The sequence below is a fragment of the Poromitra crassiceps genome (genome assembly GCF_964638095.1).
Source record: "Poromitra crassiceps genome assembly, chromosome: 2".
In the NCBI taxonomy this organism is placed as follows: Eukaryota; Metazoa; Chordata; class Actinopteri; order Beryciformes; family Melamphaidae; genus Poromitra; species Poromitra crassiceps.
In genome coordinates this window covers 19463612-19535700 of record NC_139624.1, presented here as the reverse complement: position 1 = coordinate 19535700, position 72089 = coordinate 19463612, and the positions used below count along the sequence as shown (strand labels likewise).

The window sequence follows — 72089 nt, the reverse complement described above, 5'->3', positions numbered from 1 at the left end:
TTATTCGCTAACCCTGGACGGCACCATATTGTTGACATACCGTCCTGCGCGCACACAGCTGACAACTAGTAACAGCCTTATTGTCATTTCTGTTCCATTACAAAATAGCGATGGTAATGACAGCAATAAAAAACCCACAGTTGTTGTTTGTATGCTGCCGTTAATTCCTGTAATAATAAAAAAAGGAAAAAACGAGGTGAACAGACTTTGCTGTGAGGAGCTGTCAGAAAGTTTCACCTGTCTCTCTCCCAACTATCCACACATCTCTCCTGTGCTGCTGACGTATCCTCAGTCTCGCTCCCTTCACGTCTGAGGACGGTAGAGATAGAAACAAACCACGGGGACTTTATTGCTGTCATTACTACAGCCGTGCCTAACGCAGGTCACCATCCGAACACAATTGGAACGATACAGGTAACGCTAACATCGGCTAGCTTCCTATAAACGCTGCTCCACATAGGCCGTCACTTGAGAGCTGCAGTGTTATGTCGACAATATGGCGGCGGTGGGCGTGCCAGTACGTCAGTGATGTCAATCGAATAAGGTCTATAGGCATACGTTAAAACGTTTAAATGCTGCATTACAGTAAAGTTATGTAATTTTGTGAACTTACCAGACTGTTTTATTATTTGCCTTCACCCACTTAATCATTATATCCACATTACTGATGATTATTTATCCAAAATCTCATTGTGTCAATATTTTGGGAAAGCACCAACAGACAGGGAAGGAAACCCTGTCTTTTCATTTTATTTTGATCACAGTCTTGTTTTTTATCCCACATTAGTGCTCATTTTTATTTCTTTATCCTGGTTGCTGCTCCACCCTCTGCCAATCTGGGGAGAGCCGAAACTGGCTCCATGCTTCCTCCGAGACATGGGCAGTAGCCAGCCGCTTCTTTTCACCTGACAGGGGAAGCTTCACCGGTAGGACATAGCACGTGGGAGGATCACGCTATTCCAACGAGTTCTCCTCCCTCCAAACGACCAGGGGAGGCACCACTTCAGGATATTGCATGTTTTTGGTGAGGGGTTCCTATCAGAGCATGTGAGCGGAGCGGAGTGGAGCGGGGAGCGGAGCGGGGGGATTTTGGCTTGAGCGGTGAGCGGGGACCAGAGTGGTACCGGAGCGAAAGTTGGAGCGGCACCGATCACCCGCTCAGTCCCGCTCCAGTTTCGATCACAACATGTTCGAACCAGAATGCATCGGTGCGTGACCATGTGCACGCCCACTATTTTCTTGCCACCTGCTGCGAGACGAGCTGAGCTCATGTTATTTGTAGTGAGCAATGCCCATTGCCCAGGCGTTTAAACGCAATTAAAACACCCTGGCCTTTTGATATTTTTTATTCTTTTGAGCAGAGCGGAGCGGTGAGTGCGAGCGGGTGAAATCTGTATGGAGCGGGGAGTGGTCTGGAGCGGAGCGGTCGGGAGCGGCCGTGAGCGCTGGAGCAGGTGGACAGGGCCGCTCCGGGAGCGAGGAGCCGTAATTATCACCGCTCCACTCCGCTCACATGCTCTGGTTCCTATATCATTAAGGAAACCCCCAGGGGGCACGGGGAGAACATGCAAACTCCACGCAGAAAGGCCCTTGACGGGCACGCACTCCTTCAGCGCTCACAGCGTCCCAGGTGGGAATCGAACCCAGGACCTTCTAGCTATGAGGCGAGTCAGGCGACAGCGCTAGCACTGTGCCACCGTGCCCCCTCACACCCTGCCACTTTACCACATTTGGTCAAGTGAGAAACGCAAATATATTTATAAGACAAAAGAAAGATATCCCCAAAACTAAGGACATTAACTCATTCACTGCCAATATCTGACTGGCATTTTTGGCACAGGCCAAGTATTTCCATAATGTTTGGTCATCTTTCAAGACCCACAGTAAATTCTGTACTAGGACTACAGTGATGTCCAATACCTCGAAATGAAGATCTAAGTCTCTACTTTCACCCCCAAAAAGAAAGTTAGCTTTTAGCATGTTCTGTACTCTACTTATAACCCTTTTTATACACCCCATGTTCACCAAAAAAGCCTGTCTGGGAAGAGAAAAGGGAGAAAAAAGCATTTTTGTAAAAGGGCACAATCTCAGGCATAACTCACTCTCAATTCTTTTATTTTGAACTGTATTGACATCAGACATGTAAATATTATTCGTTAGGACACAAATGACAAAAAAAAAAAATATATATATATATATATATATACACACATGAAGTGCTTTTTTTTTACATTCAACAATACAGTTTACTCGGTGTGAGTGTGCAGACAGACAGACAGACAGACAGACAGACAGACAGACACACCGACAGACAGACAGACAGACAGACAGACAGACAGACACACACACACACACACACACACACACACACACACGATCCCCCTTTTAGATTTCTAACCCAACATAGGATAAGCAATAACCACGCCCTGTGGCGCTGGGATTGGCCAGGAGCAACACTGGAGGGCGAGCAGCCCAGCGATTTCATGAACCAACTGAAGAGCTCTTGAGAAGGACAGCGGGCTGCTGTGAGTGCCTTCTGCCCGCTGCTGCCTAGCTGTTCCTGTGTTTATTTTGATTTGTTCTGGTACACCGTCCTCGTCCATGTCTCCCTGTCATATCTATGATCGTTCCCGTTTTCCCCTCGGCTATTCAACACGTCCTCACCGCCCTCGCAAACTGATCGATCATTTCCTCATTCCTCCGATGATCAAACACATCTCTTGATTACTTTCTCCCGTTTTCTCCTGGCTGGCACAGAGGAAGGCGACTCCAGCTCGGCGTTTCAATGGCGTTTCTCCTGTCTGCACAAGGAAGCGTTACCCGTTCTCTGCTTTCCCTCTTGCTCAATTTCAAAACAACAGCTGCGGTATGTGTTTGATCGCGTGCTGTCGGCTACCCTTTGAAGGCAGGGACCTGTGTCTGTGTGACAGGCTGGGCAAGTGTTTGCTGCAGGCGCTGCACCAATAAAAACAAAAACACGTCAAACACGTCCTTGGCGGGGAAGGCCATTGCTGATAACACGTCAAAGACGTCATTGGCGGTGAATGAGTTAAAGGCCGTTTCACACCGGTACGGATTTTCGCGCGAATATTCGGCACGGAGATTGGCAAAAAAATGTTTTAATGAGTTGCAATTGAACCTTGCACACCGAGGCGGAACATTCGTGCGGGGGTTTATTTTTCCGGACGGACTTTGACTTGGGCGGATTTTCGGATGCGGCAAGATACGTTTGACCAATGAAATCCTTTATTTACAACTGACGTCACATTGTAGTATGGAGCTGCACTGCTGTTTGGCATGGTGATGATTCAATTTGTGTTCATAGCCTACTGTAACGTTACAGCCCATCTATAGCCTTCCTAGCGTGAACGCCCCCCCCAGTTTCCTCGTTTGTTTACAAACACTGATCCCTCGTATATCGTGCTTTTTTTTAAACAAAATAAATTACATGAAAATGCTCACCTCAAACACACTGCCAGTCGTTGTTCAGGGTCGATAGGTTTGCGGTAGTTTGTGTGTTTCCTCATTATGTGAGGGGCTATGATCATCCCCAACAGAGCCTCAAATTGCTCAACTCCCATTCTGAAATACTGCCTGAAGCGACTGTGATACAGGCGCAGCTCCTGGACCAGCTGATGAAACTCGCCATGTTCTGTGCACCTCTCTAAAATTGGGTGAACCCAGAACCTTCTTTTCATCTTTCTCGTTTGTTTTCTCAGCAAAATGAGGAGCAGGTCGTCATCACTGCTACTACTACTGCTTGACTCCATTGTGGTCTCTGCTCACTGTTTTTCCGCAGACGGAAAATGAACGTGGGAATGCGAATAATTCGCACCCGGACCTGTGTGTATAGTTTGCAATGCGGAAAATCCGCACGAAATTTAGCATCGCATTTCGCGACGCATTCCGCACCAGTGAGAAACGGCCTTTAGGACGTTGAGTTAGCTAACTGCTAATGTTACTTGCTCACTACGACTACTACTTACTAGCACTGTTTCATATTACAGTATGTTACGGTGGGTTTAGGATCCAGCACAAGCTATTAATGGAATCTGGATTAGAACGTGGATGGGCTAAGTCAGTCCCACATCCGATATGTAGGTTAGTATCGGCACCCGGTACCAATATCCCAATAGATATCCCGTCTCTATTTCCAATTACATATTTGGACAATTCAATTAATAATCCTTCATCATATAGGTAGACGACATGACAACATTTCAACTCATAGTTTATCTTACCTATTTCTGCCAGCTGCTCCAGATCCGTTGTTGACATCATGGCTGGTGGTTGTCGGCCTAGTCGTGCACAGGAATGGAAACATAACACATCAATCATCAATATGACTTTAAACATCTTTGACTTCAGCAACAATATGTTGCCCTTAGAGGTGAAATTAGTGGGAGTGAGCATACAACGCACGGAAATACGACTCCCTGTTTACTCACTAATGCCCCCCACACTTCCGGAATGGTATTGCAACTACATTTCTGCGTTTGGGCCAAGCAAGTTGCAATACCATTCCGGAGGTGTGGGGGGCATTAGTGAGTAAACAGTGAGTAAACAGTGAGTCGTATTTCCGGGTTGCTGCAGATTAATGATTTTTTGGTTTTTCAATGACAGAAAAGTGGATTTTATGGAACAATTTGGAAGCGGCAACTATATTTCTTTAGAAGAAGAGGATGTTGGGCGTCGGATAGCGTCTTCACTTCAAGTTTCTGGCTCAGGTAAGGGTTGCTTTTAAGACCTAGACGCGAGAGCGACGCGGCGGTTTGATTGGAAATGCGTCGTGGGTCCCCAGGCGCTAATGCTCAGTATGAGCGAGAAGCGCCCGGCTAGCAGGGTGAGTAACGTTAACGTGCATGGACCTGAACTCTGATTAATTCATTCAAGTCAAATCTGTTTCTGGACAGAATGAAAAGCTAGCCTTCAAATGCTCGCGTTGTCTACCAGTTAACACATAGTAAACGTTACATGAAAAGTGAAACCGCTGACAACTTACTTAGCAGGCTGCAGCTTACCTGTAGCATTATGAATCAGCAACACCTGAGTTATTCCATGAATAGCTCCAGGCAGCTTTTGCTACGCATGGATCAATAGTGATCATTTAGCAAAGGCTAAAATGACGATGTAATTGAATGAGTGAGCGCTTGAAGCAACATGCAATAATAACAACAGCACGTAGCGTTAACTTACTTATGGTCCGGTTATTATTAATAAATCCACAACAGCAGGTAGAAGTTGCTCAAGTTGCTCAAACTTCCTCAAGCCGCCTGGCTGACTGCTTGCCTGTCACACAAATCGCGCATGCTCAGTGCAGACCATAGGCGTGTGTGTTCACATTCAAACTACAAAACACCCCCAGTGTCATTATATCAATTACAAAACCTTTTATTCCTTTCCAGACCTTTGTACCCATCTGTTATTTTAGAATGTCTGCTATTAGAAACTCGAGAATATCACGTTTTCACAAAGTAAATAGCTACTTCATAGCTACTTCCCTCACATCACATTTGACATCCTGAGGTAAAGCTATTGTATTCAAACGGATAGCAGGACCGACTCAGCTGCAAAACAGTAGCCTATGTGTTTCCATTCAGAATCAATTCAGGGAAATGCATACAAGAGATAACCTGACTCCGCCAGAAGCAAACCCATCCATCTGGCAGCGTCAGGTTCTACAAGAGAGACCAGTCAGCTACAGCAGCAGACATCAACTCTTGGGAAAGCCTGTCATCTGCTGGGGAAGCAAAGTACTACCCACTATGCTTGTTTTAATATCAGAAAGAAGGTAGGCTACCTTTGAAGAGTAATGAGATTTTTTTTAAATCGCGATTTTCAGACAATGCTTCAATAATCATAATAGTGGTCCTCATTTGTGAAGATTATCGTGCTGAACACGTCTGTTTCATAAACCTTTGTTAACCACATACCTTATTTCAGGCATCTTCTTATAATTGGCTAAGTGTGTGGCGGTGTGTTTGGGATGTCTTCAGTGATGTCACTTGAGCAATTGTGATGTCATCAGTGATGTCACTTGAGCATTGTGACATCAGTGATGTCATCAGTTATCCTTCTTCTGTGGTTTTTTATGGCAGTTGGCATCCTTTAGGTTGCATTACTGCCTCCTTCTGGATTTATCCATCCACTGTTTCCCTACATTCTGTCCCTCTACTCCACCCCATCAGTGATCCTTCCAGGCTGAGGCTTTGTAAGTGGACCAGCAATCGTCTGGTTCCCTCCCCTGTCTGTCTCAATATGCATTGATGACATTACCGCTGGTGTCACAATGTCTATGACATCATCAGTGGGTATGACATCATCAGTGATTTATGACATCACTGATGATGTCACTGATTTTGTAACAATCTCTATGCCATCACTGATGACATAATCACCTCTGATGATTTATGACATCACTGATGATGTCACAATGTCTATGACATCATCAGTGTCTGTCAAAAACCACTTACGCACAGCCATTGTGATATCATCAGTGATATCATAAATCCTTCTGTAGTTATGCATAGAGCCATTGTGACATCACCAGTGATGTCATAAATCCTTATCACTGATGATGTCACTGTTTAATCACTGAATGTCACAATGTATATAATTATAATTGGCAACATCGGTGATTGATGCCATCACTGATGAAGTCCTTCCCTGCAGAGGTTAAGTAAGACCGGTGCAACTCACAGCTTCATGGAATAAGGGTGGGAGACACCACGTGTAGCTGCTGTCACCTTTAGGCAATTAACAGTATTTCTGTACTTCACTGCTTTACTGTACACTTAATTCAATTAGTGAAGATGTCTGTTGTGGGCTTTGACGTGGGCTTTATGAACTGCTATGTAGCGGTAGCGAGGGCCGGAGGGATTGAAACTGTTGCTAATGAATACAGTGACCGATGTACACCAGCATTTGTTTCGTTTGGACCACGGAATCGGTCGATTGGTGCATCTGCTAAGAGCCAGGTTGTCACAAACTTCAAGAACACAGTCCAAGGGTTCAAGACATTTCATGGCAGGACATTCTCAGATCCTTTTGTCCAACGCCACAAATCCAGCTTGCTTTACGATCTTGTGCAAATGCCCACAGGGACAACAGGCATCAAGGTTCTGTACATGGAAGAGCAGAAGGTGTTCAGCATTGAGCAGGTCACTGCCATGCTGCTGACCAAGCTGAAGGAGACAGCAGAGGGTGCACTGAAGAAGCATGTGGTCGACTGTGTGGTGTCTGTTCCCTGCTACTGCACTGAAGCTGAGAGGAGATCAGTAGGAGATGCAGCACAGATTGCTGGACTCAACTGCCTGAGGCTCATGAATGAAACGACTGCAGTGGCGTTGGCATATGGGATCTACAAACAAGACCTCCCCCCTCCTGAGGAGAAGGCCAGGAATGTGGTGTTTGTCGACCTGGGACATTGTGGATACCAGACCTCAGTGTGTGCCTTCAATAAGGGCAAGCTCAAGATCCTGGCTACAGCATGCGACCCAGAGTTGGGAGGGAAGGACTTTGACGAGGTACTGGTCAAGCATTTCTGTCAAGAATTTGAGAAGAAGTACAAGCTTGATGTCAAGTCCAAGCCCAGGGCTCTGGTCCAGCTCTACCAGGAGTGTGAGAAACTCAAAAAACTGATGAGTGCCAACTCCTCCGACCTGCCGCTCAACATCGAGTGCTTCATGAACGACATTGACGTCTCTGGGAAACTGAACAGGGGTCACTTTGAAGAGATGTGCTCTGATGTTTTGGCCAGAGTAGAGGCTCCACTGCAGAGTCTGATGGAAAGTACCAAACTAAAGAAGGAGGACATCTATGCGGTAGAGATAGTGGGTGGTGCCTCCAGGATCCCGGCTGTCAAAGAGAGAATCAAAAAGTTCTTTGGAAAGGAACTAAGCACCACCCTGAATGCAGATGAGGCCGTGGCCAGAGGATGCGCTCTGCAGTGCGCAATACTGTCCCCTGCCTCCAGAGTGCGCCGTGAATTCTCCATCACAGAAGCGCTGGACCTTCCAATTGAAAACAGTCCACAATGGCAGTTAGCCGATGACATGTTTCATCTTTTTGTAGAAAATGAGGCTAAGATGATCATGCAGGACAAGCTGGAGAAGGAGAGGGATGACGCCAAGAATAATGTTGAAGAGTATGTGTATGACATGAGGGACAAACTACGTGGACTGCTGGAGACATTTGTCAGTGAATCTGACCGAGATGCCATGTCATTAAAACTGGAGAATACCGAAAAATGGTTGTATGAAGATGGAGAGGACCGACCCAAACAGGTGTACATTGACAAACTGGCAGAATTGAAGAAACTTGGCCAGCCCATCCAGGAGAGGTTTAAGGAAGCCGAGGAGAGACCCAAAGCATTTAAGGAGTTGGGAAAACAAATCCAGCAGTACATGAAAGCTGTTGAAGCATACAAAATGATGGAGGAACAGTACGAGCATTTGGATGAGGCAGATGTTACCAAAGTGGACAACCTGGCCGGCGAAGCTCTGATGTGGATGAACAGTGTCATGGACCTACAGAGCAAACAGACCCTGGCTGTGGAGCCCTCCGTCAAAGTCAAAGACATTCAGGCAAAAACAAGAGAGCTCTTCTCTGCTTGTTACCCCATTGTGACCAAGCCCAAGATGGAGCTTCCCAAGGATGACAAGCCTGCAGAGCAGAACAGACCCGTCCATGGACAGGAGAAAACCCAGGATGACATTGCAGAGAAGGGATGGTCTGAGAACCCCGCCTCAGAAACTACGGACGAGCCTGAGCGGATGGACTTTGACTAAAGCAGGCAACCCGCAGACAACATTTTCCTGTTGTGCGACCATCTTTCATTCCATGGATTTACACACATAACCACGCACCAGGAGGGTCTGAGAGCAGAGGTATAAACAATATCATCACTGATGACATCACAATTGCTCGAGTGACATCACTGGTGACTAACTTTTTTTTTTTTTGCAGTTTTGCTGGACTTCAGCGCTGCCTTTGAAGTAAGTGACCATGTATTGTTAGTGAAAAAACTTGCTGCATATGGTTTCAATAAAAAAGCTGTCAGCTCGATAGAAAGTTACTTGACCAACAAATGTTATTAGCAGGGTTTCTGGCCAGGTGGTAAATCCATTAGCAAGCAGCTAACGTTTTCGGCCAAAACAACATTACAGCAGCTACAAGCAACAAGGTCCCTCCATGAACCGAAAACACAGCCCCGACTCTAGTTACCCCCCCTATGTCGGTCACATTGCTGCTCTCTGGCCAGACGGGCTTCACTAGATACATTTTTATTTTTATTTTTGTGTGGACTTTCTGCTGTTGTTTTGTTTTTGCTGGCAGCTAGCGATGAACGTAACGTCACTGCCTGTTCATCTTCTTCGTTGGTATATTTCCGGCCGGAGCCATGAGGACATGAGGCAGGCTCGTAAACGCTCACAACTTCACATCTGCCAAATTTGCGGGGAAAGTATGACCTGCGACCAGCATAAAAATCCTGCAATATCTTGGGTGAACGCAGAGACGCGCGGCTGGGTTAATTTTTCAAGTTACGGAACGGCGCATTCACTCATTGGTAATAGAAAACATATTGTGAACGTTTATTTTCCGGACAAACTTATGGATAGGACCTTTAACAAGAACACTTGAATTAATAGTTTTAAGCTTTGGAAACACAATTTGGCACATTTTTTGTGCCTTATATGCACCTCATCAGACGTTGCAGACACAAAAGGTACCTGTTTGGGAGAATGACCCTATTACCACCACTGGTCTAAATAATATGGACGAAGGCATCCATTGTTTTTTGGACTCACGTTTGGAAGCAAAGTGGTGGTTGTCGCCATCTTGGGGTCCTTGTGCAGCTCACAAGCTGCTCGGCAAGCTGCACGATCACTGGACACGCGACCTGTCAATCACCCCATTTTCTATTGTCTATTTTACTCAACGGGCAAAATATATAAAAATTCACCCTACAGTTATGGAAAGGATTTCAGGTTGGTGGATGAATTTGAAGATAATTTGCCATGTTATGTACAGTATATTGCTGACTAGAATGTAAGATTTTGAAAGGGCAAAGAATATTTTTACAGTCAGCTGGACGATGAGTGGAAGGTGAAGTCAGAAGTGCAGGAGCAGCTGGAGGCCTTCACATACATGTACATGATGTACGTGAGACGTCAGTGAACCTGGCCAAGAGCAAGATGCAAAAAAAAGGGGGAGAAGACGAGACCCTCAGCAGCAAGTCAAGAAGACGAGAGCCTCAGCAGCAAGTCAAGGGGCAAATTCTGAACAGCGTTTGAAGTGGGGGGAAACATGGCAGCTCGCTTCAAACGTTCTCTTCCTATAATGGCCCAGAGAAACGTGTTTCTGAAAGCATTTTATGCCTAATAAGCCATGCAGTGTCTCCCTCTACCTTTGTTTTGGATTTACAACAGATAGTTCAGAAGACCGTATACCCGAGTACGCGACGCGGCCAATTGCGGTGCACACACCTCATAGACTGGAACTCAACTTTATGCAAATGAGGAGTGGGCACTGCACTGCTCTGCCTCTTGAAACGCCTCGCCTGCCCCACAATGCATTGCATGTTGGCTACAATGAATGGGAAGCGTGGAAAAATCCAGACAAGTGGACAAGTAGCCTATACCATAAGTGCAGGCTTGTGCTGAACCACAGTGGCCAGCAGATGTCAACGTTGCAGCAGATGGTCTGCTCTCCTTCCTCTCTCATGGAAAGGTCCAGGCAGCAAGCCCATCTCCCTCCGGGGGCTGGATCCAACCCTGAGGGCAGGGCTATTCAATTACAAATTCAATTGGGCCAGATTTTAAAACCAGGAAAGGTAGATGTGTCAGACAATTTCAGCAACCTATTTAAAAAGAAATCTTAGCTATCGGTAATGACAAATGTTAAACGAATGCAAAATAATGTAGTAAAAAAAAACTTAAGAAAAAAAACATGCTCAAAAACATGCTCAAAAAACATGCTCATCACAATATGCAGAAACAGAATAATAAAAGATCTATCAATGCACATGAATCATAACAAGTGAATAACAGTAACCAATAACATGCTCTATCTCGCTTTACCAGTATGTCCCTCCCGTTTTCACGGCATAATGTAATTAACTCTCGACACACTGCAGTGATACTCAACCCGAGGCTCGAGGGCCACATGCGTGGCTTTATGGGTAGTTGTGGCTCTTTTAAGTCCTACTTAAAATAAATAAAAATCGAATAAAATATTGTGGCTCTTGCAAAGCTTTTGTTTTTGTCAGTGTGGCTCCTGAGTAGGGCCAGGTTGAGTACCACTGCACTAGAGTGACTACTAGACCGTCATAGAATGCTTTTGCAGACTCTAATCTTTGTAGAGATCATCCAACACGTCCTCATACCAAAATGACAGAATAAGTAGATTTCCAACAATCCCAAAATGACACATATGAGCGAAACAGTGCGTGCAGGTGATACCAGCATGCACGCTTAATTTAAAGCACGTCATGCCGGTTAATTTGAAAAACTGCTTCCCAAACTTTTTCACATCATTAAACTGACACAAATTAGACCACGGACCCTCATTTCATAGTAAGATTTTGTCCCATGGTTCAGATTTTTGCTGTTAGACGTTTTATTATAGAAAGTGCATGAAATCCATGACCAAAATATTCATACATTATGTCAGTCTGTTACTTGGAATTGTATTGATGGAATTATAGTGAAAATAAATCATCCCCCTTTTTGCTGGGGACCTCCTGGAACACCCTCAACGACTCTTGGGGGTCCCTGAACCCCACTTTGAGAACCTCTGTTTTAGGCAACTAACACAACTAGGTTAAGATTAGTCTTACGGACACCATCTGGCATCCATTTTGGCCTTATTTCCCCATCCCTTTGTATGGGGGATTTCTATCATTCACGTGTACATCTAATCCAGAGAGTTTTCTTGTTAATTCCTTCTCTCAATTATGTTTTTTTATCACGTCAATCAAAGGTTAGGATAACGCCGGGCCTGGTGGAACAGTCTTTTATAATAGAAACATAAGAAAAATATACTACAGACAGACACACCCATTCATACCTATGGGCTTTTGAGTCACCAATCCACCTGACTTGACCTTGGAATGTGGGAGGAATCCGAAACACCAGATTCCACACAGATTAGACCGGGAATCAAACCCCCTCCAGGCCTCCAACCTTCTAGCTGTGAGTTCCAGCCACTGCTACCATCCTGCCTGTATGGTGCAGGTACGTACGCCAGGGAGAAAAAAACAGTGGACTAGTTGGCATGAGCAGAGTGAGCATGGACATGAGCAGAGGGAGCATGGACATGAGCAGAGTGAGCATGGACATGAGCAGAGTGAGCATGGACATGAGCAGAGTGAGCATGGACATGAGCAGAGGGAGCATGGACATGAGCAGAGGGAGCATGGACATGAGCAGAGTGAGCATGGACATGAGCAGAGTGAGCATGGACATGAGCAGAGTGAGCATGGACATGAGCAGAGTGAGCATGGACATGAGCAGAGTGAGCATGGACATGAGCAGAGGGAGCATGGACATGAGCAGAGTGAGCATGGGCATGCGCAGAGGGAGCATGGGCATGAGCAGAGTGAGCATGGACATGAGCAGAGGGAGCATGGACATGAGCAGAGGGAGCATGGACATGAGCAGAGTGAGCATGGACATGAGCAGAGGGAGCATGGACATGAGCAGAGGGAGCATGGACATGAGCAGAGTGAGCATGGACATGAGCAGAGTGAGCATCGACACGCAGAGCTGCTGTGTATCAGTCCACAATGTCATGAGGACCTTGAGATTAAAACGGAAAATCAATTATGGGCCGTTATGCGGAGGGGAGATGGTGCCACTCAGCATTAAATTGGCTGCAGGTGCTGAGGGGCCAGCTGTTTGACTTTCCAGCTGCTTGACTTTCCAGCTGATTGTCCCTGGCAGAGGTCACTCTCCAAACATCTCAATCCAAACAACATGGCGACAGATTGCAAGAGATCAGTGGGCTCTGACTCTCCCGCTCTCTGATCGCCGCTAAACTTGATGAATGAATGAAACCGGACGGACAAACCCGTCTTTTAATCGTCACAAGCAACCCACACACTAGAACGCATGCACACACGTGTTCAGCGGCGGCACACACACATACACACACACACACACACACACACACACACGCTAGTGCTGTGGAAAAAATGGGGGGGGGACATTTTTGCCTTATTGATAGGACAGTAGATAGACAGGAAAGCTGGGGAGAGAGAGAGGGGATGATGTGGTAAAGGACCACGGGTCGCATTCGAACATGTCGGCCAGGCAAGGACTAATGGCGGGGACACACCAGAAGCGTCTCCGTCGCAGAAGCGTCGCGGAGGCGGTTACATTTCGGCGTTCTTGTTAACAGGGTAGACCGATCACACCAGCCGCGTCTGGTCTATTTTTGACGCCAGCCGCGAGCGACCGCGTGCAGCCAGGCATGAAGTCAGTACAAGTTGTGACCGGTGCAGAGCCATCGCGGAGCAAAACAGAGCACTTCTAGTGTGAATGACCAGTCTCCTGCTCGATGCATCTGTGACATGCGACGGCTTTCTGGTGTGTCCCAGTTGTTAACTTACATAGCAGTACAAATAGTATTAGCCTATACAAACTATTAACAAATTAATTTTAGCGTCACCGTAATGTCAACACATCATAAGTGACATCATCAGTGAACTGAACTCATTGGTGATGTCACATGTGCCATTGAATGTCTGCGGGCCCTAGATTTTTGTGACGTCAAAGTGGGGCCAAAACAGCCAAAAAGGTGGGAACCCTGCTTTAACCATTCTCATCCAGATATCCTGAGGTGAGGTCAAGGGAGCCATTTGACAATGAAAGGAAGGATCCGCACCCCAAAACGAGCTCCCGTTTGAAGTGTTTTATTTGATTTGCATGGCGTTTCGCGCACCAGCTCTTCCTCAAGACTATCCATACATACATATCAATATTACATACAGTGTACATGCATTCATTTAAAAGAATACAGGTGTAGTAGAAAGATCCAACAAAAGACAATCATAATATATCAGGAGGCAATCTTGACCTTAAAGACCAGTTACAAAGAGATTGCAATCACAAGAATGGTCTGATATCAAAGTCTTCATTGAGTGCCAATGACGTCGATCGGCGTCAAATCAAATAGTAACGTTGAGTGCCAATGACGTCGATCGGCGTCAAATGCGTTTTTTGACGGTGGGACGTGGATCAAAGCGTCATGCATCTCCTGTACAAATATTGGAGCTATTGAAGGTGTATAACCTATTTTACGGACCCATTAGGTGGCGACAGTGCTCTCCAGATTAGAGAAAGGTGAGGAAAAACAGCAGAAGAAGCCCCGTGATGAAGCGGAAACCGATGCTGGAGCCAGAGCCGTATAGATTGCTCTGGCTGGAGCTAACGTTAGCTGCGAACAGCAGTCAATCCGCGCCCACAACTGAGCCCCTCTGTCTCTGCTGCATAGTTTCTCCACACGATTAGCTGCCAGAAAAGCAGCACCCGACGCCGAAGGGCCAAACCATTCTCAGCAGTCCGGTTTGGCTTTTCGGTGTCGCGCTGGGAGCCGGCGCACAAAAACGGAGCGCTCCGAAAATAGACGCTGGGTGCGTGTTAGGCTGTGTGTTAGTGTGGGGAGGAGTTTGCAGCTGAGGGGGGGGAGAGGAGGGTGGGGCACGCAGGGCACCACACAACTACACCACGTCACTACATCAGAAAATATTAGCTTCAGAGTCAGTGAATGTGCATGAAATGCTTCATTTCACAAAAGGCTGATTATCTCAGCTTCTAATTTGAAACGTCTGTTTTTGCTGAAAACAACCTATCTTCTCCGGCTGATAACTAAAGAACGGAAAATGGTATCAATAAACTTTTTTTTGCTGATGATACAATAGAGTCTCCTCGTTCTTTGTGCGTGTTCGGTGTTTACATAGTAATATCACACAATATTCTGTGGGCCTCGAGATATCACTGAAAACGCTCTGAAACTCTGGCACTGGGAGCGTCCGTTCTCCAAAAGGCCTTTCGGGGCCAAAGTGCCCAGTGTGTGTATCCACAACAGTTCATGTTTAAGGAGCATGGAGTTAAGGTCTTGGCCTATGACTCCATTGCAAGATGACACTCCTCTTGTGGTGAGAGCAGGGGGCATCTGTATAGGCTACAGTAGGATAGAGAATCCCCTCGTTGATGGTGGACTGGGGAGGTGGGTGGGGCGAAACGACAGCTTCAGTTGGAGACAAACAGCCGTAATGCCAGCTGCAGCTATGATCCAGCCAGAGAGGAAGGTGACGTAAAACCCTCGCTATATATACCAGAATGAACTGACGTCACTTGACGTCATAACTGACGTCAAACTTGACTGACGTCACGGGCTGATCAGATATGAGAATATGTTGCCTTCATTGATTGTGTGTTGTTTGATTGCACTATCTCCTTTGAAACAGCTGGATATTGAATGGCACAGACTACTCTATGTTCAGATTCCTTACAGTAGGTCTAGTTTTGGCCAGGCATTCATTATGGGATGTGTTAGAACAGCGAGTGGAGGCACTTTGGATGCAGGTCTCTCAGTATCCCGTGCCTAAAGCGTTTTTTCAAGCTCCTTAGTTTGAGTGTTAAAATCATCATTGGAACTGCAAGTCCATCTTATACGGTTGAACTGGGATACAGGAAGCATTTTTTTGAGCCGTTTGGTGGTATGATTCACGGTGGAGGAGAGAGTTTCTGTCTGTAGGCTTACGGAAAAAGGTCAGTTTAAAGGTTGTTGTTTTCTTTGATGACCAACATGTCAAAAAAATATCCTATTTGCCCCTTTTAAAATAGCCATGCCAGTTTTTCCCTCACCAAAATCTAGCCTACATTTGGAGTATTAGGTTAGGTTGACATGGTTGGAACCAATCGTTTCCTTATGTCTTTTATTTTCACATGTATCATCACACTGGCTTAAAAAATGACACTTCCTTTGAAATACAGTAATTTCAGCTGCAGATTTTTTTTTTTTTTTGTAAGATCCAGGGCTATTCATACAACATTAGACAACTATAGTCCCGGATGCCCAGGCCTAACGACGCCCATGCTGCCCAGAAATGTCTATGTTATTTCCAAATACATGCTCTAATATGTATACAATTTCTAAGCTATCCAACCAATGCAGCATATTGAGTTTTTGACTGCGCACAAGTTGATTTATGGTTAATAAAACCTGTGATTACAGCAGGGTGAAATACGGTGTCTGTCACCATAAATCAAACATGAAATGACTGATTGGAGATGATTCACGTTTCTTAATTCAACTAATGTGGTGGGCGAGGGAGCGGTTCTCTCCTACATTAGACATTATTCAACATTAATGTTCATTAATGTGAGTCAGTCATTCAGTCACTGTTCCCAGAATCCTTTGAAAATGTGGCTACATTTTATTGAAGCAGCCCAACGGAGCAGACTGGAAGAGATTCCCATCCATGAGGTGTATAACTAACAGGTATGGAAACTATTTAGTCATGATTTAGTATCATGACTAAAGAGACCCATCTATCATTCAACAAGGGGCAGCCAATGTCAGCAGAGACATTCTCCCAGACCAAGGCTTCAATCCACTTCTGTGTTCACAGGTCAGAGACATTCTGCAGACAAAGGCTTCAATCCACGTCTGTGTTCACAGGTCAGAGACATTCTCCCAGAGAAAGGCTTCAATCCATGTCTGTGTTCACAGGTCAGAGACATTCTGCAGACAAAGGCTTCAATCCACGTCTGTGTTCACAGGTCAGAGACATTCTGCGAGACAAAGGCTTAAATCCACGTCTGTGTTCACAGGTCAGAGACATTCTCCCAGAGAAAGGCTTCAATCCACGTCTGTGTTCACAGGTCAGATATATTCTGCCAGATAAAGGCTTAAATCCACATCTGTGTTCACAGGTCAGAGACATTCTCCCAGACAAAGGCTTCAATCCACGTCTGTGTTTACAGGTCAGAGACATTCTCCCAGAGAAAGGCTTCAATCCACGTCTGTGTTCACAGGTCAGAGACATTCTCCCAGACAAAGGCTTCAATCCACGTCTGTGTTTACAGGTCAGAGACATTCTCCCAGAGAAAGGCTTCAATCCACGTCTGTGTTCACAGGTCAGAGACATTCTCCCAGAGAAAGGCTTCAATCCACGTCTGTGTTCACAGGTGTTGTGATCGACACATTATGGACTGTACTGTATCATGAGAAATATGAATGAACATATCATGATTTAACATGTTGTCCTCTCTAGCTAAGAAACCTCTATTCAGAGGAGACAAATGGCTTTTGTGGTTGCCCCAGGACGTTTCACACCTCTCAGAGCCTCAAAGGATTCCGGCCATTGTTTTATCTCCAAGGGTAATCAAGCCATAAAACCCCCTTTTCCCTTGCCTCACCTTACAGAATGGGCACAGTCCAGCTCACAGAGCGCTATCATTGGCCAGAACCATCACAAAAGACACATGAGAGGCCAATGAGAACCCTTCGTGATTTTCCCCAGACAGTACCAAAACTGTTGGAAACAGTTTTAACTAGGAGTCTCAACTAAGCTTGAACCAGGGGTTGGAGGGGCCAGAGAAGCCGGCTCCCCTCCCCCGCTCGCTGCACCCCCTGAACAAAGGCCTAACCAGGCCTGACCACAGCCACCAGAGGCCAGGGTGAACCGCGCAGCAGGCCCAGGGATCGCCTACCAAGGCCGTAAGTCCCACCAGACATAGCATGCTTACACTGAGATAGTTATACTTAATCTCAGTTAATTTAAGTCGTTTTAGTGTTATAAGTCGCCGGGGAAAGCCCCCTCGCGCTTCCAGACGTGCCACAGCCTGGCATAACGCCAGCTGTTGACCAAGCTTCCAGGCAAGAACGCCTGACTGACGACCCTCCCCGCGCACCGCACGTGCAGGAGAAGAAGAAGAAAGCCACACCGCAGCGGGGCAAACCAACGGCTGCAGAAAGACACACCGTGGCGGGCATCCACACAGCCGCAGCACTCCTTCGACTCAACCAGCAGAGAGACTGCACGTCCACCCCCGGCATCGTCGGCCCCCATCAGACGTCCGCTGCATGCTTGCCCAGGCCAGATCGCACGTCGGCCCCGACGTCAACTCAGCCAAACCTCGAACCTCCTCCTCAACTCAACCAAACCTACAGCGCACAGGACAGCCGTGCCAACAACGGAACGATTCACTTAGCAGAGTGAATCCGCGTGAGAGTTTATGGTTTAATGGTTCTGGGCAGTTAGGGTTAAAATGCATTACCATGTATATGTTGATTACAGTATCCTGTATGTTGATGTACCATGTTTGCACACTGTTGAATGATATAGACGCCTGAAGGTGAGCGCTAAGTTCAGAAGAACTCAGCGGCCATCAGCGGGCCACTCTCCTCTCTCCCTCTCCCTCTCACCCTCCCCCACTCTCTCGGCCTCCCAGCTGAGCCCGTTCAACCGAGAGGGCTAAGCTTGGAACGGTCTAGAGATGTTCAGAATGTCCACCCGCAAAAATACAGTTAAGCTGAATTAGAGAGTTTGATTAGTCACTCACACAGAGTGATCCAGGCTAGGCAGGCAGAGTGATCCCTTCCTAAATTCGGCAGAACCGCCATTTTGGAAAGGAGGCAGGCGGCTCCAGACCGCCCCCCAGCCACCTCTGTCTGACTAGGTCAATCCTTCCTCAACTTTGGCAAAACCGCCATTTTGAAAAGGAGGCGGTCTACACACGATCAGCCCGCCTCTCAGCCAGTCCTGTGATTACATCACAGAGACAGCCAGAACGAGCCACTCCTCCCTCTCTCCCTCCTTCTCTTCCCCTAAAGCACACGCACACACACACACACACACACACTCACACACACACACACACACACACACACACACACACACACACATAAACACACACACACACACACACACACACAATTGATGATGTTTATTCACATTAGGTATTAGCTATAGATGTGGTAGAGTATTAGTCGTAAAAGTAAATGTGATGAACTGATATTTTAATCATTATGTTAACACATTCAGTGCCAGCGACGCCATATGGCGTCATTAGAAATTTACCGTACAGTGCCAGCGACGCCAAATGGCGTCAATAACTCGAATTTTTTTTTTTGACGGGGGGGTGTCGATCTATGCCTCTTACATCGCCTCTTACAATATGATAGCTATTGAATGTGTCTAACCTATTTTACAGAACCCTTAGGTGGCGACAGCGCACTCCAGATGAGAGAAAGTGGAGTAAAACCATAGAGTAAAACACACAGAAGAAGTCGTTTGGGAAGAGGAAATCGCATCGCATCCGTCCGTATGCAGCTGCTTCATTGAAGCATAACGTAGCTGTGCCCCTGCAGCAGCCAATCTGCTGTCACAATTGAGCACCTCGTGTCCGCTGCATTCGCTGCATTCGCATAATCAGCCGTGGAGTTCTCAACTGGAAGCATGGGGACATACACGCGGGTGTAAAAAAGCTGGACTAGCGGACTTTTCACTGCTGAGCACACGCAGAGAGCAAACGCATTCACAGCAGAGCAGAGCAGAGAGCTACTCCTCCCACAACGGGGGGGGGGAGGAGGAGGGGGGGAGGTGGGGCACGCAGGACACTACAGCATACAACAGACCCGCAGGCAGCTGCAGCATTACATCAGAAAATATTAGCAATGAGTCAATGATGTGCTTGAAATGCTTCCTTTCACAAAAGGGTCGTTATCTCAGCTCGTAGAAAAAAAGGGATGTTTTTGGTCTAATCAAGCTATCTTCTCCGGCTCATAACTAAAGAACGGAAAATGGGATCAATAAACTTTTTTTTGCAGGTGATAGAAGAGAGTCTCATCGTTATTTGTGCGTGTTCAGTGTTTACATAGTAATTATTAAAGAAATGATATGACTGTTTTAAAATGCATTGCGGCCTATGTGGCACAGCAAGCAACCTTTTGCCCAAGGGCCGTGGCACTGAAAGTGTTAATGTCAATTGATATTGTGAGTTATTAAATCTTTTTATTACATAATTATATGAATCTTGGTTGTTATTCATGAGGTATTTTATCTGTGGAAATCTGTGACAGAAGCTTACGAACTTTGACCTTCAATTAACTGTACAATGTACACTATATCATTATGAGACTGATATGACAATTTGGTTTGGTGTCTAAACAAGTCATAACTTGACTTTTAGACAGGTCTGTAGCCTTAACTACAGTGGTGCCCCGAATCTTACAGAGAATACAATATTTTCTGTCAAATCTAATAAATTTATGAATATTAATAATTCATAATTATTAATAATCATATTTCATAACCAAACCAGCTCCTGCGAGCACAACATAAATGGTGCCCCGTGTGAGGCTTCTAATATCAGTATTTCCACAGATATGATATGCATGAATAATAAAAATTCATAAATTTTTGAAAAATCGAAAATTTTCAAATTTTTCCAAAATCAGGTTTTCTATAGCGCTTTGCCAAGCAAATCACATGCGTCAGAAGACACTAAAGGAACTCTAATCATAAAATATGGAATCTTCCCATAATCTTAACACAAGTTAGGATTTGTATTGAATATTTCTGAGCAAAACAGTCCCAAAGACAACAGCTCAGTTTAAAATCCTTGATTCCATTTTTATGTTAGAAACCACAGTTAACAAACTGTTTTCCACTGTGCCTTCAACCTAAAATTATGAGAGATAGCAATTTCCATTTATGAGAGAGTGACTTGAACAGCGTGTAAACAAACAGTACTGCGCATTTTTAAGTGGAACCTTTGATGCTAATTTGAAAGCCACACTGGCAAAGGGTGGGGGGAAGTCAGGCTGCCCCGCCTCACATTAGCATTCAAAACATTCACCCTGGTCTCATCACAGAGCCAGAGACAAAGTGTAAACAAAGCCTGTGACTACCAGTCACAGTGAATTTGCATGCGAAAGACAGGCAGACCCCTGCACCTGATGACACTGACAGCTGACATGAGTGACAGCTGACAGCTGTCAAACTAACTGCACGCAATTGGCAGCTAACTCACAGAGAGACTGTCACATTTGGGCCATTCTTTAATTAGAATTAGTAACTGTGGGCATTGACGCTCACGACAACGTGACGCCATAGCAAACAAGGTGAGTGCACACACCTTTTGCTTAAAATTGACAGCAGTAAAACAGCTGCTTGACTCATCGCGATGAGTCCGCGCTGCCACAAGATGGTCAGCGCTGAAGCATTCTTTAAGACGGCCGCCACCGACTTGCAAGCGGTAGCGCCTCTCTCATCTGCCCGCCTACAGGAGGAGCAGATGAATTTAGCATTGTAATGCTAACACTAGCGGTCCTAATAATTCCATTGGGAATTCTTTTCTTTCTGCAAAATCGCAGATTCCATGTGCAGGACGCTGCGCATCAGCGGCAGACCACTGTCTACCAGACGCAGATAGGCAGACTGCGCAACAGCTGTCAAGCTACGCTGCAGGCCAATCTGGGCCTGCATCGACAAGCCCAGGTCTGCCAAACAGAATTAGCCCGACTGCGTACCGAAGTTTCCCGGCTGCAACAGAGCCAAAAGGGCATGCAGACCGGATCCACGGCGGCCCTCGGACCCAGAACGGTCCCCCTCTCGGGTCGCACTGCTCCACCAACCACCCGAGCAGTGATCGCACGGCTAAACGCGAGAACGGCCAAGCAGCAAGAGCACCAGAAGGCCGTAAGGGCCATAGCCCCGCCGGCACCGGAGGCTGACACGCCTCCTAGGGCTAGACCAACCCCCGACTCGAATCAGACCCCCGCACACCACTTAGCGCCCGCGCTGGCAAGCAGCCGCGCTGCTAGACATCGCGACACCACACCGCGAAAGGGGGGAGACCGCTCTCACAACAAGCAAACTGATTCAGGCTATTCAGCCCAACAGTCGTCGTCCGATTCAGAGCTCGACTTTCATGCTTATGACATACCAGTCAGTCATTCATCCGAGCAACCCACGTGTAGAATCAGACGTTATTCACGCTTTCATCCAGCTCTGACTTCCACCTCAGAGCACAAACCGCTGACAGTCAAACGACGTGACAGCGCCACTTCCGGTTATGACAAAACGATCCACACTGCAACCCCCTGCAGGGAGGAACGTGTGTCTTACCGACTTCCCATTCATCACGCCCGTGGCGAGTCGATCGACTACCGCCCTGTGCATTATAAACCGTCATTTGCTCAGGCCACCAACGGGTGCGCTGATAGGTCTTTTTCACAAGAGGCTATCCAGCCTCACTCACTTTCTAGCTCCTGTCCACCAAGGAAACAGGAAGTCAGCTCTTCCACCCCTCCCCCCGAAAGGGGGGACCCCGGGCATGATGACATTAGTCGCTCTTTGGTGCCCAATCGGGCAAACGGCCACTCCTTCTTGCAGCCTCCACTGCCAAAACAGAGTGAGTCAGAACTCTCTCTCCGAGAAGCAGAATCACGCTATCACTTACTGGAGTCAATAGCCAACGACATCGATTTGTTTGATCCCGCCAGTCACGAGGTACACTTGACCGATTATCTCAACAAAGTCGAACGTGGTTCGCAGGCTCTGCCACACGCCTCGCCGCGAGAGAACGCTCAACTGATATGGAGGTCCCATATCAGAGATGACTTTGACAAGCTTCGCGAAGCCTTGGGCGAAGAGTACATCCTTACCCAGTCGTCAGCGGCGGGGAGGAACGCGGCCTTACACGTCAAACAGAATTACCAGGAACATCCTAGGGATTACTTCAGACGTTTGAAAAGAATTTATAATCAAGGTAGAAATGGCCCGGATCAAGGAGACGTGCCACGTCTCAAGGAACTTTACCTAGATGGTCTGCATGACTCGGTGCGCCCATCCGTAGCCCTAGACGCACGTTGGTATGACCGAAACATGCGCACGGTTCTCAAAACCGCCTCAATAGCGTGGGAGGTGGAAACCGAAGCAAAAAGCAGAAATGGCCAGTTTCAACCCACCAACCGCGCGTGTGTGGACCCAGAGACGGTACCACACACACGCTCACCACGGTAGGCCAGACCACCCGGGTTCTGCAGAACCGAGCCAAGGGGCTGTCCCCAGTGGGGGGGGGGGGGGGGGGAGACCCCCTCCGTCGCGGGGGGGGGGGGGGGGGGGGGGGGGGGGGGGGGGGGGGCAGGGGGGGGGGGGTGCCACACACACACTAGGCCCTCCACCCAATTAGACATCCGAACGGGCGCCAGACGCCTGACGGGCAGGGTCGGCATTCAAGACACCAGAGGATGTCATTCCCACCAGAGGAAATGACATCAAACTCGGTGAAGGGCGGGTGACTGGCTGCAGCCATCCTGTCACCCCTGACAGTCACCTGTCACTCGGCTCTCACCCTTATCTCTATGTAGGCTAGAGGCAGTCCACATCAAAATAGGACAGAGCTTGGCACATAGCTACATAAACACGGAGACTCATGCACAAACACTGCTGGAAGGCAGCACACATTCAAAATCACACCCTGTCACCCTCTCTCTCCTTCTCTCCTCCTGCCCTTCCCTGTTTACCATGTTGATTTTGAAATGATGTTGTGTATGTGACCTTAAGGTTGTATTATCTATATGGTAATGAGTCTAGGTATGGTTAGGAGTCTGCCCAGAACCAAACCTGAACTATGAACTGCCTAGACAGAATATGACACTTTGATCCCACAGAACAGATGGACATGGTGACCAAAAGTTACCACAAAACTGACTGTACAGCCCTTCATCCTCACCCGCGGACCGCAGGTCGACAGCAGTCCACAGACGAGGAGGGGGGATGTTGTGATCGACACATTATGGACTGTACTGTATCATGAGAAATATGAATGAACATATCATGATTTAACATGTTGTCCTCTCTAGCTAAGAAACCTCTATTCAGAGGAGACAAATGGCTTTTGTGGTTGCCCCAGGACGTTTCACACCTCTCAGAGCCTCAAAGGATTCCGGCCATTGTTTTATCTCCAAGGGTAATCAAGCCATAAAACCCCCTTTTCCCTTGCCTCACCTTACAGAATGGGCACAGTCCAGCTCACAGAGCGCTATCATTGGCCAGAACCATCACAAAAGACACATGAGAGGCCAATGAGAACCCTTCGTGATTTTCCCCAGACAGTACCAAAACTGTTGGAAACAGTTTTAACTAGGAGTCTCAACTAAGCTTGAACCAGGGGTTGGAGGGGCCAGAGAAGCCGGCTCCCCTCCCCCGCTCGCTGCACCCCCTGAACAAAGGCCTAACCAGGCCTGACCACAGCCACCAGAGGCCAGGGTGAACCGCGCAGCAGGCCCAGGGATCGCCTACCAAGGCCGTAAGTCCCACCAGACATAGCATGCTTACACTGAGATAGTTATACTTAATCTCAGTTAATTTAAGTCGTTTTAGTGTTATAAGTCGCCGGGGAAAGCCCCCTCGCGCTTCCAGACGTGCCACAGCCTGGCATAACGCCAGCTGTTGACCAAGCTTCCAGGCAAGAACGCCTGACTGACGACCCTCCCCGCGCACCGCACGTGCAGGAGTATTTTATCTGTGGAAATCTGTGACAGAAGCTTACGAACTTTGACCTTCAATTAACTGTACAATGTACACTATATCATTATGAGACTGATATGACAATTTGGTTTGGTGTCTAAACAAGTCATAACTTGACTTTTAGACAGGTCTGTAGCCTTAACTACAGTGGTGCCCCGAATCTTACAGAGAATACAATATTTTCTGTCAAATCTAATAAATTTATGAATATTAATAATTCATAATGATTAATAATCATATTTCATAACCAAACCAGCTCCTGCGAGCACAACACAGGTCAGAGACATTCTCCCAGACAAAGGCTTCAATCCACGTCTGTGTTTACAGGTCAGAGACATTCTCCCAGAGAAAGGCTTCAATCCACATCTGTGTTCACAGGTCAGAGACATTCTCCCAGACCAAGGCTTCAATCCACTTCTGTGTTTACAGGTCAGAGACATTCTTCCAGTCAAAGGCTTCAATCCACGTCTGTGTTCACAAACAAAAATAATAATCTTGTATAGATATTGATTTCATGTTTTGAATCAGTGCACTGAAATGTATATTTTACAATATAGTGTATGTTTACCACATTCTATTTGCTCCATGTGTGTGATTCAGACATACCAACATTAACTTCATATGTAGGCTATGCTTTTATCTACTGTATAAAGATATATTTGATAAGCTTCCTTGCTATCTGCAACACGTTAAGCTACATACACAAGTGCATTCTGCACACCCTGGGCCTCAACAGAGAAACCCTTTTTTTATGCTTTCATTTAATTAGCTTTGGTCTGACATTACATAATGCCGCACAGACTGTTAGGATGTCACTGGAGAGAGAGGCACTAGTGAAAGTGGAATGGTGTTTTTTTTAATATGGCAAAGATCTTAATTCTCTCAATTGCACACTCAATGTGAATGCGCAAAGAAGAAAGCTGTTGTCGAGCCTTTTCCACTTCATAACCTGATAACTGTTGTTTTCCTTTACGGAACGGAGGCATGACAAGTGTGGCACCAAGTCTTGCAAGTTCATTAGATATCAGAAAGCCTCCATCTGCCATAACTTGATTGCCCCGTTTTATATGTTTATAGAAGCTTGACCGTTATTGGGTTATGTCTTTGTCTGAACCGCCCCCCTCCCACCCCCCCACCACACACATTTTTGAGAGAAAGGAGATTGCACCATATGGTGTAATTCCAAAGAGCGTCTTGAGAGTGTTGTGGTGCTTGTAGTTGGACCAAGTTTTTGCCCGAGCCCAGAGGTTGAATGGTCATTCAATAAAAAAAACTGTACAGTCAATTATTACAACGCACTTGCTGAATGGCTGCCTAAACGTATCTGGCATGTTCTTTTGAAGTACCGCTGTAGTGGGCCAGCCGCCAGGCGATGAGGAACCTCAGTCTTTCAGCAAGAACAGGTATTGTTCTATTGATGATGTTTGATACACATGCCGGTGAAACCCCAAACCTGAAACCCAAGTCTCCTTTTGTTAGCCCATGCCTCAGCTTTATTCATGTTAAAAACAACTGATTTTCTTTGGAAATGATTTTCCTCCTCGGTAATATAATGATGAAATCAAATTATAAATCCAAAGGAAAACAACTACACTCGGGAGTCCAGAGTAGAAGCTGAAGTACTTGTTTTTTCTCACTCTATCACCATCACTGTCACCTTCTGAGGCACTCAGAGAGACACACGGACTTCATTGCCTTCTTTTTATAGGAGTCTCTTTCTGCACGCAATTTGTTCACCTCCTTTTCCAGCAGGTTGCAGTAACTCTTAAGTTGGTTGACCTCTTCCCTTAAAGCCTCACACTCCTGCTTGCTATGATATGATCCTCTGACATCACCACCTCATCTGGAGTTTGTGATGACACAGAAATCACCACCTCATCTGGAATATGTGGTGACACAGAAATCACCACCTCATCTGGAATCTGTGATGACACAGAAATCACCACCTCATCTGGAATATGTGGTGACACAGAAATCACCACCTCATCTGGAATCTGTGATGACACAGGTTTCTTGTGCAGCAGCAGGCAGGCCGGGCCTTGCAGGATTCTAATTTTCTTGGCTGTTTCATATCTTTCCAAATGGCTTGCTGCTCTCTTGGCTGGACTGGACGGGTCTACATCAGGTGTCAGGTGTAAACAAGGCAGGGTGAAGTCGCTCTGGAAGGACACACGGACATACAAACATACACACACGCACGCGTTAAGACTGTTTAAATCTCCTCGTACAATTCAGTTGCTTAATATGTTTTGACTTTACTGTTACAAGATGCACAACAACCATTCGGTAAGCTAATGCTAGCATACTAGCCTCGATGCGAGACTCAACGCTAGCTACCATAGTGTAGGCTCTCCATTTAGTAGGATTCAGTAGGATTTATTTAGCTAACGTTACATTAAAACTGCGGCAATGATCAAACAAATACATGACTAGAAAATAAAGACTTGAACTTATTTGTGATAAAATGTTTTCCACACACTCGGTCATGGTCTGTTGGTTGCACACACTCGGTCATGGTCTGTTGGTTGCCAATTTTCCCCAGCCTTCGCCTTGGGATAGCGCCGCCAGGTACACTTTCCACTAACCCTGGCTTGGCATTCTGTTTTCTCGTCGTCAAGCATTGAATCCAAAGACGACTTTGGTCAGACTTACTTGGGAAACGATAAAATCCTTGATCACCGCCAGGCTTACAACGTCCCTTACATCCCGACACAGCACAACATTTAGACATGGTAGCGTTATGTCTTTGCTATGTGTAATCCCGTTCTCCAGCGTTAGCTGTGAGCTAACTATCGTTAGTTGTGTGGCAATAAAACGCCACTTAATGACAAGTTTGATATACGGTCAACCAGTTCGAGTCATTCTTTCCATAAAGCCCACCAGCTTTGATATCTGTTGGCTAGTGGTTGATATTTATAACACTATTGTATGTTTGAGAATGTGAACAGGGCACTCCTGAAAAAGAGAGCATTGCTCTCAGTGAGACTCCCCCTGTATAAATAAAGGTAAAAAAAAAAAAAAACTGTCATGGCCGCCGTTCCTCACTCTGCTGCGCGTACTCTGCGCCCTGCGCGTCCTCATGTATTCTGCGCGTCCATGTTGCCACCCACTGACGTCGTTTGTTTACAAAAATGCTGCTTGGCTGATCCCTCGTATATAGTACCAAAAAACATGATAGAAAAATAACAGAATCAATCTTGTTTCTTAATGACACAGACACCATGACAAGACAATATATTACAACTCGGCCGGCAACAGAATGCGCAAGAACGCTTTTCACTACGACCGAAAACGATGACAATTCACGCATATTCTAGCACTCTGAATAGTTCTCAACGGGACTTCCTCACCCACGAATTGACGCGCTGCCCCTAAACCAGCCAAATACCCGTATGTGTGTGTCAAAGAATTACCAGTGTTGGGGGTTGTTACTCAAAAAAGTAGTGTTGTATTACACATGACTCATTACTGAAAAAAGTAATGCCTTACTTTAATTTCACCCTGTAAAAAGTAATTAATTACACTACTAGTTATATTACTCCGCAAGATCACCTGAGATGTCACGTACAGGTAATTGGCAGGCAGTGTTAACTCATGCAAAATGAACATGGAAAAGTAGACTGCAGAAAAAAGAGTCATGGAGTTCAGCAAGAGTGAGCGAGGCCAATGGAGGGAGGCGGCTTCAGAACACATGGGTGTCGGTCTCAAGTCTTTTCTCATATAAATGCATAATCTACGTTTATTCTTCTTCTACAGGCTGCATTCAATAATATATTATGATCGATTGTTTTCCCCTCGAAATTATTAATGCCATTAAATAGGAATAGGTCTCTTATCAAAAAATAAAGAAAAGAAAAGAAAATGACGGCTAATTAATATATTATGGCGATCTGATCGTTTATCGCCAATCTCTAATGGCCACGATTGGGCGATATGAAAATAGGGGCGATTGAGCAGCCCTACTATAGTCTCCCCTTTACAGCTAGGGTAGCACTAGCATTTTCGACAACGCAGCATAAATCGGCAGAACAATCTCACATCACCGATGGAGCTTTGATGGATCTGACGGATTTGTTTTGGGGGTGCATTTGCAGATACCCCTGAAAGTCTCGTTTTCACAATGTTGGCAGGTATGCCTTTTCAGCACAGAGGTTGGTACGCTGCAGTCTGCTGGTTTGGCACTTTGAATTTCTTCAGCTGCGCAGGAAATACATCCTCTGTTGTGCCTTCTTGGTGAGAGCTACGATGATGGTCCCCAGGAATGAATGAATTAAACTTTATTTATATAGCACAATTCATACATAAAATCAACTCCAAGTGCTGCTGTATATATATAATACAAGTTAAAAAAAACATAAATTGCAAATATATAAATTAATAAATACAATACAGTAAAAGTAATAGTAAAATAAGAAATAAAAGATACAGAAGTCATTAATGTCATGTGATGATGTCATTAGTAATTGATACCATCAAAGATGTCATCTGCATCATGTGCCCACGTGTGAAGTTAACGCTTCGTTCACAAACTTCACACCTAGTAGTAACTTGCTCTATCCATACCTAAAGATTGCAGGGAAGCCACCGAGTGATTAGACTGTGTCTTAACACTTGTGTGTCATCACATCACAGATACAGCAACCTTGAAGTTGTCAATACACTCTACAGGTGGATGGACGAGCAAGCGAAATCTACCCTTTGGTTTAGTAGAAGGAGAACAAGAAGCAATGGGAGATCTGTACAGCAAAGAGATAGGAGTGAGACCAAAATCATAGCTGAAGTAAATCAGCCATTTGCTAAACAGTGACCCCATTCGATGTCAGTTCTTTTAGTGCACAAGGCCTCCTGGGGAGGAATCTGTTTGCTAGCTTGCTCCTCTTCCTGGAGTGCAGAACGGAAAGACCTGACTTTACCTCTTAGCTCAGTGAGCTTGTCTATCTTCTGATCCAGGATCTGTTCTAGTTGAGTTGCGTATGTGTCCACATCATAGTCAACTTCGTCTGTCATTTCCAAAAGGACCTTCTCATCTTCCAGCCAGTGAATTGACTCCTGGAACAGATCCTTGTGGTCCTCCAGAACCTGCTCCTCCATCTCCGCCATCTGAGAGACCGCCTTGTGGAAACTGAAGAGCTGCAGGGAAACTTCCTCCTTGTTCTGTTCACAAAGCAGCTTCAGATCATCTCTCTGCGGGGAGTTCTCCACCCCCCACTCAGCCTCCATCACTTCCAGCTGGTTGATGTTTTGCCCCACTTGACGGTTCTCCATCACTGCCCCAGGGTCCACTGTGAGCTCCTTCACCCTGTTGGCATATCTCAGTGTGTTCAGTGTGTTTTCACAAGAGGCCATCCCAGGAGAGATGTTCGCAATCATGCATGTTCTGGAGTTCACTCCTATGAAGGAGTCCCTCAGCACCTGGGTTAGTTTGCTGGCTCTGAAGGGAGTGTGGGGTTTGTTCCGGCCCAGCGCTCGAATGCACTCCTTGAGTGCCAGCAAGCTCTTATTGATCTCAGCTCCCTCCAGGCGAGTTTGGCGGTCAGCGCTGGATGTGTCCGCCCCTCGCTCGTTCCCTGCCAGGTCAATAAGCGAGAACTTCCCGTGCATCTTTCCCCGCCGGCGCAGAATAATCTGGAACACCGCGTGGCTTCGGGACGAGTGGGCATTGGCCGAGGTCTGACCTGAAGTCCTGCAGCTGTTTCCCACTTCGATAAGTTTGAGGACGTCCTCTGTGCATTTAACCTCCCTCTCGTACAGCCCCACAATCTGGACCTGCTGCTTGCCATCCTCCAGGACCCTTAACTTGGCCTTGCGATTTAGCAGGTCAAACACCTTCCCGTTGTAAATCTCAAAAAATGTGGCAAAGACTTGGAGCTCTAACTTCTTGTACTTTGGCTTTTCAAACATGAGAAAGATGTCTCTGGCCGCTAGTGCATAGATCCCTCTAGAGCAGTCCTGGTTCTTCCCTGAAAAGTCTCCGCCCATAGTGTGTGTTTTTCCACTTCCAGTTTGTCCATATGCAAAGCAGGTTGCCATTCCCCTCTCAAAAATGGTTTCAACCAGCGGCCGAGCAGTGAACCTGTAGATCATTTCATTGGTAGAAGTGTCATCGAATGCATAGTCGAACCGGAAGGTTTGGTTCTCCAGGTAGCGGGTCAGGTCGACTTTCTGCTTGGGTTCATGGACCATTACCACATCCTTACTGGGGATGGTGATCACATCTAGATCCTTCGTCACCAACTCTTTTCTATTGAGGGGGCGTGTCCGCACACATACACATATCCTATGCTCCTCTATCAGATCGTCGGTGGCTAGGGGCCTGTAGTCCAGACTGGCTCTGAAGTCCCTGATCATACACATTATCTCATAGTTAGGTACATCCACTTCTTGTGCCTTCTTCTCCCTGAGCTCTTGCTGTTGAAGTTGTCTCTTCTCTCGTTTCTTCTGCTGCTTCTCCACCTCCTTCACACAGTTGGATTTCCTCCGTGCATTCTGCTGCTGTAGCAGGGTCTGTTGTTGTGTAGGAAGGGGTGCTATGGCTGGTAGGGGAGGTTCTGCAGCTTGGCTCTGCTGGCTGGGACGGGCCCGAGTGGTTCCCGCTGCTGCATCTCTGTTCTCCCTTGGCGGGTTCTCAGTCTTAGGTATTGCAGATGTCCTCCGTCTGTTCTTGGGTGCCTTGATGCCTTTGGCTGTAGTGTAGGGTGGTGCAGAATACTCTGCGTCTTCCACCTCGCTTATGTCTGCGGATGGCAGAGGCCGTTCTACGTCACCTGTCCCATCCCCACTCCCTCTGCAGATGGGACTAGTGTGCCAAGCTCTTCTGTCACAGAAACAGATGTCTGCCTTTACCCTGCGGGCGACCGGGGCCCTTATGGGGCTTCTCAACCTCATGTGGGAATCAGAATCTGAATCAGCTTTATTGGCCAAGTATGTACACATACAAGGAATTTGACTCCGGTTTGTGTTGCAAACTCTAACGTCAACTGTTGTGTCACTTTAGTCATGCTACCGATCCTACTTAGGGGGAAGGATTTATGACATGAATGATTATGTCACAATGTGTATGACATCATCAGTTATAAATCATTGATGATGTGTATAATCAGGGGTTCATGACATCACTGATGATGTCACAATATCAACATTGACAAAAGTCGTGTTCTGATTGGTCAAATTGCACCAATCCAAATTATTGCACCAAGCTCAAGTGACATCACTGATTACATCATCACTGATGCACTGTAATGAGCATGAGTAATGAACCTAACTCATTGTTGTAATGAGGTGCCCATGTGCAAATCTGAAACTGCACATGCTGGACATTGATGTATCTCTGGGGAAAGACATACTGTACGTGTGTGACAGTGTCACTCGAGCAAGTGTGATGCCATTAGTGATGTCATGTCATCTCTGATGACATCATCGTCGATGACAGCACAATTGCTTGAGTGACATCACTGATTACATCATCACTGACATCACCGATGACATCACAATTGCTTGAGTGACATTACTGACATACTGTAACTCACTGATGACATAACTCACTGATGACAATCACTGATGACATTACCCTTGCTCGAGTGACATCAATGATGCCATCATCACTGACATAATCACCGATGACATCATAATTGCTTGAGTGAGATCACTGATGACATCATCACTGATGACATCACTCTCTGATAACCATGCGATGAAATCTCCATTGTGAAATTTCAGTTATCAAGACAGAGAGAGATAAGCAGGAAGGAGAGGTATACAGAGTTGAATGAGAAACACTCAAAAGAACTGCAGGATTTAGAATTATCCAGCACGCAGAAGCTGATGCTGGAGCATGAGAAGTACCAGGACCTTCAGTTTAAAGGATGGCTTTACCGGTAATCAACCCACTTTGTATCATTAGTAATCTAGGTAATATAAGCACATGGGGAGTGATTACCTTCTCTCTCTGTTTTCCTCACGGAGATCTCCCATTTCCTCCTCTGCCAAAGCGTTCCCGTCACAACGCGTCACAATGGGGCTGCGGAAGCTCTGCTGGAGAGGCTGCTCCGAGGGCGGCTGTTATTGTTTATTTTTACTCTTTAAGTATTTAATTATTTTTTAAGCACATCCACGGAGAATCGCATGGAGAGCCTTAACAAGCCTTAATGACTTGCAGCTGGTGGGGGCGGAGTTTCTGCAGGCAGCAGCTCCTGCATTGTTCTCTGTGAGGTAAACAGAGAGAGAAGGTAAAACACTGCCCATGTGCTTATATTACCAAGATTATAAAGTGTGTTGATTACCGGTAAAGGCGTCCTTTAAGTGTGAATGCATGCAGGAAGAATACAAGATGCAGCTTATTTGGAGGAGCTCTCTGAGTGGTATGAGGCCAATCTGCAGGAGATGGAGTAAGAGACCAACCTGATCCTGAAGAAAGAAACTGAAACCACGTAGAGGTCAACCGTCTGCAGATGGATATCGACGACAGATGCTCCTACTTAAAGGGATAGGCTATGCCAAAATGGGATAAAAAAAGAAAGAAAAAAAAGAGGATAGGCTACGCTACGCCAACTTTTTGGGAGTTTCACCCATTTGCCATATTGCCCATACATAACCAAGATACACAATACCTTTACCATCCCTCTCCGTACAGTATACAGTGAGCTACAGTCGTCCAGTTAGTATAGGACGAAACGGTACAGCCGTTCAGTCACCAAAAACACATTTCTAATATCGCCAAAAAGCTCTATGTACATGTTGTGACTCTTCATTCAAGTTGGCCAGTGGGGGCGGTAATACAACGCTTGGACGCCAACCGCACACACGTCTCAAAAGAAGAAGTTGCTCAGCGGACCCCACTGGAGATCGCTATGACACGTGGGCAGAACAAAAGGCTTGCTCCTGGCCAATCCTGGTGCTTGACTGCTGCGTAGGCGGGCGTCAGGGTCTGTTCTGCCCAAATCTCCAGTGGGATCATAACTGCTCTGACTCCGCCTACCCTCTCTGGCGGGTGCTGGGTGATGGGAAACGCATCAAGAACTGTGCGCCGCTTGTGGTATCTTTTTGTTTTTTTGTTTGGGGGGCGGGGAAAGTGTCGCACAGACACAACTTCATAAATGTTGCGATACAGAGAGATGCAAGGGCTTTCATCAATGGGCCCTAGACCAATTGTGTTAACTCAGTTGGCGATATATAGTGACTTTACAGACATTTATTTACGTGAAAATCTTGCGTATTATTACTTTAATTATTAGTATTAATGATTTATTATATCATTGGTGTTGGCATTGTTATTATTGGAGTGTTGTTATTATAACCCTCCTTGCCCTTCACGTAATCTCTGCTCACTGACTCTTGACATATCATCAGACACATCATTTGTAACTGCGTTATGTTATTGTCTGTATGTCAATTGTGTCAATGTTCTTCATCTTTTATGTCACCTTGTTTTGTAACAGTATTTCACCAATAAATAAAAACATCTGTAGTGAAGCCTTTGTACAACATCCACTTAGCTGTGTCAAAGCCCCAAAAGTAAACACATTTGAAACAAATCTAAGTATTCTACATGTCAGCCATTTGCCACAAATATAATTTGGTCAATTCTGACATCTCTTAGCTACACCACAGCATTGTAAACATGTATAGTGCATCAGGAAAGGAAAACTGTAAACATTCTTTCTTGTTTAGAACCTAGCACAGTATTAAATACTGAGTATCTCATGAAAAACTATTAATATTGCATCTTTTGTGTTTAGCTACATCTCACAGCCTTGTAACATTGTACTGCAGCAATAAAGGAAAACTACTGCAAACATTTTAACCATATTTCTTGTTTCGAACCTAGCTAGCTACATCACACATTTCCTGAAAAAACATTTAATATGCATCTTTCTTGATTAGCTACATCACAGCGCCATCTCCTGAAAAACATTAATATTGCACCGTTCTTGTGGCTACATCACAGCATCTGCTGAAAAACATTTATATTGGATCTGACTTGTTTAGTTCACTTTAGCTAGATCACATGTGAAAAACAACCAGTCAGGTGTAATAAGTAAATGAGGTTTAATTGTTCAATAAAAAATAAAATAAAATAAAAATAAAAATAATTTTAGAACTCATCAGCGAGTTGAATAGCCCTGCTATATACTATAGAAAACATTATAGAACATATTTTTAGCATGGTGGGTCATGACTTTACAGTGGGGTGTGACGACGTGGCCCTGGCTACCCGAGCGGCTGCTCTCCACCACCACCAGGGGCATCTGCACCAGCTGAATGGGGCTCTTCCCATCTTTTAGCGCCTGGCTCAGGTTCAACACCTGTCCCCTCATAACAGACATCTGTCTCTCAAACATGGTTTTGTCAAAGTCTTTATCAGTCTTGAACATCTGGTAGAGATCCTCACAAAGGTCCTGGACAGCATTCATATCAGGCAGGCGGGACAGCACCAGGTCCCTGGTTTCCTGGGAAAAGGCCACGTTAGCCTGGGGGAGCCACGCCCAGTAGTATGGGTAGGCTCTCCATTCATCAGGGTGTTTGAAGGGGACAGCCAGGCCGTTGTCAATGGCTGCAATCTTGATGCAGGAGTCTGGACTGTTCTCCGCCCACTCTCTGGCCTTTTCTCCCTCTGCTTCTCCCTGCTTCTCATACTTGATCAACCAGTTGTCACTTCCTCGGTCTGTGTTTCTGATAACATAGTCTAACACCACCATCCTCTCAAACTGTGAGTGCAGCTGCTTCCTGATGTTCTCTGGGGGAGGTTCTGCCTCAAAGCGGCTCAGCCAATAGTCCGCTTCATGGTAACCCTCCATGAACAGCTGGAATGAGCCCAGCTTAGATGGCAGGCCCACTCTGTGGAAATGTCGTCCGACCTTGGGGACCTTCTCTAAGGCGTACTTCTTCCCCCTGGACTTGGCTCGGTCAATGGCGCTGTAGTGGAACGTCCCACTGGCCAGATACACTAGCTTGGTTTTCGGGACAACTCCCAGGCCCAGCTTGGTATCAACCAGTGATGCAGCAACCTCTGAGAGGTAGCCCTGGTTAGGCAACAAGTAGCCTCGGCCAAAACAACATGGACAGCACAGCTTGTGAAAGTATTTGGTCCATTTCGGGTTCAGCTTAGCATAAGGTTCCTCTGACTTTGGTTTGAAAATGCCAATGATTTTCCCTTTGGGGTCTTTGACAAAGTAGCTCCCACTGGAACCATGGGAAATCCTCTCTGGGAAGATGCCGTTCTCAATAGCCTGTTCCGCCCTTTGGATGATGTCTGCAAACTCGGGATCCTCAAGGAAATTGTTGAACTCTCCACTGTTGGTACCGTGTTCATGAGAAGAGTCCATCACATTCAATGTCAGTTCTTTTAGTGCACAAGGCCTCCTGGGGGTGATCTGTTTGCTAGCTTGCTCCTCTTCCTGGAGTCCAGAACGGAAAGACTTGACTTTATCTCTTAGCTCAGTGAGCTTGTCTATCTTCTGATCCAGGATCTGTTCTAGTTGGGTTGTGTATGTGTCCACATCATAGTCAACTTCATCTGTCATTTCCAAAAGGACATTCTCATCTTCCAGCCAGTGAATTGACTCCTGGAACAGATCCCTGTGGTCCTCCAGAACCTGCTCCTCCATCTGAGAGACCGCCTTGTCGAAACTGAACAGCTGCAGGGAAACTTCCTCCTCATTCTGTTCACAAAGCAGCTTCAGATCATCTCTCTGCGGAGAGTTCTCCACCCCCCACTGAGCCTCCATCACTTCCAGCTGGTTGATGTTTTGGCCCACTTGACGGTTCTCAATCACTGCCCCAGGGTCCACTGTGAGCTCCTTCACCCTGTTGGCATATCTCAGTGTGTTCAGTGTGTTTTCACAAGAGGCCATCCCAGGAGAGATGTTCGCAATCATGCAGGTTCTGGAGTTCACTCCTATGAACGAGTCCCTCAGCACCTGGGTTAGTTTGCTGGCTCTGAAGGGAGTGTGGGGTTTGTTCCGGCCCAGCGCTCGAATGCACTCCTTGAGTGCCAGCAAGCTCTTATTGATCTCAGCTCCCTCCAGGCGAGTTTGGCGGTCAGCGCTGGATGTGTCCGCCCCTCTCTCGTTCCCTGCCAGGTCAATAAGCGAGAACTTCCCGTGCATCTTTCCCCGCCGGCGCAGAATAATCTGGAACACCGCGTGGCTTCGGGACGAGTGGGCATTGGCCGAGGTCTGACCTGAAGTCCTGCAGCTGTTTCCCACTTCGATAAGTTTGAGGACGTCCTCTGTGCATTTAACCTCCCTCTCGTACAGCCCCACAATCTGGACCTGCTGCTTGCCATCCTCCAGGACCCTTAACTTGGCCTTGCGATTTAGCAGGTCAAACACCTTCCCGTTGTAAATCTCAAAAAATGTGGCAAAGACTTGGAGCTCTAACTTCTTGTACTTTGGCTTTTCAAACATGAGAAAGATGTCTCTGGCCGCTAGTGCATAGATCCCTCTAGAGCAGTCCTGGTTCTTCCCTGAAAAGTCTCCTCCCATAGTGTGTGTTTTTCCACTTCCAGTTTGTCCATATGCAAAGCAGGTTGCCATTCCCCTCTCAAAAATGGTTTCAACCAGCGGCCGAGCAGTGAACCTGTAGATCATTTCATTGGTAGAAGTGTCATCAAAGGCATAGTCGAACCGGAAGGTTTGGTTCTCCAGGTAGCGGGTCAGGTCGACTTTCTGCTTGGGTTCATGCACCATTACCACATCCTTACTGGGGATGGTGATCACATCTAGATCCTTTGTCGCCAACTCTTTTCTATTGAAGGGGCGTGTCCGCACGCATACACATATCCTATGCTCCTCTATCAGATCATCAGTGGCTAGGGGCCTGTAGTCCAGACTGGCTCTGAAGTCCCTGATCATACACATTATCTGATAGTTAGGTACATCCACTTCTTGTGCCTTCTTCTCCCTGAGCTCTTCCTGTTGAAGTTGTCTGTTCTCTCGTTTCTTCTGCTGCTTCTCCACCTCCTTCACACAGTTGGATTTCCTCCATGCATTCTGCTGCTGTAGCAGGATCTGTTGTTGTGTAGGAAGGGGTGCTATGGCTGGTAGAGGTTCTGCAGCTTGGCTCTGCTGGCTGGGACGGGACCGAGTGGTTCCCGCTGCTGCATCTCTGTTCTGCCTTGGCGGGTTCTCAGTCTTAGGTATTGCAGATGTCATCCGTCTGTTCTTGGGTGCCTTGATGCCTTTGGCTGTAGTGTAGGGTGGTGCAGAATACTCTGCGTCTTCCACCTCGCTTATGTCTGCGGATGGCAGAGGCCGTTCTACGTCACCTGTCCCATCCCCACTCCCTCTGCAGATGGGACTAGTGTGCCAAGCTCTTCTCTCACAGAAACAGATGTCTGCCTTTCCCCTGCGGGTGACTGGGGCCCTTATGGGGCTTCTCAACCTCATGTGGGAATCAGAATCAGAATCAGTTTTATTGGCCAAGTATGTACACATACAAGGAATTTGACTCCGGTTTGTGTTGCAAACTCTAACGTCAACTGTTGTGGTCAGTCTTTGCACATTCATTATTTTTCCGCCTTTGATATTCTTCTTTAGTTCCTCCATACCCACACTCACTGGCACCCCCGTGATCACTCCTTTACATCCACCACCACTGTCACTTTAGTCATGCTACGATCGTACTTAGGGGGAAGGATTTATGACATCAATGATGATGTAACAATGTGTATGACATTATCAGTGTCTGTCATAAAATCATTGATGATGTGTATAATCAGGGATTCATGACATCACTTATGATGTCACAATGTCAACACTGACAAAAGCAGTGTTCTGATTGGTCAAATTGCACCAATCCAAATTATTGCACCAAGATCAAGTGACATCACTGATTACATCATCATTGATGACACTGTAATGAGCATGAGTAATAATGGACAAAACTCCCCAGCAAACATTGTCTCGACCGCGACGTCACCAGACAGTCTCATTTCTGTCAGTCGTCTACCCAGAAAGTCGTGCCGCCGCTGGCCACAAGGTGACGTCATCTCCACGTTTCCCCAAAGAAACAGTCTAGACTCTCTCTTACAAAACAAGAGATATTGATGATATATATTGCTCAGAAAATCACATTTGTGTCTTTTGTGTTTTTGAATAATAAAATGACATTTGATTGACAATGTATTTGATTGCGTGATCAGATAGTCAGTCTGACGTGCACTCCACGTACAATGACTACTATTACTGAATGCCCTTTTTATATGAAACCAAAACCAGAAACGTGCATATGAAAGCAGACGTCCTCGGCGATATATGAGGTTAAAAACATCGCATTTGGTCTTTGCATAATACAGTAGAGCGGGGAGTGAGATCTGATCACAAGTGGTCACTGTAGACGCATTCTAATGACAGGTGTAAACTGATGTATACTTGGAGCTATCAACGTGTGATCAGATCATCCAAGAAGCATGTTAATACCTGCAAAAAGGGTTCCAACTAGACAAAAATTATCCTTTGACCAGTCAAAGAACCCTATATGATTCTATATAGTTAGTTGGCCGTTCTATTTCTAAGAGTGTACATCAGTCTCCTCCAGTCACGCATTCACACAAACACAAAGCATCCCACAGTTTGATTGCTGTGGAAACAGGAGGCCATCAGCCGCTTCATTAGGATTCAGACCCGTGCATGGAGACAAACCGCTCAACCTCACAGTGACGTAAAGACATGGAGACAAACCGCTCAACCTCACAGTGACGTAAAGACATGGAGACAAACCGCTCAACCTCACAGTGACGTAAAGACAATCATCTCCAGGAATAATCCTTCGAAAGGAAGAAGACAAGAGGGGTGCGAGGGCAGAACTCTCTGCTGATACAATGCAGCAGGTTGTGGTGGTGGTGGGATATAGAGTTTGGTTTGGATATCTGCCTTTAAAATATGAATTGTTTGGGGAGGGAAGGCTGTGCGAGACAGATAAGCAGCTATGGCACGGGCCGTCTGCTACTGACTCCCATTTGTCATGGAAGGGCAGAGACATGAAAGCGTCAGTGCACGTCTTTAAATGCAAACATTGATGATACACATAAACACACACCTACAAAACCCTTCCTTGACCCCCTTGAAGTGGATCAAATGAACGGTTCTCCAGATACGTGAAAGCCGTCTTCTGCTTCGTCAAAATTGCACGAATTGGTGCACCCGCCAAGTTTGAAGTCTATTGGAGGACGGTTCTCGAGATAAACCCTTTCTTGTGTTGCCAGTAGGTGGCGCTATGACTATGTTGTGCGTGTCCAAATTGCATCAAATTCTGTACTGCACTCTGTCGGGTCCCCAGCAGCGCACCCCGGTAAGTTTTTTCTCCGCCTACCAGGAGGAGAAGAAAGGGCGCTTGGAGTAGATAGTTTGTGTAAAGGTGTGGCCTGGTGTGACGACACGGCCCTGGCCGCCCGAGCGGCTGCTCTCCACCACCACCCGGGGCATCTGCACAAGCTGAATGGGGCTCTTCCCATCTTTTAGTGCCTGGCTCAGGTTCAACACCTGTCCCCTCATAACGGACATCTGTCTCTCAAACATGGTTTTGTCAAAGTCTTTATCAGTCTTGAACATCTGGTAGAGATCCTCACAAAGGTCCTGGACAGCATTCATATCAGGCAGGCGGGACAGCACCAGTTCCCTGGTTTCCTGGGAAAAGGCCACGTTAGCCTGGGGGAGCCACGCCCAGTAGTATGGGTAGGCTCTCCATTCATCAGGGTGTTTGAAGGGGACAGCCAGGCCGTTGTCAATGGCTGCAATCTTGATGCAGGAGTCTGGACTGTTCTCCGCCCACTCTCTGGCCTTTTCTCCCTCTGCTTCTCCCTGCTTCTCATACTTGATCAACCAGTTGTCACTTCCTCGGTCTGTGTTTCTGATAACATAGTCTAACACCACCATCCTCTCAAACTGTGATTGCAGCTGCTTCCTGATGTTCTCTGGGGGAGGTTTTGCCTCAAAGCGGCTCAGCCAATAGTCCGCATCATGGTAACCCTCCATGAACAGCTGGAATGAGCCCAGCTTAGATCGCAGGCCCACTCTGTGGAAATGTCGTCCGACCTTGGGTACCTTCTCTAAGGCGTACTTCTTCCCCTTGGACTTAGCTCGGTCAATGGCGCTGTAGTGGAACGTCCGACTGGCCAGATACACTAGCTTGGTTTTCGGCACCACTCCCAGGCCCAGCTTGGTATCAACCAGTGATGCAGCAACCTCTGAGAGGTAGCCCTGGTTAGGCAACAAGCAGCCTCGGCCAAAACAACATGGACAGCACAGCTTGTGAAAGTATTTGGTCCATTTCGGGTTCAGCTGAGCATAAGGTTCCTCTGACTTTGGTTTGAAAATGCCAATGATTTTCCCTTTAGGGTCTTTGACAAAGTAGCTCCCACTGGAACCATGGGAAATCCTCTCTGGGAAGATGCCGTTCTCAATAGCCTGTTCCGCCCTTTGGATGATGTCTGAAAACTCGGGATCCTCAAGGAAATTGTTGAACTCTCCACTGTTGGTACCATGTTCATGAGAAGAGTCCATCATATGAACGTGCCCCACCTGTGGTATTCTATTCAATAATGGGGGAGATGGCAAATTTTCAGAAAGATCCAAGTTCACATGACGTCCCAAGTTGCCATGTTCTGCGACAAAACTTAAACAGCCCTACTTATAGACTCAGCAGGGAAGGACTTATGACATCACTGATGATGCATGGCTATGATATCATCAGTGTTGATGATGTATAACTATGACATCATCAGTGTCTGTCATAAGACATCACTTGCTTGGTGACGATGACATCGGCCATGGCCAAGTTCTTAATGATTTCCCCTTGGTGTGAAGAAGCCTTCCTCCAACTTAATGTCTCTAAAACAAAAGAGATCTGTGTTGATTTTAGACGATCCTCCCCAGTTCCCCAGAATAGTGTGGTTCACGGTCAGCCAGTTGACATGGTGATCAACTATAAATACCTGCTAATTGACAGTAAGTTGAAATTGGTTTAAACTGTGAAATGCTGTGCAAAAAATGTCAGCAAGCGGCTCTTTTGCCTATAAGGAAGCTTGCCAAATTCCAGGTCGACAAGACTCTAATGAAACTGTTTTACAGTGCTTTTATTGAGTCTGTAATCTCCTTTTCCATCATTTGCTGGTATGGAAACCTTTGCATTAACTCATTGAGTGCCAGCCACTTTTGGAGAACGGAAGCTCCCAGTGCCAGAGTTTCAGAGCGTTTTCAGTGATTTCTCGAGGCCCACAGAATATTGTGTGATATTACTATGTAAACACCGAACACGCACAAAGAACGAGGAGACTCTCTTCTATCATCTGCAAAAAAAAGTTTATTGATCCCATTTTCCGTTCTTTAGTTATGAGCCGGAGAAGATAGGCTGTTTTGAGCAAAAAGACAGGTTTCAAATTATAAGCTGAGATATTCAGCCTTTTGTGAAATGCAGCATTTCAAGCACATTCACTGACGCTAGCTAATATTTTCTGATGTAGTGACGTGGTGTAGTTCTGTGGAGCCTGCGTGCCCCACCCCCCCTCTCCGCGCCTCAGCTGCAAACTCCTCCCCACACGCACCCAGTCTATTTTCGGACCCTCTGTTTTTGCGCCGGGCGGCTCCCGGGCGGCTCCCAGCGCGACAAGGAAATGCCAAACGGGACTGCAGGGATAGGTTTGGCCCTTCGGCGTCGGGTGCTGCCTTTCTGGCGGGTAATCGTGTGGAGAAACTATATGCAGACAGACAGACAGAGGCAGAGGAGCTCAGTTGTGTGCGCGGATTGACTGATGTTCGCAGCCCGACGTCAGCTGCAGACAGAGCAATCTATATGGCTCTGGCTGCAGCATGCATCGGCTTCTCTTTGATCACGGCTTTTTGCTGCAGTTTTCCGGACCTTTCTGTAATCTGGAGAGCACTGTCGCCACCTAATGTGTCCGTAAAATAGGTTATACACCTTCAATAGCTCCCATATTTGTACAGGAGATGCCTGATGCTTTGATCCACGTCCCACCGTCAAAAAACGCAATTGACGAACATACTCGTCCTTGGCACTCAATGAGTTAAGGACAAGAACTCCCTCGGGAGGATTGTGAGAGCGGCTTCAAAAATAGCCGGTGTAAATTTTAGTAGCCTGGATGGCTGATCCGTGAGCGCCTGCTTCCGGGACGCGGGTCGGGGTCTTAATCGGCCTCGGCTGGGTCTACTGGGTGAGGGTGTATGATGTTGACAGACCCGAAACACCTTATGACCCCAGCTAACATCACTGATGACGCGTCCCAGCGCATGCTGTAGTATGTATTTTGAAATGTAGAATTCTGGCTCCGCTGGCCAGTGACACTTAGGAATAGTCTAGGTGACAACCAAGTATAGTTTGGTGACAAGCTGGAGAGACAGTTGACGGTCGGAGAGACGGCACCCGGTACGGGATGGGTTTAGCACCCCAGCCTGGCTCTCTCGTGAGGGAGAAATCCAGAAACGCTATGGATTAGCCTCCTGAAAATCTGTGTAAAGATCGGCGCGGCCTGGAGTCCTTCAGGCTAGAGCGAGGTGCTCGGCGCAGGTGAATGACGTGCAGCGCACATGACTTCTTGAGGCATCCTCCCTGCACATGGTACGGCAGGGTAGGATTGCCTTTTTACCAAGGGAGGGTCTGGTGAGACGAAGGAGGAGCGCGGCCTGGACGCACCCACAGGGCCTTAGCCCTCCATGCACCGAAGGGTCTTTCATTACTGCGGTGTAGCACTAGCTCTATTGCAGCGGATTGGGCATGCTACCCTTCTGCGGGCAACGTTGCAGACAGAGTAGGAAGGCTGATCCGTGAGCGGCTGCTTCCGGGACGCGGGTCGGGGTCTTAATCGGCCTAGGCTGGGTCTACTGGGCGAGGGTGTATGATGTTGACACCCGAAACACCTTACGACCCCAGCTAACATCACTGATGGCGCGTCCCAGGGCATGCTGTAGTATGTATTTTGAAACGATCATCATATCTTTAGCAAGCAGGTGCTTAAGAAGGCTATGTCCATTCGTATGGACGAGACACATCCTCTCAGCTCAGAGTACATGCTGCTCCCATCCGGCCATCGTTTAAATGTCCCCTTGGCCACAAAAAACAGGTATAAGTTCTCCTTCGTGCCTGTTTCCATCAAGGCCTTAAAATGCTGCCAAGAGGAGGAGATAATGCATGTTATTGCTGCTATTTGTCCATGCTGGCCGACCAGCTTTTGTTTCCTCATGGTTCTTAAGTATGCACTTTTTTGATGTATGTACTGTCGCTGCTATCTATTTTACTATCTATTTCACTATCTATTTTATCTATTTTACTATCTATATTACTTATGTATTTTATTTACCTATGCTGGCTTTGACAGCCCTCGACTTACTTATTTTATAATTCCTTATTTTTATCATTCTTAATGTATGCATGCGTCTTGCAGATTGATGCTGCTGTCTGTTTACTTGAATGGTGAGGGTTCACTTAGTTCACTTGCTGTAAACTGCTGCTCATGCCTCCATGTTGTGTTTATGTTTAGATGTGATACTGTATGAATTTTATATCTGCTGCACACAAATTGCCCTTCGGGGACAAATAATAAACTGAACTTCAACTTCAACTGATGATGATGTGTGTGTGTGTGTGTGTGTGTGTGTGTGTGTGTGTGTGTGTGTGTGTGTGTGTGTGTGTGTGTGTGTGTGTGTGTGTGTGTGTGTGTGTGTGTGTGTGTGTGTTAGGGGTTTAGATTGTAAGTTGATTGTCTGATCCATACTGGGAGCAGAATGTAGCGGTAATGCTCCAATAAGCTGGATGCTATCGCTGTAAGACAATGGGAAGAAGAGGAAGAAGAAGAAGACGAAGAGACCTAAGAGGACCAGAATGACAGAATTGAGGGGAACAGTGGATGGATAAATCCAGAAGGAGGCGATGATGCAACATAAAGGATGCAAACTGCCATAAAACTCCAAAGAAGAAGAAGAAGAGCCCTAAGAGGACCAGGACAGAATTGAGGGAAACAGTGGATGCATAAATCCAGAAACAAGCGGTAATGCAACATAAAGGATGCCAACTGCCATAAAACACCAAAGAAGAAGAAGAAGAAGTCAGTGATGTCATAATGTCATCGATGTCATAACATCAGTTCACTGGACATTGACATTTGCCCTGTTCGGAATTGGTCCTGTTCATTTCATTCACTATATAGTCCAGTGCTTCCCAAAGTGGGGGTCTGGACCCCCCGGGGGGGTCGTGAGACACCACTCGCCTGCTCTATTGGCATGCACAGCTCAACTTCGCATCACACATTTGCACGAGTGTAACCAAAAACCACAATATCAGTGCCTATGACATCATCAGTGCCTATGACATCATCAGTGATGTCATCATCAGTGATGTCATAAGATGATTTTGCTCTTATGACATCACTATAACATCATCAGTGGGACAAAAATGTAAACAGACAGACAGAGATTTCCCACTTGCCCCTTATACAGATGCCTGAAATAAGGTCTGGGGTTAACAAAAAGTTTATGAAACTGCAATCTTTGTGTTCAGCAAGATAATGGTCACAAATCAACACCATTTTATGATTGTTGAAGCATTTTACGAAAATCGTGATGTCTAAAAATTACATTTATGCTTCAAAAAGACAGCTATTTAGCCATGCTTGGGGAACCCCCAAAGTAGTAACTTCTGACTGTGGCAAATGCATCAGTGGATTTAGAGTTTTCATCGGCATTAATGGCGACAGAAAAGAAAATACACCAGCATCATCCTTTAATCAGGTCAAATTCCTTGTGCACCCAATTGACTGAAACTTAATGAATTGTGATTGGAAGCAGAAGTGCCCTTCTGTAGCATGATGTCCTCTCAGATAGCAGGTAGTAGGCCCATATCTCACTGTGCCATCAGGCTGAGTGAGCAGGGAAAGTCCTTCCATGATTTCCCAGTTTGATAGATCATCTTCTTTGCTGTCTGACCTCAGAGGCCATTCAGCCAATCGGCCTGCCGAGGCTTGCCCTTCTTCCCTCTTGTATGTCGTGTGCTCGCATCAGGGGCGTAGTGGAGGGTAAACGCGAGTAAAAGTTTACCCACCTTTTGAAATGAGGCAGATAGTTTACTCACCTATTTTCAGATCACCTATATAAATCAATGACAATGAGGGAAAACAAGGTGGGTAAACTACTCACCTTGGATAGCTTACCCACCTCTGTATTTACCACTACACCCCTGGCTCGCATGTCAACACTCAGACATATGTGCTATCTATATCGGAGTCCAAAGTCAATCATGGTCATATCCCATGTTGTTACCAATGAGATGAGTAGATGGGCTCCCTGATTTACTGAGCCTCCCCAAGGGTGGAGGCCACAGTAGACTTGCTTGCTCTTCCTCCTGGGTGGAGGCCACAGTAGACTTGCTTACTCTTCCTCCTGGGTGGAGGCCACAGTAGACTTGCTTACTCTTCCTCCTGGGTGGAGGCCACAGTAGACTTGCTTACTCTTCCTCCTGGGTGGAGGCCACAGTAGACTTGCTTACTCTTCCTCCTGCGTGGAGGCCACAGTAGACTTGCTTACTCCTCCTTGATGTCAAATGGGCCCGATCAATAAGGTGATGCAATGGACTCTGCTTTTGACTCCAAATTCAATACTCTGCTCAATCAGCAACAGGGAGTGCATTAACCTGTTGGCACGAGGGTAATGGATCGTGCCCCTTTCACCTCTTTCTGTGTCCGCCTATGTAAGACTAGCTGGTAACACTTTACTTGGATAGTCCGCCTACAGATCGTCTACAGAGTATTAGTAACGTTTCAACAGCTTATTAGTTGACATTCAACAATTCCTCAATTCAGCTTCATCTGTAGATGTTTAACAGATGATTTATAGAGTATTATGTGACAATTCATGAACATATCTACATATTTTCATAATAAATTAGTTGAACTTGAACTATGCACTCAACCTATACTTTACAGATGTTTCACGAATATTCAACAAACAAATTGTAAACTATTTAATTAATATTTGTTGAACCTTCTAATTATAAACCATTCTAATTATCAGCTCAGAATAAATTAGTTGAACATGACCTATGCACTCAACCTATGCTTTACAAATGTTCAACAACTTATATATGAATATTCAACAATTAGTTAACCATTTAATTAATATTTGTTGAACATTCTAATGATCAACTAATGTTCAAGATTATATATACCAATGTTCCACAAAGTGTCAACAGCTTATTTCAATCACGAGAGACCAGTGGGTAAAACAAGCAAGCTTTATTCACAAATGGCATGGCAACTAATTTTGGCATAATGACTCCATGATACGATGTCGCTCCTCTTGTGGTGAGAGAGGAGGGCATCAGCTCAGACTAGGATAGAGAATCCCCCCCACGTAGGGAATTATTCAGGAGTCAAGATGTTGGTGGTGGACTGGGGAGGTGGGTGGGGCGCAACACAGCTCCAGCGAACATATCAGCCCAAGATACGCCCATCCACTGAGGTGAACAATCCGGAAGAGGATGATGACGTGATAACCACAGCTATATACTGCTCACGTCCTGTTCGGTGATTGGCTCAGCAAACGGAGATGTATGTCATCACAGATGACATCACAGCACAAGTATGACATTACAAATGACATCAGCAAGTATGACATCACCGATGTTTTGACATAATGGGCTGATTGACTATTGAGGATGCAGTGATATATGATGCCATATATGGTGACGTGACTGGATCTTCATTCATGAAATTCGGTCCCATTAGTGCGGGGATTCAACTGTTTCGCTGTGTCTGTGTCACGGTTCAGCCGTGTCGGTCATCCCCACTGAACTTCATCAGCTGTTCCGCTTCACTGGTACCAACAATGGTAGTCACTCTCTTGGCTACTCCACACAGTTTACCTGAGTTTTCCCAGTCTTTCCTTGCACCTGTAGGCTATGTAATCCGATTTCTTCTGTGTTGAAGATTATTCTCCTCTCTGCTGCACCACTTGTCTGTCAGCCCGTCTGGCTGCTCGGCCTGGATCACAAACACCCTGTGGCTTCCAGCTTCCATCCATCTTATCATTCACATCCCCTTGACCACCATCGCTTTGCAAATAAAGCTTTTCATCTCCACTCACCTCATGTCTGTGTCTGTGCTGTAAAAGTCTGTAGATGTTTAACAGATTATCTATAGAGTAATAACAGTCCATGAACATACTCTAGTTCATGGAGTACTGCCTTGTCCATGTAGTGCATTCATAAACCTGTTGCTTTTACCACAGAATTTCAACTACATAATGTCACATCATAATCTGTAGATTTTCATCTGGACTATCCAAGTAAAGTGAAAACTAGTTGACAGTCTACAAATTCACCTATATACTGTAAGTATAGTAGATATGGAGTAGATACAAGTAGATATGGAATTTGATTCTTGCATAACTACTAAACATCTGTAGATTTTCATTTGGACTACCCAAGTAAAGTGAAAACTAGTTGACAGTCTACAGGCAATTTATATCCATACTATTCATGAAAACATGTACAGATGAAGCAGAAGTACAAAGTTGTACAAATGTTTTATTTATCCACACACATAACTTATAAGGCACATTGGGCAAACTGCCCAAAAAGATGGACTGATGGCTTTAATGCAGGGATACTCATCTTGCGTTGCCAAGGGGCCACTTTTGCAAAATGACAGGAGGCCAGGGGCCAATTAATAAACAAATATTAATATAAATCTTTCTTTAGCGGATTGTAGGTTATTAGGGTGTCAGTCGGAGTTTAGTCTCACAATTTTGTGCATACAGGATAGTTAGTTAGGTTAAGTTAAGTTAGTTAAGTACATATACTGTAAGTGCCTGGGCAGCGAGCAGACAGCCATATTTGACAATTTAGCTGCAGCTCAGTCAAACTTTATTCAACATTAGTTTTCAATTGTGAATTAGAAAAAGGTCGGGGGGCCACTCTGCACCCTATCGTGGGCCGCATCTGGTCCCCGGGCCGCAAGTTGAGTATTACTGCTTTAATGGATGAAAAAAATGGTATGAGGCCAGCAACACACCTGCCTTCGGCTATTAACACTCACGCACCTGCTTAGACAGTGAGGAGACATATCCTAACGATTAGCCCAGTCCCAGGACATCACTATACTTTTTAGTTTTGGACGAACCAGGTAGTCCAGCAGAACTCCCACAATGGCTGAAAGCCAGGCCACAGCACAGTGCAACAATCAAATAAGCCGGCGGCACAGTAGGGGGAAGGGGTGGGATCACAGGTGGATTATGACATGACGGGCCCCTGGGCCTGGATGGATACATAAAGGGCCCCCCCCCCCCACAGCGCACATGCGCACAATTAAGGCCAGAATAATATATAAGGGCCCTATCTTCGGTAATTTAGGTTTTGCACGTTTCGTTTAACGCCGCGCGCATTGCAAATTGGGGGCGGGCACAAGCACATGCCTGTTATAATTGTACTGGGCATAGGTGTGCCACATGCCAAAGCAGGCGTTTCAGCGCTAAAATGTGGGGATAGATGGTATTATCCTATCGTCAGCAGCGCGCAATTACTTTGCGCTAAAAGCTTTGAAAAGCACCTCTATAGGCGCTAAAACATTCGCTGCGCTTGAGCGCACTGTGATCTCTGCTCTGCGCAGCGCAGAAACATCATTACGCACAGACGTGCCACGCCAGGACATCAAATTCTGCTGCTAAAATTATGTAACCAGTAGATTATTCTGTGAGGCAATCAACTATAATTCACTGAGAAACTTTTATCACATCGCAAGGAGGGGTTATGGTAAATGAATTGAGAAAACTTGTACATTAGCCTACCTACAATAGGCTATTAACCTACTGCTATCCCATTACCCGGAGGGTTGTTGAGCTACCCTGTCAGCCCAGAGGGGGCGAAGCTTCTAGGGGGTCCCCCGCGAAGAAAAATTTGCCTTTTTTGCATGTTTGAATCTGTTTTAGCCATATTTAGTGGAATGTCTCATTTTAACAACACACCAATGTTATTGACTATTGATTGAATTCCTCTCACACTCACACACTCACTTTATTAACTCATTGAGTGCCAATGACGACAATGTCGTCAATTCAAATACTAACGTAGAGTGCCAATGACGACGATTGTCGTCAATTGCGTTTTTTGACGGTGGGACGTGGATCAAAGCCTGATCCATCTCCTGTGAAAGTATGGTGGATGTTGAATGTGTAAAAGCTATTTTACGGACCCATTAGGTGGCGACAGTGCTCTCCAGATTAGAGAAAGGCGAGGAAAAAACAGAGAAGAAGTCATGGGGAAACGGAAATCGCATCGGTATGCATCGATATGCATGAAGCATAACGTTAGCTGTGCCTGTGAACAGCAGCCAATCTGCTGCCACAATTGAGACCCTCCGTCTCCGCTGCGATAGTCCATCCGCATGATTAGTTGTGGAGTTGTTATTATTCTCAACTGGAAGCGATGGGAGCCGGTGACAAATACACGCGGAACGCTGTAAAAAAGCTGGATGTAGCGCACTTTTCAGTGCAGAGCAAACGCAGCAGAGAGCCACCAGAGACACTCCCACGGAGGTGGGGTTTGCAGTTGAGCGGGGTGGGGCACGCAGGGCAGCATACAACACCGACCCAGACAGACCCAGACAGCAGGACAGGATTGGCAAACACAAGCTAGAATATCTGATGCCCACCAGCAGTAAATCAAGACCAGCAAGAAGCTGCAACCAGCAGCGCACGCAGGGGCCAGCGCTGCTGGTTGCAGCTAAAAAATATTATTTTGCCAAACAAAATTCCTTTGTTTTCACTGTTTTATTGAAGGAAATTATTTTTGAGGTGTCACTACATCAGAAAATATTAGCTTCAGAGTCAGTGATGTGCTTGAAATGCTTCATTTCACAAAAGGCTGATTATCTCAGCTTCTAATTTGAAACGTCTGTTTTTGGTGAAATCAACCTATCTTCTCCGGCTCATAACTAAAGAACGGAAAATGATATCAATAAACTTTTTTTTGCTGATGATAGAAGAGAGGCTCATCGTTCTTTGGGCGTGTTCGGTGTTTACATAGTAATATCACACAATATTCTGTGGGCCTCGAGAAATCACTGAAAATGCTCTGAAACTCTGGCACTGGGAGCATCCGTTTTCCAAAAGTGGCTGGCACTCAATGAGTTAAATAAAGTCATTTTAAGTCACAACTGTAAAATAGCTAATAGCCCCTATATCCGAAAACACAATTTGTCACTCATTGAGCCAAGTAATATTATGTCCAAGAAAGCCTACAGTGAAGCCACTTTACAGACAAGCTTGTTCTGAAGAAGAAAAAAGAAAAACACAGGTTGCCAGCCAGGCCTCTTCAGATGTTTCAGCACCGAGGCACAGCCCTCGGTTCAGCACCACCGCAGATGGACAGCGACAGGCTGTCACAGACAGCACCCTGTCTGCCCCTGTCTCCCTCTCTCTCTCACACACAGACAGGCGCGGACTGCATAATCGGGCACGTCGGGCCGGTGGCCTGGCCTGCAAAAAACTGTGGAGTGGGCCCGGGGTGGGCCCGGGTGTACCCTCCGCTACTGACCACAACCGATCTGTCATAAGCTCTCTCCATCTCTCTCTGTCCTCGGCACGAGTCGTTACGAGACTGTTTTTATTGAGTCCACTGTAAATCCTCCAATCTTTTCTTTTGTCTCCGCCGTTTACCCGCTGCACACGTTTGTATTGTTCCACCCCAGTCAACAATTGCGTGCCCGAATTGCATCAAAACACAGATGTTCTTAACAGGTATAGTGATGGTGTCGTTATGAGATATGGATAATGTATACAGTCAATAGGCCGGGGACACCCCGGCATTCCGAAATGTCGGCACTCCGAAATACCGGCATTCCGACAAAATTGTCGGAATGGAGATCTGTCTCGCCATTGCGAAAGAACCCTAACCCTAACCCTCTCCCAGCCCCCACGTCTAAACCTAACCTCTCCCACCCCCATGCCTAAACCTAACCTCCTGCAGACCCTAACCCTAACCTCTCCCACCCCCCACGCCTAAACCTAACCTCCTGCAGACCCTAACCCTAAACCTAACCTCTCCCACCCCCCACGCCTAAACCTAACCTCCCCCAGAACCTAACCCTAAACCTAACCTCTCCCACCCCTGTAGGCTAAATAACTCAAGATGCTATGTCGGAATGGCGGACCTAATATCTTTCGCAATGGCGAAACCTTTTTTGGAGATAAAAAGGGCCGCCTCTCCGAAAGCATAGAAGTCAATGATCGGAATGCCGACACTTCGGAATGGCGAGAGGACCCCCAATAGGCCTACACCTATCCAAATTAGCATGGGGAGAATTACAGCATGCATCACGCAAACTGTATTACAGGGACTGCAAGACGAGAATCTGGTTTAATTGATGTAATGCCCAGGCATTGCCAGGCCACACCTGTGAATAATTTTGGTGGTTAACACCGCCCAAATCCCATTTGCGCCGTGCATAAATTATTTGGCATGCCTCTAATCTGCGTGTGCGCCCATTGTTGTGACGAGTTATGCTTCCCTGCGAGTAATTGCAGCCGACCATATTTTGGGTCTGTTTTCATTTAAAAACAGGGAGGTCACGTCTACCCAAACAATTATATCATTTTTAAAACAGTAATGTTTCTGTATAAATCATTACAATATGCTGCCGTGAGGTGGGGATGTGTTTAGCTGCTGCCGGGTGGGGGTGCAAAACTCGGCATAACACCTGGACAGCAGACTGCAATCTTCCCTGCGTTAAGGCACGCACAAACAGGTGCGCAAGCGCAAATAGCGGATATCACCTGTACCAAGATAGGGCCCCCGACTCTGGGCCAGGTTTATCCTATATCGGATCGGGCGAGTGCCCGGGGGCACCAGCCAATTTGCGTTGTTGGGGGGCACCACACATTCAAATTCAATTCTTTATAAGCTTTGTCATATTTTCTTTATATATTAGGCCTACTCCGTGGCCGAAATTAATCTTCAATACTAAACGAATATATTGTAGCGTATCGGGTAATTACGTGTATTGGGGTGTTTCCGTGCTTGGCTAGGAACTGATATGTGTGGGTGTGTTCCTAGGGGGAAGGGGATATATGTGACCAGCGGCCGGGGCGGAGGCCAGTCAGGCTATGCGAGGGAGCTGACCGGGTGGTTGCAGAGCTAGCAGCGAAGCTAGCTGCTAGGAGCGTGTATTGTGAAGACAAGAATAAAAAGCCTGTACCAACTTCAAGTCTCCAGTTCCTTGGACGAATACCCATTTCGTTACATTGGTGTCAGAAGTAAAGCGGTAACGCCTCTGATTCGGCCGAGAGGGGAGAGGGTGAGAAGGAACGGCAAAAGAGACGGGTGGTGCGGCTTTTTGGCTCTAGAAACTAGCGCTAGTAAGTTAGCTACCAGGGGTGCTAACTGCTAACTGCTAGCTGCTAAAACCACGTGCGATGGTGCGCGGAGAATCAAGTATCTCCGGAGAATGGCCATCGGTGAACGGGAGGAAAGGAGAGCTGACGGCGGGGATCAGCTCGATGCTGGCGGGCATGGAGGCCCGTGTGTTGAGAGAGGTCGGACGGCTGGTAGAAGAGACTCCTGCCTGGGCAGTAGAGGTGATGCGGGCGCTGCGAGAAGTCATGCAGCGGGTGGACTTGATGAGCGCGGAGATAATGCAGCAGGGAGAGCGGCCGGAAGAGCCACGGAAGAGACTGTGTTGGACCTGCAGAGAGCCGGGCCACGTGGCGAGGTGGTGCCGATGCGGTTCCGGGAGACGGACCGGGTATGCGGGACAACGACATGGACAGCAGGGAGCCTGCTGGGCATGTAGCGCGATCGGACATCTAGCCAGAGAGTGTCCAGAGGCTGTCGGAGATCGGGGGGCAGCGGGAGAAGAGAGACGTGCAGGCGGCAGACAGGTGAGACTCTGCTGGATTTGCCAGTCACCGGAGCACTTGGCCAGGGACTGCACTGAGAGTGTGGAGGCCGGAGGTGAGACGCAGGCTGGGAAGAGCGTGAGCAGCCGGGGAGAAGAGAACGACATCGTCTGCAGCGTTGTTACAGTCGGGAGAGCGACGCTCGTGTCTCCGAGTGAGCGAGAGGGGTTACCGCCGGGGGAACCGGCCCAGCCTAACCGCTATACACCCCCTAACGTTGCACTGCGGAGAGCCGAGGGGAAGATCGACGCCGGTGGTGTTCGCTCTGCTGTCCTCAACCCTGGAGGAGGGCGACGGAAAAACGAGCGGAGAGCCGAGAAGAAGATCGACGCCGGTGGTGTTCGCTCTGCTGTCCTCAACCCTGGAGGAGGGGGACGGAAAAACGAGCGAGTGCGAGGCCGGGAGGACGACGCCAGGGTCAGCTGGAGAGTCGACGGGCGCGAGTGGAGACCGGAGGACGAGGATGTCGATCCGGTGCTCGTTCGTGCATTTGGCTACTGGAACAAACAAAAGGGGGGACCGAAAAGAGTGCTTCAGGGGGAATTGGTGAAGCTGGGAAAAGGGGGGATGGAAATGGGGTTTAAAAGAAAAGCTAAGGAAAATGTGGGGGCTTGTGTTTGAATTGAAATGTGTGAAAAAGAAGGAAATAATGAAAAACTAGACATTATGGAGTGCCTAATGGGAAACTAGACATTATGGGGGTACCTAATGGAAAACTAGACATTACGGAGTACCTAATGAAAACTGGACATTATGACGGGGGTGCTGAAAAGAAAAGACTGTTGTTGGGGAATTATAATTTGATGTGGTGATGGGAAAAATATTGTGTTGGGTGTGTTTTGGTACAGGGGGATGTGTGTGGGTTGTGCATGTCGCGTGGAAGCGACATTAAATTTGTGTGGGGGATATGTAGCGTATCGGGTAATTACGTGTATTGGGGTGTTTCCGTGCTTGGCTAGGAACTGATATGTGTGGGTGTGTTCCTAGGGGGAAGGGGATATATGTGACCAGCGGCCGGGGCGGAGGCCAGTCAGGCTATGCGAGGGAGCTGACCGGGTGGTTGCAGAGCTAGCAGCGAAGCTAGCTGCTAGGAGCGTGTATTGTGAAGACAAGAATAAAAAGCCTGTACCAACTTCAAGTCTCCAGTTCCTTGGACGAATACCCATTTCGTTACAATATGCATAATGTGAAAGAATCGTGATTGGTGTGTAGGTGCCCCCCCACCCCCCTCCATCACATTTGGATGTATCCAGTTCAAGCATTTTGTGTGATGAGAGAAAACATGTTCACCAGAGGAACTGCTAAGAAAAGGTAGGCTGAAAACTACTTCCCGTGTGCTCACCACAGTCAGGCTTTTCTTAACCCTGCCTGTTAACTGTGGGTGAGAGATCTCTCATCCTGTCACTAATTGTAGACTAAGGGTGAGATATCGTTTTCACAACTTAAAAAAGTGAAGAAGGTCACAATGAGTTTATGCTTCTTGAAATGTTTTCACTTTGAAACTGACGTGCGGTTTGTGATGCTTATAACAACCATAATAATGGATAGCCTATGCATTGCAATATATTCAGTTGGCCGTGCTATCTGATGACGGTCTGAAAAAATAAATGACAGAGCAGTAAGAATTGTGTGGCTTAAACAACTGAGTTGGTTAGTTTTTACACCAATTTGCTGGCTGCCGGACCTTCAAGCCAATCACAGTGCTTAAACACGCATGACCCAGCCAATGGGCAAACCCGGGCACAGTTTAGTCTGAGCCATGGAGCTGACCGATTGTGTTGTGAAATAATCAACAAGGATGGTTGGTGTCTGGTTGATTGTGGTGGGCTGGTCTGGACTAAAGTCCAGGTTCATCCAATTGTCTCAATGTGCTGCTGCTTTCACCTTCTGCAGGTCCCACTGTCACATCATCTCACCTGAAGTGACTGCTTGCTACAGTGTTTGAGCTTGCCTTTGGTGGTATGGAGCCTTCCTTGTCTGTGGTGCTGAAGTTGCATTAGATCTCTGTGTAATGTTTGTTTGTTTTAAGTCATGCTCTGTAATCGTTTGACATTTAGTCTTCATTCAGGCCAACAATTACAATGGAACCAATGTATTTTAGCAAGATGTGTTTGATATGAGTTGCATTCAAACTTAATACAGTATTTCTGTGTACAGCCTAAAATGGCATTTGTAGGCTCAGGTCAATCTGTGATGTAAAGTAATGTGTTGTTTGGTAGCTACATTGTCTTGCTGTATGTTGAGCCTGTATTGTTTAACTTAATGTCAATTTAAGCCTTTTATTGGCAGACTAAATTTCACTTTTTTGCTTGTCAAATTGACGAAGGAGGGCACTTCAAGTGATTGATTATTGATTGACAATTATAATATGGTGCTACCACCCATATAAGGGTGCTTACATGCTTATAAAAGCATAATGGGTTATACAAGGGGCCAAGACAAACCAGCTGAGCAAGTCACCCAAGTCACCCACCGCCCCTAACCTCATCAAGGTAGGCCAGAAACGGGTCCCAAATATGTCACTCCTATACCCTAATGTAATCTCAATAGCAGCACCAGTCTCCTTCAAGGAAACGAGATCAATAGAAATTATTAGGCTACAGACCGCTTTACCATCTACACTGTAACAGGCAACATCAAACTTCATTTCAGTTTAATTCAATCACACAATCCTAAAACTTGGGTGCTGGCTTGACAGATTCCTCAACTGCAATAATTTTTATGGCAGAAGATGTAGCCCAGGCCAGTGTTTATCGAACTTGCTCATGTTAAGGAGCCCTAAACTAACACAAATTTCACCACGCACCCCCATATAGATAAATTTTTGTCCCAGGGTCCCCCATCTGATAAGAGTTTTGCTAGATGTTTTATCAGACATTATATGAAACCCATGACCAAAATAGTCATACATTCTGTGATTGTGTTACTTATGGATGGAATTATAGTGAAAATAGATTAATCCCCCCTTTTTGCTGGGGAACCCACTTTGAAAACCACTATCTTAGGCTACAACTGTTGCAAGAAGGTGAATTTTCACACATTTTCAATGCAGATTGAGGACAAATAAGATGGATGTCCTCTGGTGCATTTTAACGTTATAGCGCACCCAGGAGAAAGAGAGTTGAAGTGGGAATAATTTCTGGCTGAGCAATGTAGGCTAATGCACCTCAAAATAAAGTAAGATATTTAGGCTAACAGTTAGTCTGTCAGTAAAAGGTTTGATGGATGAACAAATAAATCAAAAACACTTCACTATGTCCAACATAGGCTACAAGTTTCGTTTCATTCCATTGAATTTGGCAGCGCGACATGCAAATTGCATGTTTCATTGCGTTCCATGTTTGGTTCAGCGCTGCCAAATTCAGTTAAAAAATGTGCGAGTTTAAGATCGCCATTGTATTAGGAAATGGCGGGCTATTCAGCATAAAACAATATAATAGCGCTGCTTGGTGGACGCCGAATTTAGTAGAAGACCTGGATAACTCAAACTTAATTGACTTACTTGCATATCCAATGCTGTCACAGCTGTCTGTAGTCGGTGCGCCGTGCAGCCGATGAGGTTGCAGCAGTATCCCAGTGTTTGCTACCTCGGGAGCCTCCGTGAACCCCGCTGCAGTCTCTCTAAACTCGTGGCAGAAAATCGTGTTCCGGGCGCTCATGCAACGGCTTGTGAGCTAACTTACTGTTTGATAATAAAAAAACATAGGGAAAGGGGAAAGTATAGGTGCTACTGTCTGTAAATCTATCTATTAATCTGTCAGGTTGTCACAGCGTGGAGGTCATCATTTCCTAGTTCCTACTGACAACGGAGCTAGATTCAACAAGATTTTCAGACGTATTCAGCATTGGACAATACAGAATGTCAATCAATGTCAAGCAATCTATCCAACACACAACCAATTAGGTTTCACCTGGTTTAACCAGGGTAAGGGAGGGCTGACTTCCAGCTCAACCTGATTGGTGGGAAAACAGTAAAAACACATCACTCTCACGTGTTCTCTGTGTCTGTTTGTCTTTTTCAACCAATCTTATTTTTTCATTAGATAAAATTAAAAGATGAGCAAGACACGCGGTGGCCCTGCGAAGAGGCTCGGTATTATATTATTATTATTAATTTAAGCTTTTTTCAGGGGAGTCTCACTGAGAGCAATGCTCTCTTTTTCAGGAGCGCCCTGTTCACATCTGCTGGCCACTGGAGCGGTTGGGGTTAAGGGCCTTGCTCAAGGCCACCTCAGTCGGTGTGTTATGGGCCCCCTGAGCTCTTAGGCCCCTGGGCCTGGACCTGGTAGGTCCATTCGGTAATACATCTCTGGGTGGGATTGGTGGACCTGAAGCATTACTGACTTCCAACTTTGTCGTTGGCAGAGAGCTGGTTTGAGCCCAGACGTGTCCACCTTCTAACCCCATTTTAACAGTTTTTACTCCCAACAATCTGGATTAGGTTAGGCAAGTAAAACCACTTGGTTGGGTTTAGACAACCATAACCCTTTAGGGGGACCGCCTTCCATTCCGAAACACCACCGTTCCGACACCACCGTTCCATTTTATTATATGTCACTGTCTTCATATAATTTCGCTATAGCAGTAAACACAAGCCTGCTGCATTCAGATAGATAGGCTACAGGAATGTGAACGTTGGATACATCCTAAAATCAGCTGTGGATCACCATCACAGACATGTTTGCACTCTGTGTTGTTCAGAATTGCACGAGCCGCTGCTCAGGGACTGGGCACAGCTGTCCCGCTTGCTTTCTCCCCCACTCCGCAAAGAAATAGGCTACATCTTGACAACGCACACTCTAGTTGAGCGCGTATCGGGCCCGGAGCAGTGTTTTTATTTTTAGGTACACAGACTTTCCACTCTGCTCGTCTAAATACCAGGTGTGATCTTGCGCATTCCTGGCTCGCAGTTTTGGTTTTCTGCAGGTGCACAGAGATATCTCTACAATCACTAAACATTGTTCATTTATGTTGTCTTGCCACACAGTTTGTTAAGTTTGTCAAATGCGTAATCCGAGAGCGCAAGGATGTGTTGCACAGCAGCATATTCAATGGATTATTTATATCTCCTGACACGCCGACAGGATCTAATCATAAATGATGTTTTCTACACATCTAAAGGTGAGCTGTTACACACGCCCACATCCATACGGTGAAAAGTGTTTGAAAAAAAATAATTGTAACTTTGAGTCAAATGCTCACAGTTGAATAAGGTTCATTGAGTCATATATTAGCAAGATGAGGACGTTCTTTGTGAATGCCAGTCGGGTTGAACTGATTTTGTTTTATGAAAATCTGAGGAAATTAGCTTCCCCATTCCCGATGGTCTAGCGCCGCCTATGCATATTTTCAATAAAAAAACAATGAGTTGCAGTGTTTGATGCAGGAAACTCGGAGAAATATGGACTTGAAAATCAATTTCGGAGTGGGGGGGTTTCGAAATGGAGGGGATGTCCCCATTCTGAATAGCGGTGCCTTTAAAAAAAATGGGAAACCCCTCCATTACGAAGAATGGAGGTCGATCTTCGGAGTGTTTTTTTTTAAAAAGGCAGGGTGTAACCACCCTTTAGTTGCCTAAACCCAACCAAGTTGTTTTGCTTGCGTAGCCTTAACCAAGTTGTTTTGCTTGCGTAGCCTTAACCAAGTTGTTTTGCTTGCGTAGCCTTAACCAAGTTGTTTCGGTTGCAGTCAGTCATCTCTCTTTGAGATCAAAGCTTCCTGTGTTAGCCGACTGTACGTGTAAAAGGGAACATTTTTGTTTGTGGTTGAGACAAGGTTTCCTGTTTGAAAACCTGTTACAGCTACCTGCTCTCATGCAAATTGTTTCACCAGAGAGGATTAAGGAGAAGGCAGAGAAATACTTCATCACTTAATCAATCAATCAATCAATCAATCAATCAATCAATCAATCTTCCCCCTTGAAAAATGCGTAGCCCTGCGGCCCATGGCTACTTTAATCCGGCCTTGTGGACGACCCGGTTCGTCCAAAACTAAAAAGTACAGTATAGTGATGCCCTGGGACTTGGCTAATTGTTAGGATGTGTCCCCTCACTGTTTAAGCAGGTGTGTGAAATTAAGACAGTGTTAATAGTCTAAGGCAGGGGCACTCAATTAAAATTCATAGAGGTCCAGTTAGAGAAAATGTCCTCAAGCAAAGGTCCGGAACATTGTAACGTACAGTAGCTTGCGTTATGATTCAGTGCCATTGAACTTAGGCTACTTCAATGATTGCAGTAGCCTAATGGTACAATGTCTGTATGTAGTCAACGACTGACTGTTAAATCAAAATAAACATCAACAATGTTTATTTAGTTTGCATATTTAACTAGATTAATTATAAATAACTAGCCTTCAATAATAATAAATACATGTTATTTTCTCATTTCAAGTAAAATAATGGCTGCATTTAAAAATAACATACGAGTGCTTTGGGAAAATGTGCATCTTAAAAGTGTTTTAATTTGAGAAAGAAAATCTTCTTTTCTTCCTTTTACTCCACCTTTTCTCTTGAGAGAAGTGAGCTCCCTATCTATCTATCTATCTGTCTCAGTGCGTCTCTATCTATCTATCTGCCTGCCTGCCTGTCTGTCTGTCTGTCTGCCTGTCTGTCTGTCTGTCTGCCTGCCTGTTGCCGAACTGATCTATCGATCGTTCGCAATGCAAACGTCACATGCCGTTGGGCAGTGAATGTGTGAGTGTGCCCTCAGTCTGGATTTGAGTGTGTTTGCTCCTGTGGCGCTTTCACAGACAGGTTAGGATCGCATCGCACTGACATACTGCCTGGTTTTGAACTCCCCGTGAGAACAATGAATGAACATCAAGAGTCTGCCTGCTCCGGATTAAAACGAAATCTTTGTTTTTGCGTTCTACTCGTTTCTTTTGAGCACACCATGTTAAATGACTCTCGCATATCTCCGTGTCTGACAATCTCTCGCCTGCAGCACTGGAACCGACTGTCGACTGGAACAGGCAGAATCAAATCGGATATTTGATTGGCTCAGTAGCATCACGTGTGATGATTTACAGCGCATGCATTGGTCTGTGAGCTTCCTGGCAGATTAAACCAGTAGCCTACCGTAAAGGGTAGAAAAGCATGTGCCGGCTCGGTGAAATGTAACAATTCTCAATGATTTGTAAGTATAGGGCTCGGTCCGGATAGGACGGCCTCTGGGTCCGGATGCGGACCGGAGTCCGGACTTTGGGGATCGCTGGTCTAAGGCAAGTGTTGCTGGCCTCAAACCATTTTGTTTTTATTAAATCCATTAACACCATCAGTCCATCTTTTTTGGCAGTGATGACAAGTGTCACAATTCTCTTTGCCTAATCTGCCTTATAAATTATGTGTGTGGAGAAATACAAATTTTGTACTTCTGCTTCATCTGTACAGTTAACGTTTTCATGAACAGTATGGATAAAAATAGCCTGTAGACTCTCACTTTACTTGGGTAGTCCAAATGAAAATCTACAGATGTTTAGTGGTTATGAAAGAATCAAGTTCCATATCTACTTATTCACCCTATGTAGAAGAGACCGTCTGGCTTGAGAGAATAACAGGAAGTGTAAATACCATCGGAAGTTTCGATTGTATTTACAAGTGAGTCAGACTAGTTTAAGAAGGTTAAAACAGCTGGTGTTTTGAACAGGAAGTCGTGATACCATGGGTCGAGTGGGCGGGGCTGCATAAGGTGAATTTGGAGATGGTCAACTCGTTTTCACTTTACTTGGGTAGATGAAAACCTACAGATGGTTAGCGGTTGTGCAAGTGAGAGTCAAGTTCCAACTAGTTTCCACTTTACTTGTGTAGTCCAGATGAAAATCTACAGATGTTTAGTGGTTATGCTGATGGTCAACTTCACATTTACATGATGTAGTTGAAATTTTGTGGTAAAAGCAACAGGTTTATGAGTGCACTACATGGACAAGGCAGTACTCCACTCGTGGTTTGTTGAGTGAGTGGTTCAAGTTCAACTAATTTATTCAGAGAATATGTTCATGGACTGTTATTACTCTATAGATAATCCGTTAAAGACGAAATGAACCCAACGGAGCCCAAGTGGCGCCTGGCTCGGAGTCACGCGTTTCAGACTGAAAACATAACTTGTCTTAGATGACAGGTTGAGAGGCGGGCAATAGCATGTCGATGATTTTATTTGACAATTCTGGGGAGTGGATTGGGCTTTGGCCAATCCTGGCGTGTTCCGCCCCCAAATCGGAAAAGTGGGATTCAGCGTGTTGTGGCGCTCTCCTCGGGAAGAGCCTGGTGACGCGAGGTTAGTGGAGCTCCGAGGGGCCGGGTCTGAATTCGGCCTTAACGTTAACTAACATTATCCTGGAATGCGAGTTTAACCAGTTACATTTCTTTGCATTCTTAGACATTACCGTTTGCTTTATTTTGTATGTTACATACAATTGGCCAAGTTAGTAGTTAGTTTATGGGCTAGAAATTCTGCCAGATTAGTCACTAGGCACCATTTTCTCCTTCATTTGGAGAAAATTCTCCTGAAATAAAGATTGATTGACAGCTGCCATGTCGTGATATGATTGGTTGAAATGGGGTAGACATTTGATAGTACTATGTGACATCAGCAAACTGTAGATTACTGTTATGAATTAAATCTTGAAAAATTAACTTTTGATGTGAAAAAGTGTGAAAAACTAAAGAAATTTGATTTGTGATTTTTTTTTCATACATTAATAAATAGGTGCACTGAATAACCAAGTATTTGAACTAAAATGGGGGGGGGGGGAAATCATTTTTGGGTTCAGCTCGACTTTAAGCATCTACAGACTTTTACCGCTAGCTTGGACCCAAAGGAAGACACATGAGGTGAGTGGAGATGCAAGGTTTATTTGCAAAACGATGGTGGTCAAGTAGCCTGTAAACCAGCCGGTCACATGAACTCACATTTAATTTCGTTCTGCGGCACCATCTGGCCTCAAGCCCTGGGAGGGCAGAAACTGCAAAGTGGAAGTAATACTAGTACTAAAAACAATTACCAAAGTGATTGGACGAACTAAGTTTCTGGCCAGAAAAGCCCCCTTTCTGGAACAGGCCACTCTTTTTTTTGTTAGCCAACTCTCTGGTTTCTCCCTGCTTTGATTATGCCCTCTCTTCTTGGTACGGAGGTTTGACCAAGGTTTTGAAGGAGAAACTGCAGGTTTCCCAGAACCAATTAGTAAGGCTAACTCAGGCCTAGCCCCTAGAGACCATGTGGGAAAAGAACTCTTCCAGAAGCTGGGCTGGCTCCCCGTGGATGCTACTGTATATGTTCAGCTCCAACTTATCATTGTCCATAACATCTATAACAACAGAGCCCCTGATTATCTTAGCAATCACTTTCAGAGGAGTGGAGATACACACTCCCACAACACTAGAGCCAGTACTGCTGACTTACGTCTACCTGGCTTTAAAACAAACCTAGGTAAGTGCTCTTTTAAATTTATTGGGGCCAAAAATTGGAACATGTTGCCCCTCCACTTAAAGTGTACAAGCAGCCAAGGTGTTTTCAAGAAGAAGGTAAAATTGTGGCTTCTTGATCAAGTCCATGTCTAGGCTATGATGTACAGCTTCTTTTGTGTATTTTGATATGTATGTTTTTTTTATCTCTCATTGCATAAACCATACTGTATTGAATGCTTCTGTTAATTATTTCATGTTTATATTGTTGTTGTTTTTTATATCTACCTGTTTTAGACCAAGGACCACAATGGAAATAAGTCTTGACTTTATTGTGCTTTATCCTTGATGTTATTCTTTGAGATCCGTGTCTGTACTTTGTTTAGTACATTGTATTTCAATTTGTAACCCTCAAATAAAATAAAATAAAATAAAATCAGATCAAGTGCCAATCAGCGACTGCGCTCAATGCCCTGTGATTGACAGCGCAAGTTGGCCAATCAGGAACGCCACTAGCACTGCACTAACAAAACAATAATGGCCGCCTCTTTGCCTGTCCGCCTCGAGGAGTAATGTCAATGTTTGTTGAGTTTAAACAGCCATAAAGTGCAGTTATTGCAGAAATAGACTCAATAACAATTAAACAAGTACAGGAGTATCGTCGCAACAGTAGAGTTTCTCGGCGGAAAATGTGTTTTTGTCGTTCTCCTGAGTGGATTTGGGTTTGACTGGATCCAATGCTGATTCGCTGAAGGAGTTGCCTGTCAAGGCAAGTACACCCGCCCAGCCTCTGCCCACTGCAAAACACTGGGTGAAGGCTTCAGGCCAGACAGGAACAGAAAACGAAATGAAATGTACCACCGTACATTTGACCGGCTGGTTTACCAGGCTAGTGGTCAAGGGGATGTGAACAGAGCCAGATTAACACCCCCAGGGGCCCTGGGGCACTGAAGCTCCCAGGGGCCCCCCTATCCATCGTCCGGATGTTTGGATGTTTTTTTGCCATATTTAGAGGAATATCTCATTTTAAATTAACATTAGTATTATACTGTTATGTTATTATTCCGTTTCTGAGATTCCGTTTCTCACTCACTCATAGGCGATTCTAGGCTTTGCAAAGAGGTAGCACCAGCAGGATAAAGATATTAGTCTGACTGGGGGGTTTCTAGGGGGGGCTGTGGCCCTGAATTCAACAATAATGAAAGTTTAATTTTACGTTAGTACTCACTAAGCTCACTTTCACTAGAGCGAACAAGATCCTACTTGAGGATTGCAAACAATGGTCCAACATAAACTGTTGATAAAGTGTATCTTCAGATTGTGGAGAAGGTGCTGTAGCTAATATGCACTGTAAATACACACTGAACACATGGTTGGAAATAGCCACATGGTTAATCCATCAGAGCAATGAATGAACCAATCAAAAGTAATCTGAGAACCAAAGCACAAGTTTAGTTGGAGGCAGCTGGGTTTCTAATTAAATCAGCCCACTTGATGTGACAATAAGCAATCACTGTGATTATGCTATAATTGAGATGATGGAATAAGAAAACAAAATGGGACATTTGTACATTTGTCAATTCACCACATGCAGAGGCTCTGTTTACTACTAACATACCTTCTAATGCAGAGGCTCTGTTTACTATTAACATACCTTCTAATGCAGAGGCTCTGTTTACTACTAACATACCTTCTAATGCAGAGGCTCTGTTTACTACTAACATACCTTCTAATGCAGAGGCTCTGTTTACTACTAACATACCTTCTAATGCAGAGGCTCTGTTTACTATTAACATACCTTCTAATGCAGAGGCTCTGTTTACTACTAACATACCTTCTAATGCAGAGGCTCTGTTTACTACTAACATACCTTCTAATGCAGAGGCTCTGTTTACTATTAACATACCTTCTAATGCAGAGGCTCTGTTTACTATTAACATACCTTCTAATGCAGAGGCTCTGTTTACTACTAACATACCTTCTAATGCAGAGGCTCTGTTTACTACTAACATACCTTATAATGCAGAGGCTCTGTTTACTACTAACATAACTTCTAATGCAGAGGCTCTGTTTACTACTAACATACCTTCTAATGCAGAGACTCTGTTTACTACTAACATACCTTCTAATGCAGAGGCTTTGTTTACTACTAACCTTCTAATGCAGAGGCTATGTTTACTACTAACATACCTTCTAATGCAGAGACTCTGTTTACTACTAACATACCTTCTAATGCAGAGGCTTTGTTTACTACTAACATACCTTCTAATGCAGAGGCTCTGTTTACTACTAACATACCTTCTAATGCAGAGACTCTGTTTACTACTAACATGCCTTCTAATGCAGAGGCTCTGTTTACTACTAACATACCTTCTAATGCAGAGGCTCTGTTTACTACTAACATACCTTCTAATGCAAAGACTCTGTTTACTACTAACATACTGTAACGTATCGGTGATACGCCAAAGAACGGAGAGTTGTAGTTGGTACAGGTTCTTTATTCACAGGCTTCTTTAGCTCCTAGCAGCTAGCTTCACAGAGCTAGCTCTACACACAACACCCGGTCTCGCTCACTCCATAGCTTGACTCCCCTCCGGCACCCCGGCCGCTGGTCATATATACCCCGTTTCCCCTAGGAGCACACCCACACACATTAGTTCCTAGCTACCGTTGAGACACTTATGTTGCACATCACATTACAGGTAATACTTGGATTACCCGACACGTTACATACTCCTCACCCAACATTTGTTAACGCCCACGTTAACACCCACAACCCACACATATCCCCCTGTACCAAAACACACCACCCCACAACATTTTGTATTCCCCCAATTTCCCCACATAGTCTCTTATCTTTTTAGCGCACTTCTTAATTTTCGTTCCACCACCACTATTTGCATTTCTTTTCATTTCTTCCCTCTTTTCCCATTCCTTTAAATTCAACCCACATTTCTGTTCACATTCCCATTCCAATAGCCCTTCTCTTTAACACCACTTATTTTGCATTCACTCCCACCATCATTTAGTTACTTCCCATTAGCACCCTTTTCCCCAACATTTTCACTTAACACAAGCCCCAACATTTACATTCCCTCTTTTCTCTTTACAACCCATCACATTGACATCATTCTTTTTTCCCATTACCTTCATTTAAACCTTTTTTTTCTTATTCACATTATCCCACTTCACTTCAACCACTATTTCCATCCCCCCTTTTAAAGCTTATGTCCCACCTAAAGCATGCTAGTCCCGCTCAACCCCCAGTGGGGTTAGTCCTCTGCAGTGTAACTCTTTTCGGTCCCCCCTTTGTGCCCCACAGACCTCACACTCCCTGCAGTATCTCCGCACGTCCTCCTTTTGTTTGCCCCAATAGAAATGTCCACGGATGAGGCTGAGTGTCTCTTCGGGCCCACGATCACCGTATGGGCCCTTGTGCATCCACTTCAGTGCCAATTCTCGCAGGCAACCGGGTACCACCCACTGGGTCCCGCTTTTCCCGTGCCCCTTTCTCTCTAAAACCCCAGCTCCACCCAGTTGCAGGTCCGAAAACATGTTCCACAATCCTTTCGTGGCACCGGAAAACATGTGAATCTCCTCCACAGGGGGCCGGCGTCCGGCCGCCACCCACGCATACACCGGACCGATATCCGCAGAAAATTCTCCTGAAATAAAGATTGATTGACAGCTGCCATGTCGTGATATGATTGGTTGAAATGGGGTAGACATTTGATAGTACTATGTGACATCAGCAAACTGTAGATTACTGTTATGAATTAAATCTTGAAAAATTAACTTTTGATGTGAAAAAGTGTGAAAAACTAAAGAAATTTGATTTGTGATTTTTTTTTTCATACATTAATAAATAGGTGCACTGAATAACCAAGTATTTGAACTAAAATGGGGGGGGGGGAAATCATTTTTGGGTTCAGCTCGACTTTAAGCATCTACAGACTTTTACCGCTAGCTTGGACCCAAAGGAAGACACATGAGGTGAGTGGAGATGCAAGGTTTATTTGCAAAACGATGGTGGTCAAGTAGCCTGTAAACCAGCCGGTCACATGAACTCACATTTAATTTCGTTCTGCGGCACCATCTGGCCTCAAGCCCTGGGAGGGCAGAAACTGCAAAGTGGAAGTAATACTAGTACTAAAAACAATTACCAAAGTGATTGGACGAACTAAGTTTCTGGCCAGAAAAGCCCCCTTTCTGGAACAGGCCACTCTTTTTTTTGTTAGCCAACTCTCTGGTTTCTCCCTGCTTTGATTATGCCCTCTCTTCTTGGTACGGAGGTTTGACCAAGGTTTTGAAGGAGAAACTGCAGGTTTCCCAGAACCAATTAGTAAGGCTAACTCAGGCCTAGCCCCTAGAGACCATGTGGGAAAAGAACTCTTCCAGAAGCTGGGCTGGCTCCCCGTGGATGCTACTGTATATGTTCAGCTCCAACTTATCATTGTCCATAACATCTATAACAACAGAGCCCCTGATTATCTTAGCAATCACTTTCAGAGGAGTGGAGATACACACTCCCACAACACTAGAGCCAGTACTGCTGACTTACGTCTACCTGGCTTTAAAACAAACCTAGGTAAGTGCTCTTTTAAATTTATTGGGGCCAAAAATTGGAACATGTTGCCCCTCCACTTAAAGTGTACAAGCAGCCAAGGTGTTTTCAAGAAGAAGGTAAAATTGTGGCTTCTTGATCAAGTCCATGTCTAGGCTATGATGTACAGCTTCTTTTGTGTATTTTGATATGTATGTTTTTTTTATCTCTCATTGCATAAACCATACTGTATTGAATGCTTCTGTTAATTATTTCATGTTTATATTGTTGTTGTTTTTTATATCTACCTGTTTTAGACCAAGGACCACAATGGAAATAAGTCTTGACTTTATTGTGCTTTATCCTTGATGTTATTCTTTGAGATCCGTGTCTGTACTTTGTTTAGTACATTGTATTTCAATTTGTAACCCTCAAATAAAATAAAATAAAATAAAATCAGATCAAGTGCCAATCAGCGACTGCGCTCAATGCCCTGTGATTGACAGCGCAAGTTGGCCAATCAGGAACGCCACTAGCACTGCACTAACAAAACAATAATGGCCGCCTCTTTGCCTGTCCGCCTCGAGGAGTAATGTCAATGTTTGTTGAGTTTAAACAGCCATAAAGTGCAGTTATTGCAGAAATAGACTCAATAACAATTAAACAAGTACAGGAGTATCGTCGCAACAGTAGAGTTTCTCGGCGGAAAATGTGTTTTTGTCGTTCTCCTGAGTGGATTTGGGTTTGACTGGATCCAATGCTGATTCGCTGAAGGAGTTGCCTGTCAAGGCAAGTACACCCGCCCAGCCTCTGCCCACTGCAAAACACTGGGTGAAGGCTTCAGGCCAGACAGGAACAGAAAACGAAATGAAATGTACCACCGTACATTTGACCGGCTGGTTTACCAGGCTAGTGGTCAAGGGGATGTGAACAGAGCCAGATTAACACCCCCAGGGGCCCTGGGGCACTGAAGCTCCCAGGGGCCCCCCTATCCATCGTCCGGATGTTTGGATGTTTTTTTGCCATATTTAGAGGAATATCTCATTTTAAATTAACATTAGTATTATACTGTTATGTTATTATTCCGTTTCTGAGATTCCGTTTCTCACTCACTCATAGGCGATTCTAGGCTTTGCAAAGAGGTAGCACCAGCAGGATAAAGATATTAGTCTGACTGGGGGGTTTCTAGGGGGGGCTGTGGCCCTGAATTCAACAATAATGAAAGTTTAATTTTACGTTAGTACTCACTAAGCTCACTTTCACTAGAGCGAACAAGATCCTACTTGAGGATTGCAAACAATGGTCCAACATAAACTGTTGATAAAGTGTATCTTCAGATTGTGGAGAAGGTGCTGTAGCTAATATGCACTGTAAATACACACTGAACACATGGTTGGAAATAGCCACATGGTTAATCCATCAGAGCAATGAATGAACCAATCAAAAGTAATCTGAGAACCAAAGCACAAGTTTAGTTGGAGGCAGCTGGGTTTCTAATTAAATCAGCCCACTTGATGTGACAATAAGCAATCACTGTGATTATGCTATAATTGAGATGATGGAATAAGAAAACAAAATGGGACATTTGTACATTTGTCAATTCACCACATGCAGAGGCTCTGTTTACTACTAACATACCTTCTAATGCAGAGGCTCTGTTTACTATTAACATACCTTCTAATGCAGAGGCTCTGTTTACTACTAACATACCTTCTAATGCAGAGGCTCTGTTTACTACTAACATACCTTCTAATGCAGAGGCTCTGTTTACTACTAACATACCTTCTAATGCAGAGGCTCTGTTTACTATTAACATACCTTCTAATGCAGAGGCTCTGTTTACTACTAACATACCTTCTAATGCAGAGGCTCTGTTTACTACTAACATACCTTCTAATGCAGAGGCTCTGTTTACTATTAACATACCTTCTAATGCAGAGGCTCTGTTTACTATTAACATACCTTCTAATGCAGAGGCTCTGTTTACTACTAACATACCTTCTAATGCAGAGGCTCTGTTTACTACTAACATACCTTATAATGCAGAGGCTCTGTTTACTACTAACATAACTTCTAATGCAGAGGCTCTGTTTACTACTAACATACCTTCTAATGCAGAGACTCTGTTTACTACTAACATACCTTCTAATGCAGAGGCTTTGTTTACTACTAACCTTCTAATGCAGAGGCTATGTTTACTACTAACATACCTTCTAATGCAGAGACTCTGTTTACTACTAACATACCTTCTAATGCAGAGGCTTTGTTTACTACTAACATACCTTCTAATGCAGAGGCTCTGTTTACTACTAACATACCTTCTAATGCAGAGACTCTGTTTACTACTAACATGCCTTCTAATGCAGAGGCTCTGTTTACTACTAACATACCTTCTAATGCAGAGGCTCTGTTTACTACTAACATACCTTCTAATGCAGAGACTCTGTTTACTACTAACATACTGTAACGTATCGGTGATACGCCAAAGAACGGAGAGTTGTAGTTGGTACAGGTTCTTTATTCACAGGCTTCTTTAGCTCCTAGCAGCTAGCTTCACAGAGCTAGCTCTACACACAACACCCGGTCTCGCTCACTCCATAGCTTGACTCCCCTCCGGCACCCCGGCCGCTGGTCATATATACCCCGTTTCCCCTAGGAGCACACCCACACACATTAGTTCCTAGCTACCGTTGAGACACTTATGTTGCACATCACATTACAGGTAATACTTGGATTACCCGACACGTTACATACTCCTCACCCAACATTTGTTAACGCCCACGTTAACACCCACAACCCACACATATCCCCCTGTACCAAAACACACCACCCCACAACATTTTGTATTCCCCCAATTTCCCCACATAGTCTCTTATCTTTTTAGCGCACTTCTTAATTTTCGTTCCACCACCACTATTTGCATTTCTTTTCATTTCTTCCCTCTTTTCCCATTCCTTTAAATTCAACCCACATTTCTGTTCACATTCCCATTCCAATAGCCCTTCTCTTTAACACCACTTATTTTGCATTCACTCCCACCATCATTTAGTTACTTCCCATTAGCACCCTTTTCCCCAACATTTTCACTTAACACAAGCCCCAACATTTACATTCCCTCTTTTCTCTTTACAACCCATCACATTGACATCATTCTTTTTTCCCATTACCTTCATTTAAACCTTTTTTTTCTTATTCACATTATCCCACTTCACTTCAACCACTATTTCCATCCCCCCTTTTAAAGCTTATGTCCCACCTAAAGCATGCTAGTCCCGCTCAACCCCCAGTGGGGTTAGTCCTCTGCAGTGTAACTCTTTTCGGTCCCCCCTTTGTGCCCCACAGACCTCACACTCCCTGCAGTATCTCCGCACGTCCTCCTTTTGTTTGCCCCAATAGAAATGTCCACGGATGAGGCTGAGTGTCTCTTCGGGCCCACGATCACCGTATGGGCCCTTGTGCATCCACTTCAGTGCCAATTCTCGCAGGCAACCGGGTACCACCCACTGGGTCCCGCTTTTCCCGTGCCCCTTTCTCTCTAAAACCCCAGCTCCACCCAGTTGCAGGTCCGAAAACATGTTCCACAATCCTTTCGTGGCACCGGAAAACATGTGAATCTCCTCCACAGGGGGCCGGCGTCCGGCCGCCACCCACGCATACACCGGACCGATATCCGCATCCTCCATCTGTCTGCGTCTCCGCTCATGCCCGTCGACCTCCCAGATGGCCCTGTCTTCGTCTGTCTGCTCCACCTCTTGCACTCGCTCGTCCTCCCGTCCCGCTCCCCCAGGGGGCGGCGTGTTGAGGACAGCAGGGCGGACACCATCGGCGTCGATCTCCACCTCGACTTTCTGCAGCGCAGCCGTGGGGGCTGTGCAGCGGCTTGGCTGGGCCGGCTCCTCCAGCGTTGACCCCTCTCGCTCCCCCGGGGACACGAGCGCCGCTCCCCCGACTGTAACAGCTCTGCAGATGATGTCGCTCACCTCCCTCTGGCTGTTCAAAACGATTCCCATTATCCTGATGGTCTCGTCGCTGATGGCGATCTCCCCCACCACTGGCTGGCATGCAGAGCAGCTAGCCTGGGCCGGCTCAACAGTCACTCTCCTGCCCAGAACAATCGGCTCTGTACTGCTCCGCTGCTCCGCCGCTTGTTGCTCAGGCTGCTCCACTGCTTGTTGCTCGGGCTGCTCCCCCGGCTGTGTGTCTCTTCCAGCGTTCACACTCTTAGTGCAGTCTCTAGCTAAATGTTCAGGCGACTGGCAAGCCCAACAAAGCCTCACCTGTCTCTCCTCTCTCGCTGTCCTCCAATCCCCGACAGCTTCTTGACATTCTCTGGCTAAATGTCCGATCGCGCCGCATGCCCAGCAGGCTCCCTGCTGTCCATGTCGTTGTCCCGCATACCCGGTCCGTCTCCCGGGTCCGCCTCGGCACCACCTCGCCACATGGCCCGGTTCTCCACAGCTCCAACACAGTCTATTTTGTGGTTCCTCCAGCCGTTCTCCACACTGCGCTCCCTCTGCGCTCATCAAATCCACCCGCTGCATGACTTCTCGCAGCGTCCGCATCACCTCTACTGCCCAGGCAGGAGTTTCTTCCACCAGCCGTCTGACTTCTTTCAACACACGGGCTTCCATGCCCGCCAGCATCGAGCTGATCTCTGTCGTCAGCCCCTCTTTTCTCCCGTTCGCCGACAGGCTTTCTTCTAGGCGC

The 72089-nt window shown here is 45.9% G+C and overlaps 1 protein-coding gene and 4 pseudogenes across 5 annotated transcripts in view; 1 reads left to right on the top strand and 4 right to left on the bottom strand.

The window, feature by feature from the left end:
* Positions 1 to 5270, bottom strand: part of LOC310772344 (rho GTPase-activating protein 8-like) — a 24399-nt gene extending 19129 nt beyond the window's left edge. Inside the window, exons 1-2 of the mRNA XM_083632123.1 lie at positions 5197 to 5270; positions 4242 to 4298 (exon numbers count right to left, since the gene is read on the bottom strand). Of these exons, the coding sequence (XP_083488249.1) occupies positions 4242 to 4281 (40 nt within the window). The 5' untranslated portion in view covers positions 4282 to 4298; positions 5197 to 5270. The remainder of the gene's footprint in view (positions 1 to 4241; positions 4299 to 5196) is intronic.
* Positions 5271 to 6812: 1542 nt separating this feature from the next.
* LOC310798761 (heat shock 70 kDa protein 4 pseudogene) lies at positions 6813 to 8789 on the top strand (annotated as a pseudogene). The gene has a single exon. The product of its transcript is annotated as a heat shock 70 kDa protein 4 pseudogene (transcript).
* A 20557-nt stretch (positions 8790 to 29346) lies between these two features.
* On the bottom strand, positions 29347 to 31435 carry LOC310798751 (kinesin-like protein KIF2A pseudogene; annotated as a pseudogene). The gene has a single exon. The product of its transcript is annotated as a kinesin-like protein KIF2A pseudogene (transcript).
* Positions 31436 to 34671: 3236 nt separating this feature from the next.
* Positions 34672 to 37935, bottom strand: LOC310798742 (kinesin-like protein KIF2A pseudogene; annotated as a pseudogene). The gene has a single exon. The product of its transcript is annotated as a kinesin-like protein KIF2A pseudogene (transcript).
* A 1920-nt stretch (positions 37936 to 39855) lies between these two features.
* Positions 39856 to 41049, bottom strand: LOC310798732 (phosphatidylinositol 4-kinase type 2-beta pseudogene; annotated as a pseudogene). The gene has a single exon. The product of its transcript is annotated as a phosphatidylinositol 4-kinase type 2-beta pseudogene (transcript).
* Positions 41050 to 72089: the final 31040 nt, after the last annotated feature.